At 53.3% G+C, this 69,254-nt stretch overlaps 4 protein-coding genes across 10 annotated transcripts; 1 reads left to right on the forward strand and 3 right to left on the reverse strand.

The window, feature by feature from the left end:
- Positions 1–4,183: 4,183 nt before the first annotated feature.
- On the forward strand, positions 4,184–25,136 carry PRODH (proline dehydrogenase 1). 2 transcript variants are annotated; one of them, XM_079762525.1, is made up of 14 exons: positions 4,184–4,688; positions 9,782–9,990; positions 13,719–13,753; positions 14,125–14,274; positions 15,348–15,412; positions 15,622–15,738; positions 16,153–16,232; positions 18,289–18,370; positions 19,960–20,052; positions 20,143–20,289; positions 21,084–21,259; positions 22,482–22,580; positions 24,243–24,331; positions 24,405–25,120. In XM_079762525.1, exons 1-14 carry the CDS (start codon positions 4,413–4,415, stop codon positions 24,590–24,592), a joined length of 1,806 nt encoding a protein of 601 aa, XP_079618651.1. In that variant the 5' UTR covers positions 4,184–4,412; the 3' UTR covers positions 24,593–25,120. The 2 variants fall into 2 exon arrangements, with proteins under 2 accessions (XP_079618651.1, XP_079618652.1); XM_079762526.1 differs by having other exon boundaries at positions 4,561–4,688; positions 9,799–9,990; positions 24,405–25,136.
- Positions 25,137–25,302: 166 nt separating this feature from the next.
- On the reverse strand, positions 25,303–32,858 carry LOC307094051 (protein DGCR6). 2 transcript variants are annotated; one of them, XM_079762528.1, is made up of 5 exons: positions 32,698–32,858; positions 32,459–32,624; positions 27,290–27,390; positions 26,332–26,472; positions 25,303–25,948 (listed from the first exon to the last, which is right to left on the reverse strand). In XM_079762528.1, exons 1-4 carry the CDS (start codon positions 32,805–32,807, stop codon positions 26,346–26,348), a joined length of 504 nt encoding a protein of 167 aa, XP_079618654.1. In that variant the 5' UTR covers positions 32,808–32,858; the 3' UTR covers positions 25,303–25,948; positions 26,332–26,345. The 2 variants fall into 2 exon arrangements, with proteins under 2 accessions (XP_079618654.1, XP_079618653.1); XM_079762527.1 differs by having other exon boundaries at positions 25,669–25,948; positions 32,464–32,624.
- A 9,128-nt stretch (positions 32,859–41,986) lies between these two features.
- Positions 41,987–42,919, reverse strand: LOC307094120 (olfactory receptor 8B4-like; the record flags this gene model as incomplete). The annotated part of the gene is made up of 1 exon (XM_079762678.1): positions 41,987–42,919. Exon 1 carries the CDS (start codon positions 42,914–42,916, stop codon positions 41,987–41,989), a length of 930 nt encoding a protein of 309 aa, XP_079618804.1. The 5' UTR covers positions 42,917–42,919.
- Positions 42,920–52,912: 9,993 nt separating this feature from the next.
- On the reverse strand, positions 52,913–64,862 carry LOC307094119 (olfactory receptor 8B8-like; the record flags this gene model as incomplete). 5 transcript variants are annotated; one of them, XM_079762673.1, is made up of 2 exons in its annotated part: positions 52,913–53,687; positions 64,687–64,862. In XM_079762673.1, 2 exons carry the CDS (start codon positions 64,860–64,862, stop codon positions 52,913–52,915), a joined length of 951 nt encoding a protein of 316 aa, XP_079618799.1. The 5 variants fall into 5 exon arrangements, with proteins under 5 accessions (XP_079618799.1, XP_079618800.1, XP_079618801.1 ...); XM_079762674.1 differs by having other exon boundaries at positions 52,913–53,542; positions 64,563–64,862; XM_079762675.1 differs by having other exon boundaries at positions 52,913–53,521; positions 64,542–64,862.
- Positions 64,863–69,254: the final 4,392 nt, after the last annotated feature.

Here is a 69,254-nt window from a genome sequence, read left to right on the forward strand (position 1 = left end):
AGGGTCCCAGGTTCGATTCCGGTCAAGGGCATGTACCTTGGTTGCGGGCACATCCCCAGTTAGGGGGTGTGCAGGAGGCAGCTGATCGATGTTTCTAACTCTCTATCCCTCCCCCGTCCTCTCTGTAAAAAAATCAATAAAATATATATTTTTAAAAAAAGATGCCGAAACAGGTTTGGCTCAGTGGATAGAGCGTCAGCCTGCGGACTGAAAGGTCCCAGGTTCGATTCCGGTCAAGGGCATGTACCTTGGTTGTGGGCACATCCCCAGTGGGGGGCGTGCAGGAGGCAGCTGATCGATGTTTCTCTCTCATCGATGTTTCTAACTCTCTGTCCCTCTCCCTTCCTCTCTAAAAAATCAATAAAATATGTTAAAAAAATAAAATCCATCAATACATTAAAAAAGAAAGAAAGAAAGACAGAAAAGGCAACAGGAGAGCCGAGGCTGGGCTGCCCTAGCTCGCTGGGAAGTCAGGGGTTAGCCTGGGAGGAGCTGCCGCTGCCCATTGCTCCCCTGGTTGCACGCCTTCTGGGGTCCTTTAGGGTTTAGGAGACGCATGCGTGTGGGGGAAGGAGAGGGGAAGGGGGAGGTGGGGCTGCTCCCCAGAGGAAGAGCAGGAGCTGGGCCCCTTGTCCTGTGGCTTGCTCTCCTCCTCCCAGGCAGGAATCTCAGGGGAGCTCTCAGGGGAGGGTTTCAGTAGAATAGTCACCAGTTCTCTAGCTGTGCTCCCCCAGGGCTGCGGTCTCCACGGACTGGTCGGGGTCAGGGCAGGGAATCATTAGTCGTTACAGCTGGTCTTGGTGTGGCCCACCTGGTTTTGCTGCTTTTCTGCGCCTGGAGCTGAAATACACCTGAGGCCCAGATGTCATTTCTAGGGCGGTGACCTTCTGCACCTGCTGTACATTGCCCTGCAGTTTGTTCAGCTGTCTCAGCCCCCCTATTTCACTTGCCCTGACTTCCTGGCCCCTCTCCACAGGAGCTGGGGTCGACGCTGCTGTTGTCATGCTATTCTGGTCGTCATGCAGCACGTGCCTGCTCGGTCCTGCTGGAGGCTCTGGAGCCCTGAGCCAGCCGCCTGCGTCCCAAGAAGTTGCCAGTACATTGGCCACAAAGATGCACGTTTATCCCGCCTCAACCTCATCATCGTTCCTTCTCTTCTGTCGCCGGGGGCCTCAGATGTCGGCTTGGCTCCCTTTTAAGGCCTGTGCCCTTGTTGGGCTCCCTGGTCTGTGGGCTCCCAAGATTCCTCCTGCCAGGGCTCACCTGGTGCCGGCACTGACCTAACCATTGGAAAAGGTGGGAGAAGCAACCTGGGTGGGGACAGCAACTCTGCTCCAGACCCTGCTGTGGGCCCCCGGGCCTGGTGCTCCTCCTCTCTGGGCCTCAGTTCACTGCCTAAAAGGGGGCAGTAATCATAGCTCCTAGCTGGGGGAGATGGTGATTGCCACACTCCTCAGCGTTTAGGGTGCACCCGATTTTACAGGGAAAGAATGGGGGGGATCTAAATGCCTTCCTTCACACGTGCGTTGTAAGTGACCATCCCAAGTGGCCGGCGTGGCGAAGCGTGACCGCGTTCACGTAAGCATAACAGTGTGTTCTGGGATCTAGCAGACAATCCCGGCGTCAGGAAACGCAATCGTATTTCACCGGCTCTGAGGAAAATGAACACAATTCCACGGCTAAAGAGAGCTCGAGCAGAACCTGTGAACATGGCGTGGATCAGGGATAACGTGCCGACGGGGGAGTTTACGCGCCAGGAGAGCAAACACCAGCCCGTGTTTGGTGCAGCCCGATAACAGGAAGACAAACCCCAAATTAAACAAATATGAATGCGTTTCTCTGCGCGTCGTCGGAGCAAATATATCAGTGAAAAATGGGTAGAGCAAGCGGCAAGTTGCAATAAATCCAAATGAACTCTGATGCCGAAGTAAAAACAAATATTTCACTGAGTACCAGTACAAGATGGGACACGGGAGGAATACAGAGAGAGCACTGTCTGGAAGAAGCACACACGACGTAGTCACATGACTGTTGGCAGAAAGGGGTCGGTAAGTGTCCTGAGGTGCCCAGGCTGGCCTCCCATTAAGGTCTGTGTCTTGCATGCTTCCTCTCAGGAGCTCCTGCCCCTGCTGACTGGTCCAACATCGGGGCGTGGGGGGGGGGGTGGGCAGGGGATGACAGCCACATGACCAAGTCCTTTGAGGCCCTCTCAGATCAGCCTGTCTCCTGAGCTGGAGGACTGGACCCAGCTCTTTACCCTATGCCCCCAACTTACCCCCACTTGGCTGACCTCCTGGAGAACCCCCACACAATCTCCCACTAGGACCTCTGGCCCTGGGGACTGTCCCTCCTTCAAAATGTGCCAGGAGCTATTCGCAGCCGAACTGGCTTCTTGATGTTTACGGAGCATCTGTGCAACTTAGTTGTTTTTTTTTTCTCATATTTGTTGTCATCTTTCAGGCCAGCCTTATCTCCACGGGCACATTGACAGGTAGGTCACCCTCCCAAGGGACCTTGGGCACCCAGACACTCATAACCCCTCTGGCCTCAACCTGGAGGTGAGTGGATGGGCTCAAGGAAAACCGTGAGCCCTGCTCCTGTGTCCTCTCTCTGCAGCCCCAAACCATTCCGCTCGCCATCGCCTCCATGTCCAGGCCACAGGCTTCCTTGAGGCAAATGCTGTAACTGTGATCCTTGGCTTTTTTTTTTTTTTAATCACAACAGCTTTATTGAGAGAGAATTCACGTACCACACAACTCACCCATTTCATGGGTATAACCGTATGTTTTTTTAAAATAGTCACAAAGTTAAGCAAACATCACCACTATCCAGTTCCAAAACATTTTCATACCCAAACTCCACACGCATTAGCAGTCACTCCCATTCCTCCAAGAAACCACTAATCTACTTTCTGTTTCTATTCTGGACACTTCCCAGAAATAATATCCTGTAACATGTGGTCTTTTGTGTCTGGCTTCTTTCACTTAGCATAATGTTTTCTAGGTTCGTCTGTGTGATAGCTTGATGAATCAGTATTCTAGTCCTTTTTATTGAAGAATAATATTCCACTGTGAGTGTACTAGACAGTTTGTTTCTCCATCCATCCATCCATTGGTGGGCGCTTTGGGCTATTGTGAATAGAGCTGCCATGAGAAAGGATCACTTGCCACTATCCTCATAGTTGCTTGCCCCTGGGTTGAGGAATGGGGGATGGCAGCTGATCTGTTAAAGGTGGATATTGACTGAAATGAACTCAGATTTATCAGCCTCTTCATCAAGCTGTTGCCTGGAGGCTGCAAGCGGTCAACAGGGCTGAACAGATCAGGGTGTCCAATTCACTAATATGCACGGAGCACCTGGTGAACCAGGTGGGCAAGGCGGGTGAGGTGGGGAGTGAGGCTGCCACGCACAGTCAGACCCAGCTGTGGGGTACAAACATGTCTTCAGGAGCTACAGGAGGGGCCCAGGAGCGAGTGATGGGGAGGGGGTGCTATAGTGGGCAGTCAGGCAGGGCCCTCCCAGAAGGTGTTATCTCCCGCGGCAGGCTCTGAATGTGATGTTGGAAGGAAGGGCATCCTAGGCCCAGAGTGGGAAATCCGTAGGAGTGAAGGGAGGCCTGAGGGAGGTGGCAAAGCAGGTGGCTTTGCTGCCAGCTCCAAGGGTGGCACTGAGGGCCTGCAGAGGAGGTTGGGGAGGGGACTGAAACCAGGGGGACCACATGGGTTCCGGGCCGCCCAGTGGGACTGGGAAGACAGGAGGGAAGCGGAGTTGGGCAAGTTCCTAAGGGGCTCTGGGAAGAGAACCGATGGCTCCCCAAAAGCCCCTTTACAGCGCAGGAGAAGTGGACCGCCTTCTCCCTGCAGGCCCGGCCTCAGCTGTGAGTCCATGCGGCTCAGCGATCAGGGAGGAGCCCAGGTGCGCTGGTGAGCCACGGCGCTGACTGGCGGCTCAGGCTCCGCCTGACCCTGGGCGGCTTGGGAAACCCTATAAGAATTCGCACACCTGGTAGCGGGCCAGAGGCACGGAGTCTACAGCGGGGAAGGCGGAGTTGGGGGTGGGTGGCCTGGGAGACAGGCTCCCGTTTGGGGGTGTGGCCACGGACTGAAAAGACGGGTTTCAGGCGTAAGTGGGGCCGCCCCGTGCGCAGGACCTTCCACGGGACCCACACCGTCCCGGAACGCTCGTGGGGCTGGGCGTTCCCAAGAGCCGGCGCGCCCGCTGGGCGGGGCGGGGCGGGGCTTCCGGAGGGAGCGCGCGACCGAGCGCAGGGCGGGGCTTCCCTGGAGGGGGCGCGGGTCCTGGGGCCCCGCGGGGCCTCGGGATAAGCGGGCGCGGCTGGGCGCGGGGCGGGGCCTGCGGGGCGGCGCGGCGGCGGGTACTTAAGCAACTCCCGCGCACGCCGGGGCCTGGCCATGGCTCTGGGGCGCATCCTCGCCGCGGTGTGCTCCCGCGCTCTCCGCCTCGCCCCGCTGTCCACGGCGGCGCCGAAGACCCGCGAGCAGCCCGCCGCAGGCCGGGGGGCCGTGCGCGGACGCGGGGCGGCCGAGGCCGGGCGGCCGCCGGTGCCCACCGTGGACTTCGACAACGCGCAGGAGGCGTACCGCAGCCGGCGCAGCTGGGAGCTGGCGCGCAGCCTGCTGGTGCTGCGCCTGTGCGCCTCGCCCGCGCTGCTGGCGCACCACGAGCAGGTGCGAGCGGGCCGGTGGGCGGGCGGTTACGCAGGACCCCGGGTTCCTCTGCTCGTCCCGGGATTCGTTATGACGTTTCAGCGTGTAAAGAAGGGGCTCATTGGGCATCACCTGTAGCCGAGGGAAGTCGGGGAGGGAGGTGTTTCCTGCATTCCTTTGGTCCCGGAATTTTGCTACATCCGAGTCCTACCAACTAAAAACAAAGAACAGTTAAATGTTGAGCTCAACACCGCTTGCAGTCATACAAAGTTGTGATCTGAAATTTAAAACGGAGTGTCCTCCGTGCTGCCCAAAGCGAAGCCTGGTGGAAGTGAAGGGTTCCTAGTCTGGGTCCCCAGAGTTCTCCGGGATCCAGGGACTTCCCAGACACAGCCGCTGGGAACAGGTGGTGTTGGGAGAGGACATGGGAAGCCGCTCAAACACCAAACTTTTAAACTTTGCACATGGCAACTTGGAAAAGTGTGAGGGCTTTGGGCAGGGGAGAAGCGGGACACGGCCTTAGCCACTGGCGCTCTGGGCAGAGATGCAGTTTTTTTCAAAGGGATCCTGGGAACAGTGTGCAAGGCTCCAGTCGGTACCGAGGGTCTGGAAGGTTCTTCTTGCGGTTGGCCGTGGTTTCTCAGGTGAAACTGCCGAAAGCATTGTGCTGCCTCCCTCCGCCGCTGGGGGAGGCTGGACCAAGGAGCATTGAGCCACATCTCAGGCTTAGGTGAAGGCCGGGCCACAACAGCAGGTGGGAGGTGAGGGCTCAGGTCCAGCAAGTCAGAGTCCGGTGGCTCTGAAGGGACTGTGAGGCCACTGGAGGTGTTGGCCTGGATCCTTCCAGAAGCTGCACGGTCAGATGTGGAGTCTAGGACTGATGGGAGGAGGGAGGCAGCGGGGAAGTCCTGAGGTTAAAGCGGTGGCCCTGGCCAACTGAGGGAGGAGGGCGAGAAGGGGCTGAGGGAAGGGATGACGCGTTGGGGAGCACCCACATCTGAGGGGAAGCCAGAAAGGAGCAGCGAGCACTGGGGGTGCAGCATTCAGGAGGGAGGAGGCAGCTGGGGGCGGGAGGACTTAGGGAGGCATGGAGTGGTTGTCTGTGGGGTCCCTGCGGAGGGCAGATACGGAACCGGCTCCCACAGTCTGGGCACCGCGGGGCCTGCCAGGCGGAACTGGGATGAGCGGTGCAGAAGCTGTGCCCCTGGTGTGGGTGGAAGGGAGGGCTTGGAACCAGCGAGGCCAGATTTTGTCTGGGCACAGCACTGGGTTTTCTCCCCCGGGTTCAAAACCAGCAGTGAGGCCCGCGTAGCTGGAAGCCCTCAGTTACCTGGGGGGGAGGGGGGCGCTCTCTGTGATGCCCGCGAGGGGCAAGTGCTGGGATGCAGGGACTGAGCTGTGGGTGCCTGGAAGAGGCTGGAGGCCCCTCCTAGGCTCCCTCAAGTCCAGCCTGTGCCCTGGGGATGCCCTCAAGGAGCCCACTGTCGGTGGGAGGTGCTCTGCGTGCCCCCCCCACCCCAATGGGGCCTGTTCTACCGTTGTCATTGCTGGTGGTCCCATTAGTGATGGTGGTCTCTGTGCCTGGGACTGGAGGAAGTGAGGCCGAGGCCAGACAGAGTTGTGGCCCTTCCCTGTCCTCTGCCCTGCGGTAAAAATTCTTCCTGCTGAGAATTACTCCTGCTCAGTGGTGCTGGTCTCTGCAATGCCTGCTGGGGCGCTGGGGGTCATTAAATCTGCTCACAGGGAGAGGGGCAGCCTGCGGGGCCCGGTTTGAGCTGTTGCATTGGCTCCGGACTCAGTGGGAGCCACACCGAGATGGTTTAGGAAATCCAGCTCTTCCGTGGCAGAGGCTTCCGTGCTTGGGTGTGAGCCAGTGCAGAAGCTGGTGGAAGGGGACACTGCGGGTTATGACAGCGGCCCTGCCAGAGGCAGGGAGAGAGGGCCCACCAAAGCCGTGCGCTGCACGCATCCATGTTTTTACATGAGAACCGGAGTGTGTGTGACGGGTGCGAGAGTCTAAATCCACGAAGGACGCCCCCTCCTGGAGAGAAGGTGGGGCTGCCCTCCTGTCAGGCCGTGCTGCCCAGAGGGTTGCAAAGCGGCCACTCGTTCTGGAGTTGGATTTGAAACCGTCAGCCCTGCCCTGTGCGCCTCCACAGCCCCGGGACAGGTCGGCCTCCCCTTTGCCAGGGTGAGAGGGTGAGGGACAGGCCCCGTGACCTGGGTGGGTGGCCGTGCCCTCCGAGCCCCGCCTGCCCTTGGAGCAGAGAAGGTCAGCGCAGAGCTCAGTGCAGGGTGTGTGGGAGGGCACCAGCGCAGAGTCCCCCGTCCCAGCCTTCCTGTCTTTGTCACTAACGCGTCAGCTCTGCTCTGGCTCCTTCCGTTAGTGGTGGCGGTGGCTGTTTTTGGACTGTGCTGGCCGAGTTCAATAGTGATGACAGAGGCAGTTTGGCCCGCAAAGCCTCAATAAATTATTTACCATGTGGCCCTGGATGGGGACGTTCGCAGGCCTGGGAGGAGACAGCCCCACACGTGGTGCCGGAGCTGGTGCGCGCCCTGTCACGGGTTCCTTCCAGAGCCGGGGGACGGTCATTCCGCCCTGCCTGCCGCTGGGATGGTCTTTGATATGTTTACGACAGGTTTTTGCCTGGCCTGTGTGGCTCCGTGGTTGAGCATCCACCCCATGAACCAAGAGGTCACTGGTTTGATTGCCGGTCAGGGCCCATGCCCGGGTTGCAGGCTTGATCCCTAGCAGGGGGGTGTGCAGGGGGGTGTGCAGCCGATCCATGATGTTTCTCTCTCATCGATGTTTCTATCTATCCTTCTCTCTTCCTGTCTCTTTAAACATCAATAATAATGATGGCAACGATAATAATAACAAAAGACCTGCTTTTCCTCCTGTGAGGCTGCTTTGGCCTTGGCTCAGAGTTAGTCTCGGGGGAGAGAGGGAGGCCTGCCCTGTCCTCCCTGCTGGCACTTGCCTTTTCCATTTCTAGTCCTCTTTATAAAAACGAGATGCAATAGAATCGGACACAGGCCGCAGCGAGACAGAGGTGATGGCTGGAGAACCTCGTCCTTGGGATGCCCTGCGCTGCTCCCAGGTGGCCTTGAGGCATCTCCGGAGCGCCATCCCACACTCCGGGCCTGTCCGCCTGTGGGCCCGTGTGGGCTGCTTGAGACTGGTTCCGGATGAAGTTGTTTGACTTGCTCATGCTTTTGCTTAGAGTAGAGGTTGTTCCTTGAAACCCTGATCCCAACAGATCTTCCCCACCATAAAGGGGGTTCTGTTATTTGAGAACCCCCAGGCTTTTCCTGTCTGTAGCTGGGATAGGGGCAGAAGACCCAGGCATTCCCAGCAGCCATCCCCCGGAGGTCCCTCCCACGCTGGCTGTCCCCATTGCAGCAGCTGTGTCACCCCCTCACCTTGGCCAGCCCCCCTCTCTGCATGTACGTTAGCAAACACTTCCCTCCCTGTTCGAAGTCATCCCCTGGAGCGACCTTGCTCCTGCCTTCTTCGGAGTCTCTCCCCAGTGGCATATGAGTTTCCCTGTTCTGTGCAGCCCAGAATTGTACTGGCAGGAAGCAGCTGCTCAGGACATTTGAGTGAATGATGGCAGAGATTTGGGATGTGATTGGAGGAGAAAGCTGGGTAGCTTTGGGGCAGCCGCCTTCCTCAGGGGGCACATCAGTCTGAGCTGCCGTGGCCCCGTTGGTCCCAGGGTGGGCTCTCGTCTCACAGAACTCTGCAGATGGTCACCTGGCTTATTGCCACCTGCCCCCCACCCCAGATTCATTCTGCACATGTTGGTTTGTTCTGCAATTATTGAAGACCTGGCCCCTTGCCAGGCACTGTATTAGGAACTTGGACTAAGCTGTGAACAAACCATTGAAAAATCTAGGCACTCGCCTCCTAGAAAGCTGTACCCAATCCCCCTCTTCCCCAGCGTAGCCTCGGAGGTGTGGCTATAGGGAATGTTGTGAACATGCCCATTGCTCCTCCCAGAGACCTGCCATTGACTTCTTTATCCACCCAGCTGTGGTCAGGCACCTGCTGAGTGCCGCTTGGATCATCTGTGAGCATGCAAGGCAAGGAGGAGTGGCCACAGGGGTGGCTCTCGGGACCCACCCTGCAGGAGGAATGGTGATGGAGAGTTGCTGCAGGCACACTAACCAGCTGCTTTGGGTGGTCTCCACTCTAAAATTGAGGCCCTGGGGCCCTAGCCAGTTTTGTTCAGTGGTTAGAGCATTGGCCTGTGGAATGAAGGGTCATGGGTTCAAATCTGGTCAAGGGCACATACTTTGGTTGCAGGCTGGATCCCCGGCCTTGGTCAGGGTGTGTGTGGGATGCAATTTTGATGTGTCTCTCTCACATCGATGCCTCTCTCTCTGTCTTCCCCCTCCCTTCCACTCTCTCTAAAAATCAATGGAAAGAAATATCCTTGAGTGAAGATTAACAAAAATCCTATATAATAAAAGCCTAATATGCTAAGTGCCTGGTCAACCAGTCGGCTGTTCAACCAATCAAAGCCTAATATGCTAATGATATACTAAGGCAGCTCAACAGCTTGCTATGACGTGCACTGACCACCAGGAGACAGACTCTCTGACCAGTAGGTTAGCTTGCTGCTGGGGGCTGGACACGCCCTGGAGCCCTCCCGCTGTCCCTCCTCGGCTGGCCAACCTCCGGCATCTCTCCCCGGCCCTGATCGCCCACCGGTGGGGTCCCTTGGCCTGGCCTGCACCCTCTCGCAATCCAGGACCCCTCGGGGGATGTTGGAGAGCTGGTTTCGACCAGATACCACAGGGGGGGGCGCTGCTCAGCCAGAAGCTGGGCTCACGGCTGGTGAGCACAGCTGCAGTGGCGGGAGCCTCTCCCGCCTCCGTGGCAGTCAGACATCCCCTGAGGGCTCCCGGACTGAGAGAGGGCGCAGGCCGGGCTGAGGGACTCCCTGAGTGCACTGGGCCTCTAGTAAATAAATAAAATAAAATAAAATGGAGGTCCTAGGAGAGTGTCTGGCCTTGTGGTTGGAGTGAAGGGGTCAGGGAAGCAGGGTGTCCTGCTGGCGACAGGGGAGGCTGCTGGCCCGAGACCGCTTCTTCCCTTTGCCTTTCAGCTGCTCCATTTCACCAGGAGGCTCCTAGGACAACGGCTGTTCGACAGGCTGATGAAGATGACGTTTTACGGGCAGTTTGTGGCCGGCGAGGACCAGGAGTCCATCCAGCCCCTCATCCGGCATAACAGGGCCTTTGGTGTGGGCTCCATCCTGGACTACGGAGTGGAGGAGGACCTGAGCCAAGAGGAGGCGGAGCGCCAGGAGATGGAGTAAGGCCTGCCAGGCATCTGGTGGGAACCCCAAAGCGCCCCAGGGCAGCCGGGGGGCTGGGCCGAGGTCCAGGCTGGGCGGAGGCCGGGGCTAGGAGGGCTTGGTCAGCCCGATTCCCGGAAGCCCTCCTGCTTCCCGGGACCTCCGTCTGGGGTTCTTGCATTTTTGCCTCGTGAGGATCACAGCCCTGGGCTGTCGTGGGAGGCTGTGTGTGCACGAGGCCGGGGGAACATCGAGAATAGGGGTCAGCACACTACACTGTGACCACAGCCGATCCCACCCACCGCCCGGCTTTGTACCGTCTGCAAGCTGAGGATGGCTTTTGCACTTTTAAACGGTCGAAACAAATCAAAGCAAGAATAGTATTTTGTGACGTGTGAAAATTGCACGAAATTCACATCGCTGTCGTCCTCCGAGGGCAGAGCTGAGCAGCCGTGGCACACACGCTGAGCGGCTCTCCAGGCGGAGAACAGGGCTGCCCCGTGGGTTACACACGGTGTGCCTGCCCCGGTGTGGAGCCTTCCTGCTCTGCCCAGGCCTCTCCTCTGGGAGGACCCCACCCTTGCCTGGCCCCGAGGGGGTTTTCCGATAGGCAGGTGGGCTCTGCCTGGTGGGTTCGCAGCCTGCCCGGGCTTCAGTGGGGAAGGGATTGTGCCGCCGGGAAGGGTGGACCAGCTGCCCGGGTTCCTCCTGAGGCCACCAACTTGCTGCAGGGTTTGTTCCCTGGGCAGTGAGTGTGGAAACATGGGCACGTCCCTGAGCCACCCTGCTGAGTCAGAATTAGGTCACCCTCGGCTTCCTGGAGTGGTGTCCTTAGGGGAAGTACAGGCAAGACCTGCCCTTCCTTTGCAAAACGCCCGGGGTCCCTGCTGATGCCTGCACCCGTCCGGGCCGGGCCCTCCTGTGCATCTGGAGTCCCAAGTGCTGCCAGCAGTTGTGCCCGACTGACCCGAGGCTTGGGCCGGGCCTGCTGAATAACCGGCCCGTGTCAGGCTGTGGTGTTTGCCCTGGCGGGCGGTGCCGGGGGGAGGGGTGGGCAGGGGAGAGGAGGGAAAGGAGTCACATGAGGCTCCTGCCCTGGGAACAGAATGTCCAAGCCTCACAGCCAATTGGCCCGGGGAGCCCAGCCCCTGCCCAGTGATTCGCTGTCTTGAAGGCGGGGTTCTCCCGCTGAGCACCCCCTCTGTTTCCAGTGGGGGCTGGGGCTGCCTGTTGACTAACGAATGGGCTCTGTGTCCCGCTGGGTCAGGGTGAGGGCTGGATGGTTTCACCGTGGGATTTTCTCTCTGGTATGAAAAGACTCCTTTCCCCGGTGGCCTGCCGGGCTTCCTCCCGGCCCTGCCATTGGCTGAGGGGCTGTGCCCTTGGACTGCCCCGCTGTGAGCCGCCTTGTCCTGCAGAGCACCGCTTGGTGGGCTCTGGGACGTGAGGGGTGGTCCCTCCCTATCCTGACAGGGTGACTGCCAGCCACGCCAGTGGCATGTGCCAAGGACTTGTGCCCAGCCCTGCTGCCAGAGGCCCCGTGCCCGCGGAGGGGCCTGGGCTGAGGGGTGCACCGTCCAGGTGCCTGCCTGGCTGATGGGATGGTCCCAGCTAGGAGGGGCTCTGAACGTGCCCGTGGACCGTGGCGTGAGGCGGAGGCCACTGCCCCAAAGGAAGGCTGCAGGCGGGGATTGCCGGGCCTGCCTTGGGCATAACTGTTCAAGGCACAGGAAGTGCGGAGGCATCTGCAGGGCAGGAAGCAGGAGGTGGGAGACAGTAGCCATCTGGGGAGGGTGTGGGGTGGTGTTCGCCAGAGCACTTGTTGGAAGGCAGAGGCCAGGGCCCCGACTCTAGGAGAGGACCCCAGAGGGTCTCCCCAGCAGGCAGAAGCCATGGAGAAGGGGAAAGGGGCCAGGGTGTCTGTCTCCCTGGCGGTCGGCTGTGATAAGGACACCCGGGGACGGTGTGACTGCAGGCGTGTCTGCCCTGTTTGTGCACACCCAGGGCTGGCTGGAGGCTTTGGTCCCCAGAGTGGTGGCAGCTCCCGGGATAAGTGTGCACAGCATGTCTGGGGTGGAAATAACCATGACCTCTGAGGCTTTCCTGCCGCTGAGCATGCTGGGAGTGAGAAAGGGGGAGTCCTCCGAGGTAACGGTTCCCATCGATGGAAGGCTGTCCGCCTAGTAGACAGGTTACCGTGGTTAGCGCTCACCTTCTCTGAGCTGTGGACTGTGGTCACGGAGCAGGCCCGCGCTCCCGCCAGCTGCTGCCCTCGCTGACCAGGCCCCTGCCTCGGGGCACACCGTGGGCTCCCATGTCGTACCTCCCTTGAATGGACGGCTTTTGCCTGGTTGTACCTGGGCCACGCCTGGGAGGGCCTGGGGCTGGTCCTGGCGGTGCCCTTGCCCAGGGGCCTCAGGTTGGGGGTCGGGGTGGGAGCTCCTTGTTCCCGCAGGGATGTCGTATGTGGGGGGCGGCATGGTCACATAGCTCCCCCTCTTCCTTCTGTTACAGGAAGCACTTGCTTCCGGTGGGCATGGGGTGGCCGGAGCAGTGGCTGCAGGCGTAGCTCCCATTCTTGTCCCCAGGCTGTGGCCTCGTGGGTCCCAGATTCGGGCCCTGGGGACTGGCTCGGGGGCAGTGAGGTAAAGGTGCCACAGCCTCTTAGCACATGTGAGGCCACCACCGCAGGTGCAGGCCCCTGTCCGCAGCTTCCCCGGGTTTTCCGTGGCCCAGAGTGCCCCCGGGGGAGTCCCTGCCCCTTCCCTGTGGGTGTGAGCAGAGCTGCGGGTCTGAGGACGCGGGAGGTCATGGAGGACTGCGGGGCTGCGGCTGAGCCGTCTCTGTGGTAACTGACGTAGAGGCTTTAGATACAAATCGGGTGATGAAGCTGCGGGCGTGCCAGCCCCAGGCCCTTCATCTGAAGACTTAGCCTCCTGCTGACGACCCCACGCCACTGTGAGGAGGAGGATGGTGGTTGCTGTGATGCTGGTGGGGGGTGGGGGTGGCCAGGGCTGAGGGCTGGCCTCACTGTCCTGCCCTCCCGAGGGCGGGGGGGGGTGCTCTTCAGGTATGATGGAAGGGTTTTCATTTTCAAAGAAACATTTTGGTTGCTGCTTGGAAAATAAGTCTAAGAGGCAAGAGTGAAGCGGGGTGCTGGGGTGGATGAAGATGGGGCCGGCTGTGTGTGGGAGCAGGAGGCCAGTCTTGGGCCCCAGGGGTTGGAGGTGCCTGGAGGAGGAGGGGTGGGGCGTAAAGCCAGGCCCTCACTCGTCGGTTTGGGGAATTTTGCACGCTGGTGGCTGCCCGTCTCCGTTTCTCATCAGCCCTGGCTGGCCCTACAGGTCTGTCTTTTCCTCGGAAGGAATGGCTGCAGAGCGAGGCCTCCTTCAAGGACTCACTCCGTGCTCTGGGCTGTCCCGAGAGCTCCCACCTGTCGGGGGCTTTTACTTCGCGTCCAGGCTTGGGGGGGCTCCGCCCCTGGGGAGCCTCGGCTTCTCCAGGTGCAGGCCTTGTGGGCCAGGTTGGTGCCAGGCTGCTCCCCTCCCAGCTCAGAGCGGTAACTGGAGGCCTGGGTGGGTGGGGCGGCTGAGTCACTCTTGCCTGCCCTGGCTCACCCGCCCTCACCCAGCTTTCAGGTCAGGTTCAGGGCTCAGCCTCGTTTTCGCTCACTCTGAGGGGTTCGTCCTTCTCAGTTGTGCCTGGGGTGGCATGACCTTGACCCTTGCCCTCTTCCTTCTCTAAGGTCCTGCACTTCAGCGGCGGAGAGGAAGGATGGAGGTAAGAGGGGTTGCTCACCAACAAATGCTCTCTCCGCCACCCCCCACGCTGGCACCCGGACTGGGGGCATAGCCAGCCCAGGGGGCAAAGGGCGGTGCTGAGTTCTGACCCACGTCCATGGGCGCCCAGGCCATGGCTCTGAGTATGCTGACGCATCCTCCGGCCCTCCGTTGGTCTGGGTTCTGCCTCCCCAGCCAGGCCTGCCATGTGACTAGGGCTCTTCCAGGGAGGAGCAGTGGGTACAGGGTCAGGTGACTTTGGAACTGGCAAACAGCCCCGAGCACCGTGCAGGGAGGGGGTCAGGGCACCTTGTGCACCGGGAGCGAGGGTGGGGCGGGTGCAGGGCCGGTGAGTGCTCAGGCCGTTTGCAGGCACCAGTAAGAGGGAGAAGCAGTACCAGGTCCACCAGGCCTTCGGAGACCGCAGGGACGGCGTCGTCAGCGCCCGCACCTACTTCTACGCCAACGAAGCCAAGTGTGACGGCCACATGGAGACGTTCCTGCGCTGCATTGAGGCTTCAGGTGGGGCCGCGCTCTTGGCCGGCTGTCCCCGTGCCAGGCCCAGCCCAGCCCAGCCCGGCAGCCTGTGGCACGTGGAAATGTGCGGGCGTGGGAGGCCGGACTGGAGAGCGCTCGGTGCTTCCTCTCTGTCTGGGCAGCCCTGTCGGTGGTGAGGATAACCTGGGGTGACAATGGGGAGCCACAGGCCAGGCTTAAGTCACGCTGGGGTCATGCCTACATCCAGCAGCTCCAGGAAGAACCCATTTACCCCCAGGAAGATGCCTCCCTCCCCTTTCCTGGGCACCAGGTGCCCGCGTGGACCTCTGGGAAGGCTCTCGGTGGCCAGCGGCCCCCAGGGGTGGCCGGGGCAAGACGCTGGGCACACACGGCGCTTGGGTTTGCGAGGGCCGCACTGTTCAGGGCGTGCGTGCCCATCTCCTCCGTGGAGAACTCCTCCTCCTGCCGAGGGGGGCACTGGGGCCTCCGGGTCCTGTAGTTGTTAGACACGCGCCAGGTCACAGCGCCACCCCCTGTGCACCCTCAGCAGCCTCCTGGGACGGGATGGTGGGCCCCGCACCTTCCGACAGGCGAGGATCAGAACAGTCTTCTAAGAGTGGTGCTGGGGACACCCTGGCCAGTCAGGCAGACACTTGGCTGTCCAGTGCCCAGGGCCAGGGGCACCTGTTTGCCTCCCTGCCCCCTCTGTCTGGGAGCAGATAGACAGGAGGCTCCCACGGAAGCAAAGACGCTCTCTGGGAGCCATAAGCCAGATACAGATGTAGTGATTGAGCCCCTTCCACGCTCCAGCCTGCTTTCTGCTCCACGTTTGTGTTAGGGAGCCCCCGTGGGCAGCCTGGGTGCTGATGGCAGGGGAGAGGAAGGAAGCAGGGAGCGGGGTGACCATCAGGACGATGTAGGAATGGGCAGGCCTCCCCACCGCCTTCCTGACCCACATGGCAAACGCAAATGAGTCGCTGTCCCCACGGGGCGGGGCGCTGGAGGAGCTGTGTGCCCTCTGCCTCTGGGTGAGCACAGCTCCCGGTCCCCTCCCTCCCCTCTCCGGAGCCTGAGGGCTCTCCCTGCGGCTTCCCCAGGTGGAGCCAGCGAGGACGGCTTCTCGGCCATCAAGCTCACTGCGCTGGGGAGACCCCAGTTTCTGGTAAGTGCTGGGACCTTCCACGTGCAGAGAGAGTTCGCAGGAACTGCGGGCTCCCATGAGCACTCAGTGGAAAGCTCATGCACCAGTACCTTGGGGCTGGGAGCCAAGGACGCAGGTGGGATGGGAGGGGGCCCTGGGGCTGGGTGGGGGTCCTGGGGGCCGGGAGCTGGGCATGCACCCGCGGCGGCAGCTCAGGCCTGTGTTTGCAGCTGCAGTTCTCAGATGTGCTGACCAAGTGGAGACGGTTCTTTCACCAAATGGCTGCGGAGCAAGGGAAGGCCGGGCTGGATGCCATGGACACCAAGCTGGAGGTGGCGGCACTGCAGGTGGGCAGCCCCTCCCTGGTGGTGTGAGTAGATGGATGGACACGGTGGGGCTGGGGAGGTGCCCTGGCCAGGCGGTGTCTAAGGGGGGTTCCCAGAGCTGCTCCAGGGCCCGCAGCCCACCCTGAAGCTGCGAGGGTTTGGCGGGGAAGGAATCTGACAGAGGCTGGGGTCACACCGGACAGGAGGGGGGGAGGGCTGGCCCTGCAGGTAGCGGAGCTCTGTGGAGCTGCAGGGACCAGAAAGGGGCATCCGGAACCTGCGGGGATGGGCCCACCTATGGAGCAGAAACACAGCCGGAGGGAACAGTGTAACCAAGTCAGAATAGATCACAAAGCAACAGGCGGGAGACACTGAATGATGGTGAGCGGGGCCGGGGGGGCGGGCCGGGGACGGACACCTTCTCACTTCTTCCAGGAAAGCGTGGCGAAGATGGGCATCGCGTCCCGGAAGGAGATCGAGGACTGGTTCAGAGCAGAGACCCTGGGCGTGTCCGGGTAAGAGCAGCGCCTGCCTGAGGTGGCGGCATCTACCCGGTCAGGCGTGGTTCCAGCTGAGTCCCAGCAGCCTCTCCCAGTCCTGGTCAACCCCCTCAAGTCTGTGGGCCTTTGGGGTGATGGCGCCAAAGAAACTGCTGCCCTGAGGTGCACAGGATGGGAGTTGACAGGCACCTGGGACCCATGGGGGAGGGCCGGCAGCTCGGGCACAGGCTCGGTGACTGCAGCCGGTCAGGAGTATAGCCCTCCCCGGGCCCGCCCACCTGACAGGTGAAGGGCCAGGGCAGCTGAGCCCCTCGGGGCCCCGGGCTTCATCCTTAGGGGCTGGGGGCTGGGACTGAGGTCACGGTGGGGTCTTGGTGCAAGCCCCGAGTTTTCAGAGCTGCCGCTGCCCCGATGCAGGACAGGTTCATGTTTTGTTTTAATCCTCATCTGAGGATATTTTTTCACTAGAAGCCCGGTGCACGAAATTCGTGCACGGCGGGGGGTTGTCCCTCAGCCCAGCCTGTACCCTCTCCAATCTGGAACTCCTGGAGGGATGTCCGACTGCCCGTTTAGGCCCGATCCTGGTGGGATCGGGCCTAAACGGGCAGTCGGACATCCCTCTCACAATCCAGGACTGCTGGCTCCCAACTGCTTGCCTACCTGCCTTCCTGATTGCCCCTAACCGCTTCTGCCTGCCAGCCTGATCACCCCCTAACCACTCCGCTGCCAGCCTGGTTGATGCTTAACTGCTCCCCTGCCAGCCTGTTTGCCCCCAACTTCCCTCCTCTGCCAGCCTGGTCACCCCTAACTGCCCTCTCCTGCAGGGTTGATCACCTCCAACTGCCCTCCCTTGCAAGCCTGGTCCCTCTCAACTGCCCTCCCTTGCAGGTCGGGTGCCTCCCAACTGCCCTCTCCTGCTGGCCATATTGTAGTGGCCATCTTGTGTCCACATGGGGGCAGGATCTTTGACCACATGGGGACAGCTATATTGTGTGTTGCAGTGATGATCAATCTGTATATTACTCTTTTATTAGATAGGATAGAGGCCTGGTGCACGGGTGGGGGCCAGCTGGTTTGCCCTGAAGGGTGTCCTGGATCAGGGTGGGGTTCCCTTGGGGCGTGGGGCGGCCTGAGCGAGGGGCCTGTGGTGGTTTGCAGGCTTGCCACGCCCCCTGGCGACCCAAGCCGAGGCCCTGGTATCTGGAATTTATTTTCCTTCTACAATTGAAACTTTGTAGCCTGGAGCGGAGCCAAGCCTGATGCTCCCTCCGGGGCGGCAGCCATCTCTGTGGCAGTTAATTCACCTTCTACAATTGAAACTTTGTAGCCTTAAGCGGGTGAGCCTGGCCAGGGTGTGCGGAAAGCTTTGCTTCCCCTGTTGCTGGCGGCAACCCTGGCCTGCTCTCTCAAGCTCCATTCTGCCGCCATTTGTTTGAATTTGTTTACCTTTTATAATTGAAACTTTGTAGCTTGAGTGGAGGCTTAGGCTTGCAACGGCTATGGAAAGCTTGGCTTGCTCTGTTACCTGGGAAACCTTGTTCTCTGTGGCTGTGGCCATCTTGGATGGGGTTAATTTGCATACTCGCCCTGATTGGCTGGTGGGCGTGGCTTATGTAGCAGAGTGATGGTTAATTTGCATATTACCATTTTATTAGAGAGGATTGTTTTTAGAGAGAGAGGAAGAGAGAGAGAGAGAGAGAGAGGAAGGGAAAGAGAGAGAGAGAAACATCAATATGAGAGAGAAACAGCGAGCAGTTGCCTCCTGTACGCACCCTGACCGGAGATCAAACCCGCACCCTGGCTGTGTGCCCTGGCCAGGAATCGGGACCTGCGACTCTTCGGTGCACAGAACGACACTCCAATCACGCCACGCCGGCCAGGGTTGGTTTTCATTTTTGAAACAGAGAAGGACATTTATATTTTATCTGACTTTTGAAACTGAACACTGAGGCGGGTTCTGCAGGGACTGGGTTTGGGAGTGCTCTTTTAGGGAAGGGGCTGGTTTGGCATCTAGGCCCCCAAACAGATCCTAGCTGCCGCCATTACTCTGCTGACCGCCCTTCTCCCGCAGCACCCTGGACCTGCTGGACTGGAACAGCCTCATCGACAGCAGGACCAAGCTCTCCAAGCACCTGGTGGTCCCTAACATGCAGGTGACGCCACCCCGCTCCCCAGCGGGCCCTGTCCCAGAGGATGCTGGGCTGGGAAGGGTCATGTTTCTGTCGCCTATCCTGGGCCAAGACTACTGTCCTCCCTGGCCCCATAGGACCCCACGGTCTGGGGCAAGCATGTCAAACTCACGGCCGGCGGGCCGCATGCCTCGTTTATTTGGCCCGTGTTAGCCTTTGAGTTTGACATGCTTGGTCTAGGGTAGTGGTCGGCAAACTCATTAGTCAACAGAGCCAAATACCAATAGTACAACGACTGAAATTTCTTTCAAGAGCCAAGTTTTTAAAACTTCTTCTAATGCCACTTCTTCAAAATAGACTCGCCCAGGCCGTGGTATTTTGTGGAAGAGCCACATTCAAGGGGCCAAAGAGCCGCATGTGGCTCGCGAGCCGCCGTTTGCCGACCACGGGTCTAGGGGGAAGACGACCCACTAGTGCCCCACAGAGTGGGACAGAGACCCACGAGGAGAGGGGCATCTGGGGAGCCTTCCCCATGTCACTTGTCCTTGCATGTTGGGTCACCCCGAACCTCACGGGCCTGAAAGGACCACGCTCCTGCGATCGCCCTTCCAGGCCCTGGGTGGTTCTCTCCCAGGGTTTCCCTTGCGGTTGCACTTGGAGTGGCAGAGGCTGGGGTCAGTGTGAAGGGCCTCCACTTGCAGGGCCAGCGGCCGGCCAGGGCTTCCTCACTGGGTGGCCGCTGGTTCCCAGTGCACGTGTCCCCGGGGCCAGGCGGAAGCCGACACCTTTTCTAGCCCGGCCTCCGAATCCCGCATCTCACCGCCTGGTTCTGATGATTAACCGTCAGTCACTAGGCGGCCCATGTTCAGGGGAAGGAATGAGGCTCCACTTGCCCCCGGGAGGGTGTCAGGCAGGCGGAGGCCATGTTTGAAATCGCCTCTCAAGCTGGGACAGTGAAGAAACAGCAGAGGCAAACACTGCCTTCCACACCCCTCCAGCCTCAGCCCTGAGGGCCCAGCCTCCAGCTGAGACACCGCGGACCCCCACTCCTCCTCAGAGCGCCCTGGCCAGGGTTAGCGGGCAAGTGGGGAGAGCAGAGGGCCCCAGTGCCACGCAGGCCTGCAGAGTGTGCGCCCACTGCCTCCAAGCGCCTGCCCACTGCCAACCTGCCCAGGCTCCCTGAAGGCCCCCATCTGGGCATGGTGCCTCTGTCCCATCTGTCTGTGCTGCACGGCTGTTATTTCTCTGAGCCTGAGCCTTTCCTGGTGATTGGATAGGTCAAGGGTAGCCTCCTTAGCGCTGTGTGGGAACAGAAGGGGGACTTCTGAGGGTCCTGGGGAGGTTGTGGGAGCAGATTTGGTGCAGGCCTGAGCTGTGGCAGCTGGCTCTGCGAGGAGGAGCTGGCTGGCTGTGAGGTTACACCTCCAAGTGGCCTTGTCCCCGGTCCCGTCACCAGCCGGCCTCAGGGCAGGGCGCTAATCTTCATGCGCAAACAGGGTGGAGGAGGGGCCTGGGTGAGGGGGTCTCGCTGGTTCTGGGGACCAGGCAACAGGTATTGGTGGACTCTGGGGGTGGTCCAGCGCCTGCTGACACCTGCCTGCGTGCGCCCTCAGACAGGACAGCTGGAGCCTCTGCTGTCGGGGTTCACCGAGGAGGAGGAGCAGCAGATGAGGAGGATGCTGCAGAGGATGGATGTCCTGGCCAAGGTCGAGGGCCTGGGATGTGCCCGGGGGCTGGGGGGCGCCTGTCTCACCTGAGCCCCAGACAAACCTTCTCTCCCACCCCTGACCTCTAAGAAAGCCACCGAGGTGGGGGTGCGGCTGATGGTGGACGCTGAGCAGACCTACTTCCAGCCGGCCATCAGCCGCCTGACGCTGGAAATGCAGCGCAAGTTCAACGTGGAGAAGCCGCTCATCCTCAACACGTACCAGTGCTACCTCAGGGTACGTCCCCCCGGAGCCTCCCACCCTTCGGGGATGGCACGCCCCCACCTGAGCCCCCAGGTCGAGGAGGGAGGTTGGTCGATCCAGATCCCAGACAGGGGTGTTGGAGGGGTGGGAGGAAGATGAAGGAGCTTGTTCAGGGTCCACTTAATGTCTTTAAGTCCCAGATGTCAGAGCCTTCATGAACGACGTTTTCTGTAAGAATTAGATGAACGCTCTGGGCCTCTGCCCAGAAAAGCCTTGACTAGAATTTTGCTTGTCCCTCGGTGATGCTTTAGGGTGGGATCCCTGAGCACTAACCTGGAATGGGCTGCCTGGGGACCAGGGAGGTGTTTAGAGGCCGCGGGTGGGGCTGAGGGGTTATGTAGGCAGGGGCCCACCCCAAGTCAGCCTGAGGACACTGGCGTAGACAGCGGCTGCTGGCACCTGGTCTGTCCCCTCAAAGGACTGCCCCAGACCAAACAGAAGAGGCTGCAGGTGCCCCCCCCCCCCCCCGTCATCATTCTTTGTGGACAGAGGTCAAAGGGCCTCTCTCACCCACACCTGTCTTCCAGATCCCCTGGGCGCCCACAGGGCACCTCCCTCAGCCACCTGCTGCTGCCCTGGTGCCCCTTGCTGACTGTACCCTGGATGCTCCTAGGCTCAGAGAGGCCCTAGGACAAGCATGTCACACTCAAAGGCTAACACAGGCCAAATAAAAGTGGCATGAGGCCCTCGAGTTCGACATGCCTGCCCCGGGAAGTGCTGGCTGGCGGGGCTGACCTAGTTACTGGCTCTTGGCCCTGACCCTGCAGGACGCCTACGACAACGTCACCCTGGACGTGGAGCTGGCTCGCCGCGAGGGCTGGTGTTTCGGAGCCAAGCTGGTGCGGGGTGCGTACATGGCTCAGGAACGGGCCCGCGCTGCCGAGATCGGCTACGAGGACCCCATCAACCCCACGTACGAGGCCACCAACGCCATGTACCACAGGTGCGCCCATCCTTCCTGGGTCCCGAGCCTCAGGGCCTCCTGAGGAGGGGAGGGAGAAAAGGGCGAGGGAAACACACCTCCTTGGTGCTGGAGCTGACACATGGGCCCCATCTGAAGGGGGAGCAGCGCTGGAGACAGCAGCTTCTGTAAGAGCGAGACTTTGCCCTGAGGCCAGAACCGATTGTCTTCTGCTTTTGATTGACTTTTTCAAAAACATTAAGGTCGTTTTAAAAATGTCTTTATTGATTTTTTTTAGAGAGAGAGAGAGGAAGGGCGAGGGATAGAGAGCACATCCCCCTTTGGGGACTGAGCCTGTAACCCGGGCATGTGCCCTGACCAGGAATTGAACTGGTGACCTCTTGGTTCATGGGTCGACGCTCAACCACTGAGCCACACTGGCCAGGCGGCTTTTTTAATATAGAAAAGTCGACTAACAAAACTAAACTGGCCTGGATCCCCGGCAGCTCCTGTTGGTTGCCCAGGTAGCCCTCCCCGCCCTGCACTCACCTTGTTGCAGGGACCATCCTGGTCTCTCATGCTGCGTAAGATAAACAGGTGAGAGTTGATGCAGGACAGACAGGCTGGCTGCGTGCCGTTTCTCTACGAGGTGGTGCGGATGTGTTGCAAATTCAAAGAGACCCCCGAGCGTCTCCCTCACTGACCTGCCTTTTGGCCCCGGCAGCGCCCGGCGTCCTCCCAGGAGCTGCCCGCCCCTCTCGCGGTCAGACCTCATGGTCGGCACGTGCGCTGTCTTCTGCCCTCGCTTTTCTGGTAAAGCTGTAGCTGGATCCCCCCAGGTCGGCGTGCAGACCATTAACGGCCAACGCAGGGTGCCTGTGCTCATGTGTGTCCCTGCGAGCTTTAGGGTGCCCCAAGGCACAGCCTGTCCTGGGGGTAAGGACAAGCTGTGGCTGGAAGTGGAGTTGCTGGGTCAGAGGTCACGCACCCTGCCCCGTTGTTTTCACTGCCAGAGGGGGCAGCAGTCAGGCGCCCCCAGAACAGGGCACTGCCTCAGCTAGTTCCCTCCGATGCCCAACCCCCGTGCTGCTTGCTTTTTCTCTCTCCCTCACAGGTGCCGAGAAGGCCGAGTGCTCCTGGTCTTGTCCTGGCACCATGGGCACCTCGAGGAGGGGCGGGCTCCCTGAGCGGCCCTAGGCCCCCCTGTGGCCTTTGCCCCGTGGGGAGCTCTCCAGGCCCAGGGCTCACGTGCCTCTCCCCCCAGGTGCCTCGATTATGTCCTGGAGGAGCTGAAGAACAACGCCAAGGCGGAGGTGATGGTGGCCTCCCACAATGAGGACACGGTGCGCTTCACGCTGCGCAGGTGAGGAGCGCCCGCCCGCCGCTGTCCGAGGGCTCCCGGGTCAGGGGAGAGCTTGGCGAGACCCCGGAAGCATGTACAGCAAGCATGTCACACTCAAAGGCTAACATGGGCCAAGTAGATGAGACACGCGGCCCGTAGGCCGTGAGTTTGACATGCTCGATGGGCAGAGTGCCCTGCCAGGCACGGTGGGTGTTTCGGGGGAACATCTGTGGGCGGCTTTAGTGCTTCCCAGACCCTGCCCACCAGGTCTTGCTAGGCATCGGCACTGCTGTGGCAAAAGGCTATTTGCAGTTATTTGGTTTTTAAAATTAGTATCTGGCATACTCAAGTTTAAATGCACAAATACAGGGTGGAATGCTGAAACCCCTCAGGAAGCCTCTGATGCCTGGCCTCTTTAGAGACAATTACGTTAACATTTTAAGCCGCATTTGGAATGTAAACGCCTGCCCTATGGAGCAAAACTGGTGGGATCCTTACAAGTCAGACATAGGAAGCAGGTGAAGCAAACTCTTAAATATCCCAGTATTGCTGCCATGCTCTTTCATCCTGTGTCTTAGCCCGAGCAGTGCCACGCCAGGGCCCAGGGGTCCAAATGCCCGCCTCTCCCCAGTCACTGCCTCCTGGGGCTTAGGCCCTGCACTGAGTCTTGCCGGTCCTCAAGCTTCCCAGGAGTAAAGCAGGGCCCCCGTCCCACAGCAGGGGCACCCCAAGCCCAAGGCTTCTGCCGAGTGGGGCTTCCTCAGGGGCAGTGAAGGCACGGCGGGGGGGGGGGGGGGGGTGAGGGTGCTGCCTGGTAGGGCTCTGCCTGGAGAGCTGACTCTAAACCCGTTCAGTCACATCACCACTCCTCCTCTGTTAGGATGGTGCTGCCTTTTCCGTCGGAAAAGGCAATGAAAACCGCCATTTCTAACGCACAGCGGTGGCGGCCACCTCCTGCTCTGGGGGCCAGGGAGCCTCAAGCCGCTCGGGCTCACCTTCCCTGGGAAGCGGTGCGGTGTCTGATCAGACCCCAGGGACCTCACATAGCCTGTCAGCTTTGACCAAGTAACAACCCAACACAAAACTCAGTGGCCGAACAACAGTGTGTTCTGTGGGCCTGCAGTGTGGACTGGGCTCAGCTGGGGCCTCCTTGGCCCTAAATGGCCTCATCTGTGGCTGGGACAGCAAAGGGGACTGCATCTCCTGGCCGGTGTCCATCGGCCCCCTTCCAGAGACACGGTGGCCACTGGGGGCTGGTGCCTGCTGCATGGGACAGAGCAGCCAGTGAGGGGAGGGCAAGCGGCCTGGTTGGGTGTGAGGGCTGGGGAAAGCTGGGGAAAGGGGCAGTGGGAGGGCCGGAAGCTTCCCCGAGCCTCACCATGGGGCGGGCTGCTGGGCAGGCCTGCCTCGCTGGGTCCGAGTACCACTAGGGGAGGTAGGGACAGGCAGGAGGGAAGGGGCCATTGGGCGTGAGCACAGCAGGAGGGAGGCTGGCTTGGGAAGGAGGGAACTTGGTAGCCACGGGCTGAGGAGGGAGCTGCAGAGCAGAGGCCTAGTCTGGGCAGGACAGAGCTTACAGCCCTGCAAAGAATGGAGGTTTAGAGCATGAGGATGGGGACCTGGGGATGGCAGGGGGGCTCAGAGCTGGCCCAGGGGCTCACCGGCTGCCTTGCCTGGTCACAGGATGGAGGAGTTGGGCCTGCACCCCACCGACCGCCAGGTGTACTTTGGACAGCTGCTGGGCATGTGCGACCAGATCAGCTTCCCGCTGGGTGAGCTGGGCCTCCCTGGGGGTGGGGTGGGGGCGTCGGGGCCGGGACTCACCGCCTCTGCCTGTGCGTGCAGGCCAGGCGGGCTTCGCTGTGTACAAGTACGTGCCCTACGGTCCTGTGATGGAGGTGCTGCCCTACCTGTCCCGCCGCGCCCTGGAGAACAACAGTGTCATGAAGGGCGCCCGACGGGAGCGGCAGCTGCTATGGCAAGAGCTCAAGCGGAGGCTCTGCACAGGCAACCTCTTCTACCGCCCAGCCTAGCGCCCGGGGCCACCTGCTGCTACGTGGTTTCCCAGGGCCTCAGGCTGGGGTCTGGCTGGCCCCTAGGCCACTGCTGCTACAGCCCAGCGCACACGGACTCACCTCTCCACACCCAAGACTGTAAGAGCTGCTTCCCACCCAGGATGTGGGCACCCAGGTACAGGCTGTCTGATACCTGCCAGAGCCACTGAGGTCAGGAACTGCCCTTTGAGTGGGGCCCGCCCCATCTCTGCCCACCCCCCCCCCCCCTGACCTTAGACCCGAAGGCCCACTTCCCACCAGGGTCTCTCCCACACACCTTGAGCCCCACAGGTGGGCCAGCCAGGCTGAGGAAGGTGGGCTGGTCAATAAACCACTACTTCTGCCGCCAGGAGCCCTCCACGCCCCTTCCTGTGGGGCCCTCAGGGGGGGTCAGCAGAGGGGGCGTAGCCCTAAGGCGTGGGAAATCTCACCTCAGTCTCTGCCTCTCCCATCATGTGTCCCGGGGGGCCAGGCCCACACTTCCATTCAGGGTGCTGGACCCCCAACTCCACCACCCAAGACAACAGCAGGGCTGCCAGCTCAGACCCACGCAGACAGGAGGCCCCAGGGGTTGTGCGTGGCGCTTCCCCACCCTAGTCCCTTCCTGCTCCCCGTGCCCATGGCTGCCAGCCCCATGGGGCAGACTGGCTGCGCCCTAGTGCCTCAGGGGAAAGGTGGTGGGCCTCTGTGACACAGGGTGGGGGCACCCCCGGAGGTTTCTCTGTAGGCCGTGGAGCTGCCAGGTGAGGGCCCAGCTGGGCCCTGGTCATGACAGACACCACAGAGCTGTCACACAAGCCACTGGCAGGCCACACTGAGGCACCTTTATTTCTCCGGCTCACACAAGCTTTGGGCCACGGAGCCTCTCCTACTTGGGGGCTGTACCTACCAAGAAAGGGGCCGAGACCAGAAAGAAGCACAAAGCCTGGGGCTTGGCAGAGGTCGAGATGTGCTTGGTGCCAGGTCCTCTAGCCCTGCCCAGCTCTGGTGCAGCCAGCCAGTAGGCTGGCCTGCTCCCCTTTACCACACCGCTCTAGCTTTAGACGTAACCCCCCCCCCCCCCCCCGGACAAAGGTGGGTGGCAGACACAGCCAGGGTCCACCCTGCCTCTCCTCAGAGGTGACCCTTCCTGCAGGCGCCTCGGCAGGTGGTGGCCAGACGCCAGGAAGACCAGTACTCGTGGCGGCAGTGGGACAGGACTGTCCTCCCAGCCAGGATGGGCCGTGGGTAACTGGCAGGGACCCCACCTGCTCACAGGGCTGCCTTCCCCGTCGGGCAGCCCCTCTGCTGCAGCTTCCGGATGAGCTCCAGCAGGTTCATCTGTAGTGTCAGCTCCTGGGGTACAGAGGGGCCACTGTGAGGCCAGAAGGACACCGCGGCCCCTTTGCCCCAGGAAAGGCCCAGGCAGAAGCCCCGTCCCCAAGGGCCCAGGAGCAGACCTCAGGGCCACAGCTGCCAGAGGCTTGGTGCGCACAGATGGATGCAGAGGAGGGGCGCAGGGGAGCTGGGGACGGTGAGCAGAAGCGGTGGGACCAGCATAGAAACCCTTCCTGGAGCCGAACTCCTCCCATTTCCCCTTCCTGCACACACCCCAGGCCTCCCCACCCCCATTTGTGCCCTGCCACTGCCTGGGCAACCAGCCCTAAAACCCCAGATGGAACCTGGCCTCTGGGGATTAGCGTCCCTGGGCTGTGCCAGGGCAGGCCCGGGACACTGACCTGCGGGTTGGTGGTCACATAGAAGCCAGCGACCCCCGCCTTCTCCAGCGTGCTCTGCTGGTCCGCCACCTTCCGGTCCAGCTCCAGGATGATCTTCTGGTCCATGGCCCGCTGCTCCTCACGGATCCGGTGCTCCATCGCCTGCCACCGTGAGGGCAGCTCAGGGATCCAGCCTCCACCCACCAATACCTCGCACACCGGGTCCTGGCCGGCCACTGCCACCCTTCTGGAAGCTCGGGCTCCGGGACCACTGCTGGCACCCTCACTGCGCCCAGATCACTCCCTTCCTGGCCACACCAGACCCTCCAGAGAGCTCGGCTGCCCTCCCGTCAGGTGTCCTCCCGCTGCTGTGCCAGGCCTCACCCAGTGCTGACTGCTCAGGGCCACCGTGAACGGGCAGACGCCGTTCCACCTCCGCTTCTGTCCAGTCGGCCACTGTCTCTGGGCCCCTGTGTACATTACTTCCCCACGGGGCTGCCCGAGACTCCAGCTCGGCGCCTCCTCCCTGCACCCCCGGCCTTGAGACTGCCTGGGAACCCCACACCTGTCTTGGCGTGCACCCCATCATCCATGGCTGCTTGGCCACATGCAGGTTTTCTGGGTGTCCCTGAGTAACCAGGGAGCAGGATGGGCCCCTGCTGACTCCCCGTCACCCCACCATTGCCCTTGCACCTCCAAGGCCATGAGCACAACGGCCCCTACTCAGCTCCTGCCCTGCACCGGCCCAGCCCAGCAGGAGCTGCAGTCTTGGGGAGCAGGTGAAGGGGACCGCACACTCTACCTGGTCCTGGCACTCCAACACCCCATGGTGAAAAGCCACATGTGAGAACTCCACGCCTTCAGCAGCCCACCCCAGGCCGGGGCCCGGGACAGCCAGCAGCTCCCGAGTCCCCCTGAGCCTCCCCACCACGCCCTGTCAGCACAGCCCAGGCGGCGCCCACCCTGCCTGCACCCGTACCTCCTGCTCACGCTGCTGAGCTGCCTGGAGCACGGGCAAGTTGTGGGGCCGGCAGGCCTGCTGGGCTTCCTGGTGCTTCTGCCGCAGTGTCTGCCTGAGCACTGGGAGGGGACGAGGCCAGAGAGTCCATCAGGAGGCGGCAGGGGCGAGATGGAGGGGCCGGGGAACACCTCCCACCTCAGGGCCTGCCCCACCGCAGCACCAAGCCGAGGCCCAGGGCAGCCAGGCCAAAGGCGTAGACGTGAGGCCCCAGCTGATCGCTCGTCCCGCCCGAAGCCCTGTACAAGAAGCTGGGGGGGGGGGGGAGGTCCGGGGGACGCCGAGCAGCCCAGCCCACTCAGTCCTACCCTCCCCCAGGGCAGGGCCTTGCTCCAGCAGGGAGGCTCCAGGGGACTCGGGAAGGTGTCGTGCACTAGAGGGTGAGGCAGGGCAGGCTGGCGTGGGGTGGGTTCGGGGCGGGAGCCTGGACTCAAGACCATGTGGGTGGGAGACTTTGGTCTGGAGGCTTCTGGGCTCAGATGGCCACGGGCCAGCAGTCCTGGGTGTGACACTGAGATGTCCAGGAGACCACCCAGGCCGAGGCCTGGAGAAGGAGGATGAGGAGAGGGGTCCCTGTGCCCGAGCAAGGTGTGGCCTCTGCCCAAATGTTCCGAAGGACACATACATAGCAAAGCTTCTAGAGAGTATCAAAAACTCCTCACTAAAAGGAACCACGCCTTGAGCTCGTTTCAGCAGCACAAATACTAAAATTGGAACGATAACAGAGAAGATCAGCATGGAGTCGAACAGGACTGGACAGAGGAGAAAGGTATCATGGGATGCAAAGAAACCAATCACAAAACAGAATATAGGACACCACACAACCCACATCTTAGACCAGCAGGTGTCAAGTGGCTGTCGCTTCCCATGAAGGGGAAGCTGGGGGCGGGGGGGGGGGGGGGGGGCGGTCATCCCTGGTCATAAGGAAGCACAAGCCCAACCCGGTCCCAGGCAGAAAGCTCACATTACAGCTCTTTCAGGAGAGCCCCCGAGGTTCTCCTGCCAGCAGTTTGGTACCTGCTGTGCCCACAGCCTTCTGTTTCTTGGCATCAGGTACACACCTCGACTCTGGCATCTCTCACATTAAAGGAGTCTGAAACCAAGAGCCACCCTCAAGGCAGAGGCTCAAGAAAAAACGATCCCTAGTTGATGTGTACGCCACATGGAGGCAGGGGGTGAGGAAATACATACATACGGGGAAATGTCTCCTTCATGCTGTTTATTAAACGTTGCTGCCAATCCCAGGTCAACTTCCAGATTCCACTGGTCAGCAAACTCATTAGTCAACAGAGCCAAATATCAACAGTACAACGACTGAAATTTCTTTGGAGAGCCAAACTTTTTAAACTTAAACTTCTAACGCCACTTCTTCAAAATAGACTCGCCCAGGCCGTGGTATTTTGTGGAAGAGCCACACTCAAGGGGCCAAAGAGCCGCAGTTTGCTGACCAAGGCACTGGGTGAGCAGCCAGAGATCAGAGGAGAGCGGTGCCTGCTACAGGGGAGCAGGGGCAGGGCCTCAGTAATGACCAAGCAAAGCGACCACAGCCAGTCACCACCTGCTCAGAGGAAGGGAGAAGCAGAAAGTCACAGGGCGCTGACCCACTGCCAGCAGCACCAGAACCTGCCCGTAAGTTCTGAAGGACAAGCAGCAAAGGGTCTAGAGCAGGGGTCCTCAAACTTTTTAAACAGGGGGCCAGTTCACTGTCCCTCAGACCATTGGAGGGCCGGACTATAGTTAAAAAAAAACCTATGAATAAATTCCTATGCACACTGCACGTATCTTATCTTGAAGTAAAAAAACAAAACGGCAAAAACTCCCGCACGTGGCCCGTGGGCCATAGTTTGAGGACACCTGGTCTAGAGGGTAGCAAACACTTCCCACCAGGTAGAACCAAGCCGCGGGCTCACTCCCGCAGCACAGACTGAACTGGAACGACACAGAGAAGATGAGCACGGCCCTTGCTCAAGGATGACATGCAAATTCATGAAACAGTCTATGCTTTTAGTAAATGAGTAAATAGGATGAAGTACAATTTATTAACAAAACAAAACAACCTGCGGGGAGGGGGGTGGCGGGCTGGAAGAGGCTAATGGGGGAAAAGGAGGACAGATGTAATACTTTCAACAACAAAGATCAAAAGAAAACAAACAAAACCATTCCATGGAGAAATGGCAGGTTCCTTTAAAAAAAAATTATTATTCTGAGTGCTTTATCTGCTCCCCAAATTACTAGCCTCTGTGGAGATAAAGATTACCAAAACAAGAGCACGTGCTACTTATTGACAGCAAGCGTGAGCCACCACTGCTGATGCACCTGGCAGAGACTCAATCGAAGGCAGGAGTGAAAGCTTTACATGGCCAAAGGCAGTGGTCGGCAAACTCATTAGTCAACAGAGCCAAATATCAACAGTACAATGATTGAAATTTCTTCTGAGAGTCAAATTTTTTAAACTTAAACTTCTTCTAACGCCACTTCTTCAAAATAGACTCGCCCAGGCCGTGGTATTTTGTGGAAGAGATGCATGTGGCTTGAGAGCCGCAGTTTGCCGACCACGGGCCAAAGGTGTCTGTCCTAATGGGAGGTTGGTTACAAAGGTGTCTGTCCTAATGGGAGGTTGGTTACAAAGGTGTCCGTCCTCCTGGGAGGTTGGTTACAAAGGTGTCTGTCCTAATGGGAGGTTGGTTACAAAGGTGTCCATCCAAATGGGAGGTTGGTTACAAAGGTGTCTGTCCTAATGGGAGGTGGTTACAAAGGTGTCTGTCCTAATGGGAGGTTGGTTACAAAGGTGTCTGTCCTCATGGGAGGTTGGTTACAAAGGTGTCTGTCCTCATGGGAGGTTGGTTACAAAGGTGTCCATCCTCATGGGAGGTTGGTTACAAAGGTGTCCGTCCTAATGGGAGGTGGTTACAAAGGTGTCCGTCCTCATGGGAGGTTGGTTAGTGTGGGGAAGCTGCAGGTGGTCTGACTAGAAGAGGGGCTGAGGCAGGGGAAGATGAGCCTGAACACCTGCCTCTACCAGAAAGCAAGGAAGTGCTCAAAGAATGATGGGACTTGTCAAAAAGACTCAGGAGCCAGGCTGACGTTCTCCCACTGGCCAAATGTGGCATGATTCAAGCATTAAAAAGAATGATAAGCTATGTATTTTGGGTTTGTGAGCATATGCATCTTATACTTCAACTAGTGGCCCGGTGCATGGATTCATGCACATTAAAATTAATTAGAAGAAATATTTTAATATCGCTATTCACCCTTTCTCTATAATAGAAGTGTCAACCAAATTCACGATCCACAAGGACAGATGGAAACACACACATGCGACTGGCGAGAGTCAACTTAGCCTTTTATAGAACAAACTTGCTTAGTTAGACCTGCTTTCTAATTTAGCTAAACTTCTTCCAGCCCAGTGAAGCACCCCAACTTCTCTTTCAGGTAATTGTCAGCAACACAGCAGTAAATATCAACACAAAGTATATTATTATTATTATAGATCACACAGGGAGAACAAAGGGTAAAATATTTAACTGCAGCAGTGTTTGACTATATTCTGTGCAGTGAGAAAACCTGAAGTCATTTTCAAGGTCCACCATTGCTTCTTTTCAGCCGGGTCAAGTTTCTAAACCTCTGTTTAATGGCTAATGAAAAGAAAATAGGATTCCACCGAGTCTCCTATCTACCTACTCCAGGACTTCTGTGAGGATCAAATGAGATGAGGCACGGGAAATGCTTCACAGACAGTTGGTTACAGTGTGAAGTGTTTGCACCTGGCTCTAAAGCAAGTCGAGTTCCTGGGCTGAAGAAACGGCAAGGAGGCTGGTGGCTAGGGAGAGGAAGTCAGGTGTTGCTACTTGATGTCATTACCCGGATGGAGGGAAGGACCCTTAGCATATTAGCCTTCTATATAGATTATATAGGTAGATTAAAAATGTTTACAAAGATAACCACCCCAACAGGGACGAAGTAATACTGATCCTACTCAAACTCTTCTGGAAAACTGAAGAGAACACTTCCCAACTCACCCTATGAAGCCAGTATCACCCTGACACCCAAACCAGACATCACAAGGAAACTACAGAGTGATGTCCATCGTGAACACAAAGACAAAAATCTTTGAGATTTTAGCACATCCAATCCAACGTAGACCAAAAGGACAATACAACATGATCAAGTAGGATCTACTCCAGGAATACAGTTTATCCCAGGAATTGAAAAAACAACAACAATGTAATTCACCATAGTAACCAAAAAGCTATTGATCATCTCAACAGATGCATAGAAAGGATTTGACAAAACCATCACAGAAACACACGAATTCTGGGGCAGACGTATGTCGCCTGTCTCCACAGGGAAGGGACCTGTGTGACTAGAGGAATTTCTGCCACATGTAACCTGCATACCATCAGGCTCTACCTGCCGCCCATGTTACAGGAAACACGGAGGGGGGAGAAATGGGTTAAGTGACAGCCGGAAGAAGCCATCTGACAGGCCCAGAGTGGGGGGCATTCTGCAGGTAGGATGCCTTGGGGTTCTCAAAAGGTCAATGCCACAATAAATGCCGAGGACTTCCAGAAGCCGTGACCAAAGAAACCAATTGCAATGCATGAACGGACGCCGAATCCTTATAAAGCGCCAATTTGAGACAAGCTAGGTAATGTGACCCTGGACTGAAGGTCTGAAGGCACCCTGAGGGATTAATTTCTCAGGAGGCTAGCCTCTATGGCTACACAGGAGAGTCACTGTTCTAGAGCACGGGTTCTCAATCCTGGGCTCAAGCTGACCCGCAAGAATGTCTGAGACATTTTGGGTTGTCATGACGGGGGGAGGGAGCCCCTGCCATCCGGTGGAGAGCAGCCAACATTCTGCTATGCACAGGACAAGGTCTCACCGTTAATACTTGTCCAGCCACAAACCTGGATTGACCCATTTGCCACCAAAACAAAAACAAAACAAAAATTAACCCAAAACCAAAAAAACGCTAGCAAAGACTCCGCCCTTGATCTGCTCAATATTAGGAACTTCTACCGAGCAACCCCCAGGGAAGGGCTCGGCCCGCAGAGACCCGGAGCTCCCCGGGCAGGCTAACCTCCCGCCCGGAGGAGGAGCGCGCCTCGGCCCGCCGCCCCCACGCACCTCACCTCGGTGCTCGTTCTGCAGCCGCAGGCGTTGGTTGTAGAGGCTCTTCTCGGTGAGGTGCTGGATCTCCAGCAGCCCCTGCACGATCTCGAACACAGTGCCGTCGAGGAGCGCCAGGGCCAGGTCGCTGAGCGTGGTGTAGGACAGGCGCTGCTGGAAAGAGCTGCGGGCAGAGGGGCGTGGTGAGCGCGGCCAGGACCGGGGCCCGCCGCGGCCGCCCGCCCCGCGGCCCGCACCTGGGCAGCTCCTTGACCAGGCTCTGCAGCGCCGACAGCAGCTGGTAGTGCCGCTCCTGCTGCCGAGCACCGTCCGCCGCCTCCTCCAAGGCGCCCGCATAGCGCTCCATGGCCCCCGCACCGCGCCAGCCGCGGACCGGAGGGACGCTCCCCGCCGTAAGCCAGTCCCGAGCCCGCTGCGCCCCGCCCCCTTTTACGACAGTTTAGGGCACCGCGCGGCCAGCTTTGCGCGTCAGCCGGAACGAGGTTCGCCCCGCCCCTCCGCGTCAGCTCCTGGGCGGGTCTCGCGTCGTCCCGGCCCCTTTCCCTGCCGCCCCGCCCACGCAACCTGGGGGGCTCAACTCCGCAGCATTGAAATCCCGGGTTTCGAAGATGCCCGCCCAGCCCGCAGGGGGTCGGCACTGACCCAAGCTCCGCCCCCAGCCTCTCCCTCTGGCTGCCTCTCGACGCTCACCGCCTAATGGGGCTGCGCGGTGCAAGGGCTTGTCCTGCGCATGCGTCTGCTGGGGCGGCCGAGGGGGGTGTGTGTGTGGGGGGGGGGGGGGGGCGGGTCCTGCTGCCTCAATCTGGCGGCCTGGCATCAGGCTGGCATCCCCGCCCCTTGTCCGCCTCCACCCACAGGGTCAGCATGGAGAAGAAGCCCTAGTTCAATGCCTCGTTCCAACCTTGAACATAAATTATTAGAAATCTCCAATTACACTTTTTATAAACTATAAAAATCTACCCCCAAAAAATTCAGACTGCTGAATATTCTGCTGTGCTCTCGCGGGCAGGAGGCGGGAGATTCCTGTCTTGGAGAACTAGCATTGTCATGGGAAAGGGAGTGGGCTGAGATGGGTCTGCCCGGTCTGGAATGGGTGGGTTCTTTTAAATATATATATATATTTTATTTATTTCAGAGAGTAAGGGAGAGGGATAGAAACATCAGTGATGAGAGAGAATTGATGGCCTGCCTCCTGCACGCCCCCTACTGGGGATTGAGCCAGAAACCTGGGCACGTGCCCTGACAGGTAATCCAACAGTGACCCCCTCAACCACTGAACCACTCCCGCAGGGCAGGAATGTGTGGGTTCTTGACTTCAGGCAGGAAAGAGTTCAATATACAGCAAGCCCAGGTGATTTTGAGAGTGTGTCCCAAAGTTTGGGACAGTGACACAAAAGAAGGGCTTAAGATAGAAGCAGCAAGATCACTGACAGCAGGGAGCCTAGGCTGGGCTGCTTTGAGCTCACTAAAAAGTTAGGCAAGAGGAGGGCCCTCCGAGCTTAGGAGAAAGAACGTAAAAGTACAGAATCCTGAGGAAAGGGGGGCTTGGCTGGGGGGGGGGGACAGTGCAGGCACCCTTGGTCCTGAGCTTCTTACCTGCTTTCTGCGGGCGGGAATTTTAGGGGAGGGCTCACTTAATATGCATCAGCTGTCCAGGTGTTTCCTTTAAAATTCTGACACATCAACACGAGCCTATGAAGGGGTTTGAGGTCTTTCTCTGATCAGTTCACCTCTGTCATGGATTTGTCTGGCTCTAACTTGTTGTTGTTGTTACTTATTACCCCAACTTCGTTTTGGGGTTCGGCTGGCACTAATGGCACTAACCGGGTCTCTGTTATCTATCTCCCTATCTAAGGTAACTTAAGCTCCCCGCTCTCTGGTTGGGCGGGGGAGGAGAAATGAGCATCACCTGCTCTTCAGTGTCTTTGGCTAGGGAGGACCGGGTCTTGTTAGCTCTGTTAATTGCTTGGTGGCTCGTTTATTGTGTCTCTGTTTTCCTCATTCCACTTGTCGGGGAGTTTCCTAGCTTTTTGCTAACCTGCCTCAGCATCAGGCCTTCATCTCAGTGTGGGGGGGGGGGGGGGGGGGGGGAGGGGGGGAGTCCGGCAACTGCCAACATTGGGAAGGGACTGCTGTGCAGAAGAATGCCGGAAAGAGGGGGAACATGGGGTGGGGGTGAGACCAGAAAGAAGGCTCGTGTGCCCAACTCGAGAGGATGAAATGGATGACATGTCCAGACACCTGGGGGCAGACAGGTGCCCTACAACCCGCGGGAATGCCATCGGGAAGGAGGGGAACCCGGGCCTGGCTCGGGGGGCTCCTCCTCAGTACTCCCAGGACGGCCTGTGCCAATCCCTGGCTGTGAGTGGGGACTTGGAAAAATCTCCTAGAGGTGCCTCCGACCAATAGACCCCTGAAGGGGCCTTCGTATGGTCCACCCTCTCCCGGGCTCTGCCGCGGGCCCTGGGCGGGTCGGATCCCGCTCCCACTGCGAGCCGAGCCAGCGGAGGCCGCTACACAAAGTGGCCGCCAGGTGGCGCGCGGCACCGCGGCGCGGACGGCACCCGGGCGTGTGCGGGTCCCGGGCCGGCGGGGGCGCCCCGCCGAGCCCCGCAGGAGTGTCCTCGTCGCGGTTCAGCCTCAGAACGAGAGGTGGGAAGGAAGAGGAGGCCGGGCCACAGCTCCGGGGAAGGGACTTGGAAATATTTGGGGAAGTTCCGACCACCAGGTACCCGCACTCCGTAGGGGCGCCCTGCACGGATTTACCCGTCCGGCCGGAGCTGGTCCCCTCCGGAGCGGGGCTCGGAAAGATTGGGGGGGTCCAGTCCTCCGGAGACGCCCTCCCGGACCATCCCGTGGGCAGAGCGGCTCTTTGTCTCTGGAGTGGTAACTGGAAAAACTCGGAGGCGCCGCCGACAAACCGGGCCGCGTCCGGGACCGCGTCCGGGCGCGGGAATCCTCTCCCGTTACCCCGTGGCGGCCCCGGTCGGTTCCGCGGGGCGGGGACAGGCACCGGCGGGTGCTGGTCCACCCTCCCCAGCAGCCTACAACCTAGTCCGGGAGAGCGGCAATGGAAACCCCTTCACGTCCCTGCACGTTTAATCTCGGCGAATAGATGACGCGCCGTCGCCCCGGCACCGTGGGACGATCCCGTTAGGGCCGTCGGCCTCCCGGATGTCCACGTTGGGCACCGAGGCCACGTCCCATCCACTGCAGACTTCGCTGGAGCGCCCGAGGAAAGACACTACATAAAAGAGGCCGCCAGGTGGCGCCCGAGAACCAGCACGAAAGGATGGACCTGATCGGGGGCCGGCGAGGTGCGCACGGAGGCCGCCCAGACACCGGACTGAGGCCGCCCACCTCGATCGCGTCTCCTGTCCCCGGGCAGGGGGCAGGGGGCGTTCGCCCCGAAGCTCCCGGGCGGCAGGACACGACCCCGGCAGCAGGAGGGAAACTTGAAAATGTTTCTAAGCTGCTGCGGGGAAGGGGACAGACTCCCCCCCACGCAACTCCCAGGCTAGCGCGGACCTTTTCTGGACTCGGGAGACGCGGGCAGACCAGGAGCCGGTGCCGGCTTCCCAGAGCTGTTCCCTGCTCCAGGGTGGATTTCGTCAATTTTTCCGGCACTCGGCTGTAAAACTGAAATCTTGAAAGGACTCGTAGAAACATGGATGAATCGTTTTTATTTATCATTTCAGGAGAAGGTCTTTCTAAAGCATAAGACAAAGCCCAAGCCATAACGGAAATGACTGATAAACGTGACCAAATTGTAAACAAAATCGGCCTGTGCGTATACCCAAGGCAAAGTCAAATGGCAAAGTCAAATGTCAATGAGGAACATTTATGCCAATGCACGTGTCATATGATTATCAATTTCAGCATTACTTGGTATAATACTAGAAAACGGGAAAAATGATAGTCATGAAGAGGCACCGGTTTAAATAAATTCCAGTACATCAATACAATGCAACACCATGAATTGGTTCATAGGTAAGGCCAGGCCAATACAAGAATGGAGACACCCAAGAGAAACTTCAAATACTGAATCAAGCAGTTCACTTAAGTGGCCACCAGGTGGTGCTGGTGACTCAGCAACATTGTTTAGCCCCCAACCCCCAGCAAAGTGAATTTTGCTTAAGATTATTACATTTTGCAACTTTCTTAGGCCCTTAGCCATGGATTTTATATAGCTCCTTGTATAAATTTTCAACTCATTTTTAAAGCATAAACTTTTTATAAAGGTGTTCTTTACAGCAAAATTGGAATAAAACAGTTTGAATATATTCAATTTGTAAAATTTATTGGAAAAAAGCACTTAGTGGGTACTTATCATGTTGTGTCAGGAAGAAAGCATGGATAAGACATGGCAATCACAATATAAATGATTTACATAAACAAGTGATTTCAATATAAAAAATCACTAGAATGTTAGCACAAGTATTTTTTTTTTGTTTTGTTTATAACACCTGGAATATAGTAGGAGTACAATAAATGTAGTTATTGAGTAAATGAAAGATTTGATGAATTCATGATTAAACATGCTTATAGAAAATGTTATGAACATAGCTTTTTTATGTTCTCTAGTTTTATTTATTTATTTTTAAAATAAGTTTTTCTTTTTCTTTTTTAAATGTTTTTATTGTGTGTGTTTTTTTAAGGGAGAAGGAGTGAAACATCGGTCCATTGGCATGTGCCCTGACCGGGAATCGAAACGTGACCTCCTGGTTCATAGGTTGATGCTCAACCACTGAGCCACGCCGGGCGGGCAGTTTTTATTTTTCTACAGTTGATATACAACATTATATTTGTTTGGGGTATACAACAGAGTAATTAGACATTGGTATATCTTACGAAGTGATCGCCCAGATAAATCTAGTACCCATCTGGACACCATACATAGTTTTTGCAACATTATTGACAGTAGTCCCTATGGTGTACTTTACATCCCCCTGTTATGACCATTTTGTAGTTACCAATTTGCACTTCCTAATTTCTTTCCCCTTTTCACCCATTCCCCCAATCTCCTCCCATCTAGCAACCATCAAAATGTTCTCTGTATCTTTGAGTTTGTTTCTGTTTTGTTCATTTGTTTCTTTTGTTTGTTAGATTATACATATAAGTAAAAGCATATGGTACTTGTCTTTCTCTGATTTCACTGAGCACAATACCTCCTAGGCCCATCCACGTAGATGCAAGATCCCATTATTTTTTATGGCTGAACCATACTCCATTGTATATATGCATCACTTCTTTATCTAATCGTGGACACTTAGGTTGCTTCCATATATTGGGTATCCTACATAATAAAAACGTAGTATGCAAATTGTCCCCTCAACTGGGAGTTGTCTGGGAGTTCGAGCAGGGGGTGAGGTTGGCTCGGGGGAAGAGAGGGAGTACCCGGCTGGCAGCTGGTAGCTGCTAGGGACCCTACCAGTGTACAAATTTCATGCACTGGGCCTCTAGTTATAAATAATGCTGCAATAAACATATGCACATGTCTTTTCGAATTAGTGTTTTGGGTTTCTTCTGTTAAGTACCCAGAAGTGAAAATGCTGGGTCCTTCTTCATTTCCTCATTATAGCCTTTGTTTTAAAGTCTATTTTGTCTGATATAAGTATTGCTACCCCATCTTTTTTTCCTGTTTGCATTTTGAAGAGATACCTTTTTCCATCCCTTTACTTTCAGTCTGTGTGTCTTTTGATCTGAAGCGAGTCTCTTGTAGGCACCATATGTAAGGGTCTTGTTTTCTTGTCCTTTAGCCACCCTATGCCTTTTTTAGGGGTACATGGCTTATTGCTTACACTGCAGATCCAAATTAATACAAAAACAGTTCCCACTTTTTAAAGTGAGGCACACGAAAAGCCTCCTGAGTTGTATCATTTTAGACCTTTGGTGACAAAGGGGGTGCTTTCCAATAGATCTAACCCAGTGTTCCATTCAGTTGGATTTATGCTCCACCTCTACTCACCCCACTGCCAATATGGGACGAACATAAGGAAAGTTATTCTTGGGCTTTACTGCATTTATTTAATGATTGTTCCTTTCTACTCATACACTTATTGTTCTGATTTATTTCTTGTCCATACTCATTTGTACCAATAGCAATTCTTTTTCATTTTCTTTTATTTTTAACTAGAGGCTTGGTACACAAAATCTGTGCACGGGGTGGGGGTGGGGGGTGTCCCCTTAGCCCAGGCTGCACTCTCTCCAATCCAGGACCCCTCAGGGGATGTCTGACTACCATTTTGGCCTGATCCTGGGGACATCCCTCTCACAATCCTGGACCATTGGCTCCTAAATTGCTCACCTGCCTGCCTGCCTGGTCGCCCCTCACTGCCTCTGCGTGGCAACCTGATCGCCCCTAACTGCCCCCCCTCTGCCGGCCTGGTCGCCTCTCACAGGCCCCCACTAGCCTGGTCACCCCACACAGCCTGCTGTTCAGTCGTTTGGTCGTCCCTCACTACCCCCCTGATGGCCTGGTTATAGGCAGCCATCTTGTGAGGGCACGACAGTCAATTTGCATATTACCTCTTTATTATATAGGATATATTTTTATTTATTTCAGAGAGGAAGGAAGAGGGAGAGAGATAGAAACATCAATGATGAGAAAGAATCATTGATTGGCTGCCTCCTGTATGTCCCCCACTAGGGATCAAGCCCAACAACCCGGGCATGTGCCATGACTGGGAATTGATGCTCAACCACTGGGTCATGCCCGGCTAAGTGGTAGTTGTTTTGTGTGTGTTTTTTTAAATATCTGTACCAAACTATATTTGCTCATATCCTTCCTCATTCTTGACTTACTCCTCATCTCCCAGATCCCCACATGCCTAGACACAGACGGACCTCTGGAGGGTAGAGTCCAGCTGACTGAAACGAGAGAGGGCTGGCTCGCAGTGGTTCAGTGTGGCATTAGCACAATTCCAATGCGTTAATACATGCAAGGTGCTGCAAACAGTGCCCGAGGGTATAACATATGCTCGGTAAATGTTAAGCCTCATTATCATAGTCCAGGCATAATCCACCTCCACACGTCTCCTTCCTTTAGCATATTTGGGGGGGAAATTAAGGTTTGTCTCCTGTCTCCTCCTTGGTCACTTCCATGCTGCAGGTGCTCCAGGCTGCTCTCAGCTCTCCCTCCCAGCACGTCTTGCTTCTGACCGAGACTTGGAACACGCAAACTACCTTTCTTCTCAGTGCGATGTCACTGCTCCCTCAGGAATGTCAGCTGAGCAGCGAATGTGAGGAAACCCTTACCTCTCTTTGCTGCCTGGTTTCTCAAACCAAGACACGCTTTGAAACTAGGCTACGTTGTGGAAGAGTTGGAGAAAGAGAAGCAAAGCAAAGCATGTGGACACGGCACTTCATATGACTCTCCCCACGGCCAAGAGAAGAGTGCGGAATACGTCTGACAGAGCGTCTCCTCAAGGACACCCCACGTTCTAGCCTCTGCTCAGAGTGCCCCATGCTTCTGGCTTCCTCATGAGTCTTCGCTCCCACCTCTCCACATGGGTTGGTCTGGCCCAGGGTTCACCTTCCTGCCTATTGCTCAGGGCAGTTTATGGGGATGTGTTCCTCAAAACCCAAGCTATTCAATCAACAGCAGCACCTTCAACCCAGTAGTTCAGAGTGGTTTTTAGCACTCGAATTCTGGACCCTTCCAAGTCTTCCCGCAAGTCAAGAGTGTAATATGACTTTTCTTTCTTCCTGATTCATTAATAGTTAACTTTAACACACACACACACACACACACACACACACACACACACTCTCTCTCTCTCTCTCTCTCTCTCTCTCTCTCTCTGTCTCTGTCTCTCTCTCTCTTTAGATAAAGTCTAAAGTTACTGTAAAGGATAGAAGAATTTTCCCAACCCCCCTCCCTAATGCACACATATCTCCAGGGCAGAATAGAGGCAGCAGTTAACATAACCATGTACACTGGAGCGCCTCCTTTGTTCTTCTTTTGCTTTCAGCCTTAGCATCCAGAGCCCAAGGAACTGACCCAGTTACAAGACCGCCTACCCCTTTCTATTCCAAGGCCTAAGAGTTCTGAAACTTGGAAATGAGATATTTTAGTTTTGATTTATCTTTACATTTCAGACTATGTGCAGAACTCTTGGGTGAAGCCTGCTCTTGCATGTACATTTATGTATATGAAAGAGACAATTTATGATCTTCCTAGCCAAGCAATCTTTCTGGGGACTGGAAGACTATCTTACCTCTAGCCCAAGGTATCTACATTTGGTCTTTGCTAAGGCTGCTCCTATGGATAAAAACAAATTCACTCTCTTGGACCCTCATACCACCATTTGCTCCATCTCCCAGCCAGACATGTCACTTGCAAGAACCCATTTAGCCTACCAAGAAAAGGATGGAGCCCTAACCGGTTTGGCTCAGTGGATAGAGCGTCGGCCTGCGGACTCAAGGGTCCCAGGTTCGATTCCTGTCAAGGGCATGTACCTTGGTTGCGGGCACATACCCAGTAAGGAGTGTGCAGGAGGCAGCTGATCGATGTTTCTAACTCTCTATCCCTCTCCCTTCCTCTCTGTAAAAAATCAATAAAATATATTTTTTTAAAAGAAAAGGATGGAATGTGTGGGGGCCTCATCTTATTAGTCTCTTGGGCCTACTATAGAGCCAAGTAAATTATAACCACTTAATCAATGCTAAATTTCATACAATGGACCTGTTTAAGTAGTACAAAATAGTATAATCCCCAAGAAGAGTATAAGCAAGACGCTCTCAATTTTTAACGTGGGGAGAAGACCCTACTAGAAAAACAAGATGAAAATCTCCCCACGCCCTAACCGATTTGGCTCAGTGGATAGAGCGTTGGCCTGTGGACTGAAAGGTCCCAGGTTCAATTCCGGGCAAGGGCACGTACCTTGGTTGACGGCACATCCCCAGTAGGAGGTGTGCAGGAGGCAGCTGATCAATGTTTCTAACTCTCTACCCCTCTCCCTTCCTCTCTGTAAAAAATCAATAAAATATATTTTTTTAAAAGAAAAGGATGGAATGTGTGGGGGCCTCATCTTATTAGTCTCTTGGGCCTACTATAGAGCCAAGTAAATTATAACCACTTAATCAATGCTAAATTTCATACAATGGACCTGTTTAAGTAGTACAAAATAGTATAATCCCCAAGAAGAGTATAAGCAAGACGCTCTCAATTTTTAACGTGGGGAGAAGACCCTACTAGAAAAACAAGATGAAAATCTCCCCACGCCCTAACCGATTTGGCTCAGTGGATAGAGCGTTGGCCTGTGGACTGAAAGGTCCCAGGTTCAATTCCGGGCAAGGGCACGTACCTTGGTTGACGGCACATCCCCAGTAGGAGGTGTGCAGGAGGCAGCTGATCAATGTTTCTAACTCTCTACCCCTCTCCCTTCCTCTCTGTAAAAAAAAAAATCAATGAAATATATATTAAAAAAAGAAAGAAAGAAAAAAGAAAAAGAAAATCTCCCCACTTGTAGATAAAAAGATACTATGATGCTCCTCAGTAATTAATGGGTACAAACAGAACCATCAGAAAAGCACTCTTTTCAGGGTTTTGCCCAGGGCAAGTTTAACATCCTTATTCCTCAAACTGTAGATCAAAGGGTTAAGCATGGGAACCACGTTGGTGTAGAAGACGGAAGCGTATTTGCTCTGGCCCACAGATCCCGGAAAAGAGGTTGTTAAGTAGGTGAACGCCCCTGACCCAAAAAACAGAGCCACGGCGGTGAGGTGGGAGCCACATGTGCTGAAGGCTTTGGACCTCCCCTCAGCAGAAGGAATGCGGAGGATATTGGAGAGAATCAAAGCGTAAGAGATGACGATGCTGACACTGGAGGTTGCAATGACCATTCCGACAACAACAAAAAACACCAGCTCGTTGACACGGGTGCTGGTGCAGGAGAGCTGCAGGAGGGGGAGAACCTCACACAGATAGTGGTCGATGATGTTGGAATCACAGAAGGTCAGTCTCAGCATGTTTCCAGTGTGGGCCACGGCCCCAGCAAACCCGACCACATATGAACCAACCATCAGCCCAGCACAGACCTGGGGGGACATGGTGACCGTGTACAGCAGAGGATTGCAGATAGCCGCATAGCGATCATAGGCCATGGATACCAGCACATAGCACTCAGAATTGACCAGGAAACAGAAGAAAAACAGTTGAGCCATGCATCCCGCGTAAGAGATGATGTTTTCTGACACAAAATCGTGCAGCATTTTGGGAGTAAAGACACAGGAATAACAGAGATCTATCCAAGACAAGTGGAAGAGGAAAAAGTACATCGGAGTGTGAAGGCTAGAATGCAGACCAATTAAGGTGACCAAGCCCAAGTTGCCCACCACAGTGAACACATAGAGCCCCAAGAACAGGAAGAAGAGGGGGAAATGGACCTCTGATTGCTCTGAGAATGCCCCAAAGATAAACGCAGTCACCGAGGAGCTGTTTCTCAGAATCATTCTCTTCTGGGGAGCTGTCTGTGGAAACAAGGGGTAAAATACAATAGATTGATGAGAGGCACAAGCATGGGTGACGGAAGAGATGAGACCGTGTGTGGGCGCCCTCCCTTTTGCCTTTCTTCTTGTGACTGTGGAACCAGCTCAGAATGGTTCTGTTCTGTGTGATGAGGTGCTCGGTTGCTTTTTAGAGACAACAGACCAAAACCACGAGTCCTGCAGGTGAAGCATGCACAGATGAGAGAACTTTGGCCCCAGCTGCACCTGGAACCAAAATCTTGCACGTCCCCCTCCCCGGCCCCACCCCAAAGGGCCACAACCAAAGGACCAGGACACAACCGGAACTTGAACACCGGAACCCTTTCAGAAGCCAAGGGTCTGTTGACCAGGAAGATCTGGTGTTGACATCCCTTTACCAAAAATGGCCAAGTTCCAAGGTCCCACTTGTCCCACCAGCACTTCCGCACACCTGTTCCCCTTAGCCCTTTAAAAACCCTTAACCTAGTGCAGCAATTAAGATGGATTTGAGGCACCCTTAGGTCCCCCATCTTCTTGGTTGGCACCTTTTCGATCAATAAACCTTTACTTACTTCAAACCCTGATGTTTTGAGTTTTGGCCTTTTGAAGCATCGGGCCCTTGGACTTTGGTTTGGTCACGCTCTCTTACTTACGCCCCCAACTTGGCTATTCACAGCGTGCCTGTGACTATATCTCAGCTCCCCTGGGCTGATCATGAATCTAGGCTAGAGTTTCTTAGCATGGGAAGCAAGAATTCTGTTCCCACCCTAGCTGGTTTGGCTCAGTGGATCAGCTTGTAGGCTGAAGGGTCCCTGGGTTCAATTCCAGTTAAAGGACACATGCCTGGATTGTGGGTTTGATCCCCAGTAGGGGATGTGCAGTAGGCAGCTGATCAATGATGCTCTCTAATCATTGATGTTTCCATCTCTCTCTCCCTCTCCCTTCCCTTCTAAAATCAATAAAAAAATATTTTTTAAAAAAAGAATTCTGTTCCCTCTTGAAAGATGAGGAGATTGAATACCTGACTTGGTTGCCCAAGGATCCTCAGAAAGACACCCCAAGAGCCAGGGGTACAACCCAAAGCCCTCTGATTAGGATGTACTGAGAGCTCTTATGTCTCCCCCTCTCTGCCCCCCTCTCCCAGCCAGACATGGGGTCCTCTGTCCCCAGCTCACCTTCCTCCCAGAAGCCCCTTCACTCCATCCAAGTCCGTGTTGAGAGCAGGGGAAGGATCAGTACATCCTAGACCTGTTGGTTGTGGGTTTACAAGAAGCTCATCTGAGAAGATGGGATTCAGACATTCCCCTTCCTTCTTCCTGGCTCCCTCAGTGCTGGGCCCTGGGCGTCTCTTTCTCCGTGAGCCCGGAGGAGAAGGTGGTGTCCGTGCATAAAGCAGACAGCTCCAGGTATTGACTCTTCTGATGCCCCTGGTGCTGAGGATCAGAGCTTCTAGAGACCCCAGTCTCCAGGAGCTCTAGGAATAGACCACGTTGTCTGTGTGGATTTTCTCAGCTGGTCCACGTCTACTTCAGGAGAAAAAAAAAAAATAGAACCCTTTGTTTCACCAGAACCCCGGCTAGTATATTAGGAAGAGCTTTATGCTGCTGGTTGGCCTCGGGAACCTCATTAGGCACCATCTCCCCTGGGAATTTTCCAGATGGTCCCTGCAGGAAAGGAATGGCACTCTGTGTTTATGGCTGGGATTAGGATGCTTACACAGCATCTTGGGACTCCGGTGTTGCGTTCACACTTCCCTTTTACTTCAGGGACTTCCTGTGGAAGGTTGGGGGGCCTCACTTTTCCTCTCCTTCATTCCCAAGTTTTTGAAGGGAGTTTTGAGGATAATAACAAAACTAAAAAAAAGTTAGATCGGAGTTGCAGGTGCTCCAGAGAGAGCACCTCAGACGACGTGTTCCTAGCACCGTGAGCTGCTCAGAACAGGGGAGACCCCACCACCACAAAGACCACCCGCTCTTAGCTCTCCGGAGGGCCGCCCAGGCCTTTGCTCTAGAGGAGAAGATCAAAATGTTCCATGAATACGTAAGAGAGCACACACACTCACCTGCATGAATTCACTTTATAAACAGTGAATAAGCAGGCTCACGGTGTGACAGGAGTTGTACCTCAAGTTTTCAATCCTGGCATTCTCCAGGGACAAAGCTGCTCTCCCTACGATCCGCTACGTGACTATTCTAAGAAACGTTCAAAGACGTGAGCAACTGCACTTACAAGTTTCCACGGAGGCTACCTAAAGTAACCCCAGTTTGCCTGGAAAAGTGCGGATTTCCACCCATTCTCACTCTAATTATTAGTACACGCCCTATCACTCTCGGGTGTCTGCATTTGGATAACAAATGATATAGTCACTTTACTGAAATAAGCATTAAGTAGCTATTCAGATCCTCTGGCCTCTGCTGTCTCCTCGACCCACGGGCCCCCATCCTAGTTCTGACCAAGGGAATGTCTCTCAGTCTTTTGCCCTCCTTGCCCTCTTAGTTCTCATTAAAAGAACCTACTCTTCCTGGACAATCAATACTATCTCTCCAGTCAACTTAGGCTTAAAAAATGCGAAGGGCATTAACTGCAACCTGTTTCTGGTTTATACTTAGCCCCAAACCCTAAAGCAAAGAATTACGAACACTAGATGCCTGCCTAAAATACGTGGAAGACGAATAAAGGAAGAGCAATTACATCGGTACAAGGAATAAATATTGGTACAATTTTACATTGTAACCATGGGTACGTTGTTGAATATCATTGTACACAGCACAATAAATTGATTATTAGTAGTAGTACTTAACAAACCTGGGCATATGTATATATTTTGACTTGCAATTTTACTTTGCAGTATGTACCCAATAAAAATAAGTACACGCGTTTACCTAAAGACATGCCAAGAAAGTTCATAGCACCATCTATACTAATAATAGCCTAGGTAGTCGTCACGCCCTCATGCATCATGCCCTAACATCGTCACAAGATGGCCATCAAAAGATGGCTGTTACAAGATGGCCACACGCTCAGTGGAGGCGGGGCCTGGCGGAGGAGGCGGGTTGAGGCAGGGGAGGGCAGTTGGGGGCAATCAGGCTGGCAGGGGAGGGCAGTTGGGGGCAATGAGGATGGCAGGCAAAGCGGTTAGGGGCAATCAGGCAGGCAGGCAGGTAGGCAAGCAGTTAGGAGCCAGCAGTCCCAGATTGTGAGAGGGATGTACCAGATTGGAGAGGGTGCAGGCCAGGCTGAGGGACAGCCCCCCCACACACACACCTGTGCATGAATTTCGTGCACTGGGCCTCTAGTTATATATAATTGCTCCCATGTGAAAATAGCCCATATATCAATTGACTATAGACTGGGTAATAAATTGTAGGATATTCATAAAGTAGCATTCCATATAGCTATGAAAGTTAATAACATACACAAATGTCACAAACCTAGTATGGAGCAAAAGAAGCCAAACACAAACACCATACTTAACGATTTCATTTACATGAAGTTCAAAAGCAAGGACACTAATCTTTGGTGTCAGAAGTCAGATAGCAGTTATTTGTGGCTGGGAAGTCATGGGCTGGGAAGTCATGGGCTGGTGGCTGCAAAGGAAAGGGAAGGGTGGGTGCTTCAGGGTGCTGACAATGTCCTGCTTCTGAGAGGGGCTGGTTCCATGGATGTGTTCAGTTTGTAAAAATTCATCAAGCTAATATGCTTGTGTTACAATTAAATGAAAAGTTTACTTAAAACATAAATGAAGAACAAACAAAAACAAATATTTTAATAAATCATCCTACCAAACTTTTTAACACTAAAATGATTAAATGTCTTTGATTGTTTAGTAACCTCCAGTAGGGGGCGTGCAAGAGGCAGCGATCAATGATTCTTTCTCATCATTGATGTTTCTATCCCTCTCTCCCCCTCCCTTTCTCTCTGAAATCAATAAAAATATTAAAAATACATAAATTAGAGGAAGAAAAAGCAAGAAGGAGAAGAAGAAGAAGAAGAAGAAGAAGAAGAAGAAGAAGAAGAAGAAGAAGAAGAAGAAGAAAAAGAAGAAGAAGAAGAAGAAGGAGGAGGAGGAGGAGGAGGAGGAGGAGAAGAAGGCGGCAAAGATATGTGTCTGACTTGGTCTTAGCTGTAGAAGAGCGGAAAGAAGAAAAAAAAATCCCCTATGAATTTCTAACCAACTCTGTGTTTCAGGTAATAAAACACATTATACATGTAATAAAAAAATTCCTCTATAAAGAATACAATTTAAATCCAGATATCAAAGAATGTTTTCCAGGTAAGTATTCAAAGATCATAAGCCCTTAATGGAAATCACTTAACAAACACAAATTGGGCCACTAGGAATGAGAATTACCATGAAAGATGAACCACAAGCTACAGAAACAGATCTGCAAATTGGCTAGGCTTATCAGGGACAGAATACAAAATAAATGCACTTAATCTGTTCAAAGAAAAAAAAGGCAGACCTTAAAAAAATCAAATATAACTTTTAGAATTGAAAACATGATAGGTTAAAACTCTGTGAATGTGTTAAACAGCCTATTAGACACGGGTGAAGAGAAAATAAGTAAACTGGAGGGTAGATCTAAGGAAATTACCCAGAAGTCGGCATCAGCTGAAGGGGTGTGGGGAGGAAAGAGTGTGTAACTTAGAAATATAATTTAAGAAATATAGAAATGGAGAAGGTCCAACAGATATAAAGAGAGCATTTACTACATTCTGGGCCCTGTGCTTTAAGAATAAAGCAATAATCAAAACCATTATAGCTCTTGCCCTTTCAAATATATAATCCAGATGGAGAAACCTAGAATAAACAGATACTTACACATAACTCATTAGACATACAATATGCTAGCAAGAAGTTCTGGGGGGCCTTGAAACCACTTAACAGGGGTGTCCTACTGAGTCAGGAAACTCAGGGAAAGCCTCCCTGAGGAAGTGAAATTCAGGTTTAAAACTAAAATGTAAGAAGGGGTAAAAAGAGTTGCTTGTCCATGACTGTCCAACACTGAACCTCCTTCGGTGTTTGGGAAGGAATACACATCCCCAGGAACGTACTCTTTTTTTTTTTATTTTTTTTTTCTTTATTGATTAAGGTGTCACATATTTGTCCTCATCCCCCCATTCCCTTCCCCCACCCCACCCCCCTGTTGTCCTTAACCATTGGTTAGGCTTGTATGCATGCACACAAGTCCTTTGGTTGATCTCTCCCCCCTACCCCCACCTCCCCTACCCTCCCTCTGAGGCCCGACAGTCCGATCAATGCCTCCTTGTTTCTGGGTCTGTTCTTGTTCATCAGTCTATGTTGTTCATCATTTCCTCTAGATGAGTGAGATCCTTTGTTACTAGAAATATACTTATAAGAACCAAATGTGAGACGAGCAATAATAGTTATGCTGACAGGCAAATGAATCAGTCTGTAGTAAGTTTCTTTCTGGACCAACAGTTCTTTTGGGACCCAATTTCAATGTCCACCAGTTCCTTATGTGTACATGTTGGCACTGACTTTTCAGCTCTGGGTGGTGGACAAATGGTGATAATGCAGGTCCGATTACCTCTGGTTTGGTCTCGCCCGGACCCAGAGGCGCGGCTTCACCCGGACTGAGGGGCGTGCAGCCTCACCCGGACCTGAGACCCAGCATCACCCGGACCCAGGTGCGCGCGGCCTCACCCGGTCCCGGGATCCAGCCTCACCCGGACCCAGGGGCACGTGGCCTCACCCGGACCCAGGGGCGCACGGCCTCACCCGGACCCAGGATCCAGCTTCACCCGGACCCAGGGCCACGCGGCCTCGCCCGGACCCGGGGGCGCGCGGCCCCCGGGAACGTACTCTTGTGTGAGCCTTGGTTGGAGCCAGGACCAGGCTCCCTTCTGTGGAATATCTCCAGAGAACATAAGACCTGAACTCAGCCAGTCATGTTCCCAGGCAGGACCAACGTGTGGGGCACGAGACACAAAGAGACAGAAACATCTCATGTTGGCAAAGACAAAGACAAAGAACCTACCAACTGATGACACATGTTGGTACTGGTGGTGCCAGCAGGAGTGGGCAGCACGGACTGACCAGATGGCTGTGTGGTATGACTTGGCTGCAGTTCCACCCCCTGGCCTCCTCTCAATCTTCCTGGCTCTAAGAGCTGGTTCCTCAGCTTGTTCTAAGAGTCTACAAACTGAGAGTCCCATTTCTTGCCAATTCACACCCTTTTTTTGGGTCCCAAGTTAACCAGGATCTACTCCTGCTGTTTGCAGTGAGCAACCTTGGATGGTATGATGGGCCTGGAGATTAAGGAGGCTGTGGGCAGGGACTGGAGACGGGCAACTTTCTCATATCCCTGAGATAAAGGCAGACACATCTGTCAAAATTACCTTCTGAAAGGGGTGTAACAAACTCTCCCTCAAGCCCTAACCGGTTTGGCTCAGTGGATAGAGCGTCGGCCTGCGGACTGAAAGGCCCCAGGTTTGATTCCGGTCAAGGGCATGTACCTTGGTTGTGGGCACATCCCCAGTAGGGGTTGTGTAAGAGGCAGCTGATCGATGTTTCTCTCTCATCAATGTTTCTAACTCTCTATCCCTCTCCCTTCCTCTCTGTAAAAAATCAATAAAAAATATATTAAAAAAATAAAACAAAAACAAAACTCTCCCTCAAAGTTTTGCTTTATTTTAAACGATCTTTCCCCTTCCAAGAAAATGTTGTTCCGATGGAGTTTGGAGGATAAAATAAACGCAGATGTTAAATTTCAGAGGCAATTTTTCATACTCCTGCACAACTGTTTTTAAAACATTCAATTCTTTGATGACTCCTCTTTGCTTTAATAAGCTAAATTACCCTGGTTAGCAGAACGAATAATCAGTTTCTATGCTGGGTAATCAGAAATGCATTTAATGAATCATCTGGCTAGCTTTTTAAATGCAACGTAGGCTATACCAATAATAATAATTATGTTGAACATCTAAGGAACTAATGGCACAATAATTTTTAAAAAGGTTTTTAATTTATTTTTAGAGAGAGAGGAAGGGAGAGGGGGAGAGAAACATTGATGTGAGATCAGAACATCAATTGGCTGCCTCCTACATGCCCCCAACCATCTAAAAATATACAACTAACAAGCAATTGGGCTGGGCCCCGGGGAAGAGACAGGTGGACCAGAAAAGTGGAGTAAAAAGAGATTTTTCTCTCTTTGGAAATAATTGTAAATGAACATGTACTACTCAGTCAATATATATATGGGATGGAATGTAGAAATAATCTGATGGACCATAATCATTTTCATAGAATCGGGCATGAGCGCAGAAAGAGAAAATAATTGTCTCAAGTTCAAACAATAAATTTGTGGAAATGTTGGTAGCAGGAAGCAGAGTACCTAGCAGGGATGGGAAGAAAATTAACTGAGCACTTACCTGCATTCAGCGCTGCCCACCGATTCTGTGCCGCTAAAGCCCCATTCTCTCACTTCATTCTCATTCTTTTTTTTTTTTTAATATATCCCTATTGATTTCAGAGAGAAAGGGAGAGGGAGAGAGAGACAGAACATCACTGTTGAGAGAGAATCATTGATTGGCTGCCTTCTGCACGCCCCACACTGGGGATTGAGTCCGCAACCCAGGCATGTGCCCTTGACCAGAATCGAACCTGGGACCTTTCAGTCCGCAGGCCAACGCTCTATCCACCGAGCCAAACCAGCTAGGGCTATTCTCATTCTTTTGAATTCATGTTTGCTAGGACTGACCTGTGCCATCCCAAAGGCAAAACTCTATCCATCCAGACTTCATTTTTCCAGACACAAGAGCATCTTCCCAACAAGAGCCTGGTAAGTCAAAAGTATGTTCACAGCATCTCACGGTATCGCTGCTTCACAAACATATTCACTTACATTTTTCTTTTAAACCAAGAGGCAGCGCTGCCTGCCTTACAGCGCCACCGGGCTGTGGATTTCCACACCTGAGCTGTGCAACTCTTCCATCCGCTCCTGGAGAACGGACCAGTCAGGCCCCAGCAGGCAACAGGTGACTCCCCGAGGCAGAGTAATTGAGAAATATAACGAAGGAACTGTGAGCGTGGGGGTGGGCCCCAGGTTGGTTGAGAGAAAAGACATGGGGCTCCTGAGGCTCCCGAGGCAGAGACACGCCCCCACCCCCACCCTTTGGCATGAAGACACAGGAGGGAGCAGGCGCTGTGACCAGGAAGGACATGGGTGCTGGGTTACTGGCAGGGTAGCCCCGTTGGAAGGAAGTCAGGGAAGTGAACTCACAGCAGCATGCTCCTACCCGCCGATTTCCTCTGCCGATGCTGGATGCTGCCGTTGGCCTATCCCAGTGGTCGGCAAACTCATTAGTCAACAGAGCCAAATATCAACAGTACAACGATTGAAATTTCTTTTGAGAGCCAAATTTTTTAAACTTAAACTTCTTCTAACGCCACTTCTTCAAAATAGACTCGTCCAGACCATGGTATTTTGTGGAAGAGCCACACTCAAGGGGCCAAAGAGCTGCATGTGGCTCGTGAGCCGCAGTTTGCCGACCACTGGCCTATCCCAACCAGAAACCAGAGGGCAAGAGAGCCTATGGGCAAGATCCATTAGGGAATGGCTGCCAGGACTTGGATAAGGTCCTGGAAAGTAGACCTGGTGAAGTACACAGAGAATTACCACCGCCCGCCCTCCCCCCCCCCCCCCCCCCCCCCCGTCTTACCACTCACCTCACACAGTACGGTAACAGTCCGTGGTCATTTCTACTGCTGACCGCCTGCTGGGTGGTGCTAATCTGATTACTGGCTGGTAATACAAGGCTCTCTGTGCTTCTGAAATTGTCTCCAGATCCTTAGCTGAGCTGGGAGCTGCAGACTTCATCCCCCTGCCCCCCCCCCCCCCCCGACTTGACAAGCACAGTTTGAAATGGAGCAAAGAAGTGATTGTGTGGAAGTCATTCCCACATCCTGTCCTTCATAACCTTGGCATGTATTATGCTAAGTGAAATAAGCCAGTCAGAGAAAGATAAAGATCACATGATCTCACTCATTTATGGAATATAATGAACAACATAAACTGATGAACAAAAATAGATCCAGAGACATAACCTTGGCATGTAGAAGGCCTTCCTCCCAGCACTGCCAAAGCCCTTCAGGTCCAAGTGCCCGAAGCCGCGCACAAACAGTCTCAGGCGGTGCCATGCTTGACACTTGGTGAGTCCTAGCACGCCTCCCCCGCACACTCTGCAGAATCCTTCCAGAATTCGTCTGGTCATTTAGCCAAGACCATCTCCACCAAATCCTAAACCTCCTACTTCCTTGCAAAAATGTGATATTTAAAATTAGCCCTTGACTAATTTCTGAAGACAGGACTAGATTTCAGCGTCGCTCACATTTGAAATGAAATCGCCCAGGCCTGAGGGAGACAGAAAGGGAGCCATAGCCCGTGATGTGAGAAATCAAGAGCCTGGGTTCCAGGCCCAGTTCTGCTGGTGAGGAACGGAGTGACCTTAGGGAAGGTGCCCAGGCCTGTATCTCTTCTCAGAAACGTGAGAGAACTGAATGAAAAGATTCTTCAGGCCTGCGAAATGTACCCTATAGTCTTCAGAATATTTAAGAATTAAAGGACGTTTAAAATGGGAAGGATAGCCCGGCTGGTGTGGATTAGTGGTTGACTATTAACCTATGAACCAGGAGGTCACGGTTTGATTCCGGGTCAAGGGCACAGGCCCGGGTTGTGGGCTCGATCCCCAGTGTGGGGCGTGCAGGAGGCAGCTGGTCAATGATTCTTTCTCATCACTGATGTTTCTATCTCTCCCTCTCCCTTCCTCTCTGAAATCAATAAAAAATATATATATATTTTTTAAAAAACAAACAAAAACAAAATGGGGAGGCTAAACTTGTTTGAGAAAGAGTTGAAACGTCTTCCATGTAACGAATGAAACCTGAATCACCTATGGAAGGAACACAGTCCCTTTCCTTCAGTCCCTATTGCCCCCTTTCTCAGGAGAAAGGATTACTTATGTTTTTTTGCTCAAGGTTTTTTTCAGAGCAACTTTGACATCCTTATTCCTCAGGCTGTATATTAAGGGATTGAGCATCGGCACCACAATGGTGTAGAACAAGGAAGACACCTTCCCCTGGCTCAGAGGTAAGAGGGACGATGGCTTGAGGTACATGAAGGCCCCTGACCCAAAGAAAAGAGAAACGGCCATGATGTGGGAGCTGCAGGTGCTGAAGGCTTTGGACCTGCCCTGGGTGGAACGGATATGGAGAATGCTGGAGAGGATGAGGGCGTAAGAAATGAAGATGGTAAGGGTGGGCACCCCAATGTCGATGCCCACCACCACGTAAACTACCAGCACATTCACGTGGGTGCTGGTGCAAGAGAGCTCAAGAAGGGGGAGGATGTCACACATGTAGTGATCAACCAGATTGTTGGCGCAGAAGGTCAGTCTGGCCATGCACGCGGTGTGGGCCATGGCCCCGGCAAACCCCATCACGTAGACACCCGACGCCAGAAGCAGGCAGACCCGGGGAGACACGGTGGCTGCGTACGCCAGTGGGTTACAGATGGCGACATAGCGGTCATACGCCATCGCTGACAGGATGAAAGACTCCGAGACGACAAAGAAAAGGAAGAAGAAGAGCTGAGCCATGCACCCTGCGTAGGAGATGGCGTTCTTCTCCGAGACAAAGCTCATCAGCATTTTGGGGGTGATGGTTGTGGAATAGCAGAAATCGATGAAGGACAGGTTAGAGAGGAAGAAGTACATGGGGGTGTGCAGGTGAGCGCTCAGCCCGATCAGTGTGAGCAAGCCCAGGTTCCCCACCGCGGTGACCGTGTAGGAACCCAGGAACAGGAAGAAGAGGGGCGCCTGGAGTCCCGGTTGGTGGGTTAGGCCTGCGAGGATAAACTCCGTCACCGAGGAGTTCTCAGCCACCATCCTCCTTCAGGGCATTCTGTGGAACAAAGGGAGAGTCGCAGAGCAGGAGAGAGAGAGACACGCTGCTGCCCTCCCAGTCACCTCCCCGTTCCTGAGCGTTAGACCCGCTCAGGCAGACCCTGAACCTCAATCAACACAAAGGCTTTCTGGGTGCCTGGGGTCTGTTCTCCCAACATCCTGGACTCTGCCTCTGGAGGGGGACCTGCCTTCGCAGTGAGGGTCCCCAGGATGCACGAGGGGAGCCCCCAGATCTTTCCTTGGGTCCATTTATATTGTGTCCCTCCAACTCTGGTTTCTGCCAGAGTGGATCAAAACTGTGCTCCATCTCGGGGGCAAGTCCTCTCGGAGGTTAGAGCCAGTCCCGCTGGCTGGAGCGTGCACCTCATGGTCAAGTCAGACAGTGAAAAGGCGAGGCGATCTTTCTCCAGGCTGCGACCACCTTGAGGGGGGCGACTGAGGAAAAGTTCATCCCAGATTCAGTCACTCACCCGCCTTCGGCCTGAAGTTCAGCGGCGCACCTTCTCCCTCAGCTGTTCAGACAGATAACTAACTGGTCACAGTGCTCACCCGGATGAAGGTACTAACAGCACCCCTTTCGCTTCTGTCCTGCTTGGACTGACTTAGAATTCCTTCCGAGCTGAAGGAGCTAAAGAACGTGGTAGCTGTTTGAGGCTTTGCCCTGAGGCTTTTTTCCAGCTTGGGGGTGGGGGTGGAGGGAGAGGGAGGGAGCCAGCATTCCCGCCTGTGATCAGTGCCAGCTGGTGACGGGAGACGGAGCAGTTTTCTTCTGGGTTTAGAGATCTGGGGACCTGATTAGAAGTCGGGAGCCAGAGGTTCCCCTGGGATCACAGCCCCTAGAAACTAACTTTAAAAAGGAGGACTTTTTGCTTAGCCCCTTGATAATATCTGAGTGGGGTTCTAAAAACATTATTTGTTCAATGAACATCTGCTCAGTGAAATGCAAAACGCTGTGCAAGAATAGCCAGCTCTCCCTTGTTGCACACTTCTTATGTGTTCCCAACACGCCTCCTGTCCTCACACTTAGATGCTGACCTCAGCGTGCCGGGGTCAATACCATTTTAATGTAATACTTCATTTTAATCCCCTCCCCCAGTCCTGCTTACCTGGGTTTTATCACTCCCATCTTAGAGGTGTAATTTAACAGATGTGAAGCTAACTCCAAATCAGGCATTCTTAACTACGGCATTTAATGTCTCCTTGTGAGAAATAATAGAATAGAACGTTGCCTTCAAGGCTCTGACATTCTCTTGGGAAAGATGAGAGAACACATGTAACTAAATATGCCAAAAAAAAAAAAAGTGTAAGATCTAGAAAGGGTAAAAATGAAATGCTATGTAAGTTCAAGGAGTGCACCGTACACACCACTTACATTTCAGTGTGTCCCAGGCCTTGCCCAATACCAGTCCAGGAAGAAGCAAGTCTTCTCTCTCATCTCTTGGAATTTGACTTGACCGTGAAGAACAATCCCCATTAGTTAAGAACAGTTTTCCCCCCAAACTGATAAATTGTTGGAATTCTCCTCGATGGGCCCCGCCCTCTAACCTCCCAGCTCTCTTTGGGGCTCCAGGACTCTCAGAGTGACCCTCAGGGTGATGGCCTTGTAGCTTGATGTCCTTCATCCCTCTGGACCCAGCAACCTTTGTTTCCCTGTCTTGCTTGCGTTGATCTTTTTCTAACTCCCCCTCTCTCATGGCAAACTTACCCCTCTGTATCCCAGTCTTCCGGTCTTGCTTGAGCTCAGTACAGCTACATCGCATTTTAGGGGCTTAGAGAAAAGGATTGCTAAGAGCTAGATCATGCTGAGCAGGGCAAGAGGGACGCTACTGTAAGGTGGGAGAGGAGCGCTGATTGAAGTTAGAGTTGCTCTGAAGTCATATCTTTTCTTCAAAACTGTATCTAAGGCCCATCTCGCCAACATGCTTAATCCACAGACAGGTTCAAGGCCCTCGACTATTTACCTTGTCCCTACTTCCCGTCCCACCACCGATGCCCTATTTTTCAAATAGCCACACTCTTCCATACCACAAAGGCCAAATTACAAAGTCAGGAGAGGTTTCCTTGACCGTCTCCAGGCTCCTCTTTCTGTGCCCATTTCTAATCTCAGTCAACATTCCTCCTCCCAAAATACTCAGAGTCCTAATCCCCGCTCTGCCTTTGATTCTGCATTAAAACCCGCTCTCAGGAAAGATCTCACAAATTCATCAGCACAGCCTCATAAACACTTGCCGAGGAGCGTCCACATTCCAGACCCTCTTCCATTCATTAAAAAAGTAATAATGAAGACAACATCTCTAACCCACAAATAGATCTCTCCTGATGGAATTTCACACAGCACCCAATTGATGAGAGGTATATTTTGGTCAGGATGGGAGAGCTGAGTCATCATGAACGGGGTTTATAATCGGATCCATGTTGGCAGCTGCCTGTACTATAACGTGGCAAGATAATGACAACCCCTGTATCTGTCCTGTGTACGTGCTGTATGTGTACGTGTTGGGTGACATTTGCATGAACCCAGTGCTTGCCAGTCCTCCACACGGGGATCTAGCTTGGTCACTGCTCAACAGCAACAGGCCCAAAGCAGAAACCTTACACTGAGAAGTCTGCCACGGCCATGGGTGATAACAATTCACCCCAAGCCCTGTCATCCAATCACAATGAAAGAAATCATTATGACAAACCTGCAGTAAGCCCCATAGGAAAAGGGCTCCCTGAGGCGCAGAAAGCAAAGAAGGCTCAAGCTTCATTACAAGTTGACTTTTCTCTCTGAAGCTTTGGAGGGTCCTTGTTTGGATGACAGAACAACCGAGCAAAGTTCCTCGGGATGTATGTCACTTCAGAGCCCGTTGCCATGGGAACTGCATCTCAAAACCTTCTCAACTGGGGTTTTTCACTAAAGTCATGTTCCCTAAAGAGCAGCTGAAGCCCAAGCAGGAAGCAGTGTGGGAAGCACTATTCTTAACTGCACTCCTTTCGTTACAGAACTGCCCTCTTTCGGAAACTTGGATCTCAATATAGTGCTTCTTTATTACTTATTTCCATTTTTTCCATCTTCTTGAAAATGATGGTTTATTTATGTCATTGCACGTGCAATGCATGTAAATGCAACGCAATGTCTCCCCCGCACAAGCGTTAACCCGCAGACTTCGGGTGGCCCAAGGTTGGCCTCAAGGGCATTGACCAGCACTCACACCAGTTGGCCAAACACAAGTTACAGCTTCGTGAGAAGAGGCACAGACGTCGCCAAGGAGAAAAGATGGCAGCTGGGATGTCTTCATTTGCAGTGGCCTCACGGAGCTCCGGAGAAGGCATGCATTAGGAGTTACGTGGTTCTGCATTATATTTAATCTCAATTTACTTTCATTAAACATTTTCAATTCCCTACCATACAAATCTATACATAAATGATAGATGTATTTAACATAGAATCCTAGAATTAGAAGGAATTTTGGAGGTCTATATTGGGGGGGGTAATTAACATGTAGTGAAACCTATGTACCAAGCACTTTGCTGGTAGGTTTATGTAAATTACATGTGTTATGTGTGTGTCTTTTCCCAAAAATATTTGTATTGATTTCAGAGAGAGATAGAAATATCAATGATGAGAGAAAAATCATTGTTCAGCTGCCTCCTGTACACCCCCTACTGGGGATGGGGCCCACAACCCGGGCATGTGCCCTAACTGGGATTGAACCGTGACTTCCTGGTTCATAGGTCGACGCTCAACCACTGAGCCACACCGGTTGGGCTTCCATGTCTCTTTTTATCCACTTGGTCAAATTCTGCCTTTTGCTTTTCATCTATTGTTTTGGGATTTGAAGTTCTCCAGCCCCAACTATATTAAAAGTGAGTATGAGGCAAGATCATAAGTTGAAATACTGTTTAACTTACACGCCTAATATGACACACCTAATATTGAACACAATGACCAATGTGCATACTGTGTATAATACTTACTAAGCTCAATAGAAAGAAATACAAATACGGTTCAATAAAAGCCCACATTTGAAACGAGATAAATTCAGGGACACATTTGCTTTTTTCCAATACTAAGGACTTCTGCCGAGGCCAGTTTGGCTCAGTGGATAGAGCGTCGGCCTGAGGACTGAGGGGTCCCAGGTTCGATTCCGGTCAAGGGCATGTACCTTGGTTGCGGGCACATCCCCAGTGGGGGGTGTGCAGGAGGCAGCTGGTCGATGTTTCTCTCTCATCGATGTTTCTGACTCTCTATCTCTCTCCCTTCCTCTCTGTAAAAAACCAATACTAAGGACTTCATCAGAGGTTTCCGATAAATAGCTACGTGGCAAACCCATTTCCAAGAGGAAAACAAATAATGTAGGGTTACCCATACATGGTTTTACTGCAAAGATTTTGGACGCCTGCAACATGCTAATGTTGACAGAAAACCGACAATCCTGCTAGATGACGTGCCTTTTGGCTGTGACCTGCAGGGTGAAGAGATCTGGAGGCCTGGCCAAGGACAGTCACTCAGTGCCAGACACCTTCCCACGTCAGGAGCTGCCCAGAGCTCAGCTTCATCACAGCCCACAGTTTGGGGCTTTGAAAACAGGAATCCATTTCTAAGTGACATTTATCTGAGGAATGTACAGGCTATAAAAAGCACATTGCATTAACACTAGCAATACAAAATACGTGATTTCAAGGCGTGTTAAGGGCATACCATGTTCCAAGATTGTGCTGGAGGGAGAAAATGCCAGGAGGTGGACTTATTTGAAGGCAATTTGATGGAGGGCAGGTTATCCTAGGCCAGTGGTCGGCAAACTGCGGCTCGCGAGCCACATGCGGCTCTTTGGCCCCTTGAGTGTGGCTCTTCCACAAAATACCACGGCCTGGGCGGGTCTGTTTTGAAGAAGTGGCGTTAGAAGAAGTTTACATTTTAAAAATTTGGCTCTCAAAAGAAATTTCAATCGTTGTACTGTTGATATTTGGCTCTGTTGACTAATGAGTTTGCCGACCACTGTCCTAGGCAAAAGTGGGGATGTCTTCATTGACTTAAAAAAATTAATCCTAAAACTGCAGATTCACTAACCTTATATAAAAAAAAAAAAGCAAAGACTTTCCTTGTTGGACAAAGATGTCTCAGAAATCCTAATTGCAGGACGGTGAAGGCTCTGCTATTCTCTCACATCTCTGCTGGTCAGGAAAGCCACAGACCCTCTGGTACGTGTTCTTATTTGGCACTTTTCAAAGCTTTCTCTAGGGAGCTTTGCTAAAGACTAGTTTTCATCCGAAGTCATGCTGCTGTTGAAGTAACCAGGTTTAGGCGTCTAAACATCTGGCTGTGTGGGCTTGGGAAAGTAAAAATGTTTTCAGCCTGGGGTTTCCTCCCTGCAAACAGGAATACCCAACCCCGCCTCCTCTGCCTCTGGATGTAGAGCATAACAACCATCTGCTGCCTCCCGCACGCCCCCTACTGGGGATCCCATTTCAAGTGCTCAATGCCATCATGGCCGTGACTACCGTAGTACCCAGTTCACCTGCCACCCTCTTCCTTGCCCATCCTTAAAGTGCCTCACATTTCCAACCTCACCTTTCTCATCCCCTCATCCCGTGTAAATTCCCAGAGTAATTCCAGTCCTTCCTATGGTTTATCTGTCGCCTATTGATGTGTTAATTGTGCAGTAATTGCCTTCAGTGTTCCATTGCTGAAAAGACTCACAGCTCAAACCTTTTATAGTCACAGGACAGGCTTGTCAGGGGTAAAGGCTAAAGCAACAGCTGGAGGGAGTGTGCAAAGGGAGGGGTCCGCTTCGGGCCCTGGCTTCCTGGTCCCCCCACCACTGGGTTGCAGCAGATGCACTTTGCCTCCAGGTCTGTTTCTTGGTGTGAAAAAATCCCGAAGTCTGCTCTGCTTCAGTGGGCTGGTATCACTGGCATCGTCCACCCATGTGACCAGCATGAACTGGTGAAACCCCCAGGCTCCACTGAAACCAGGTTCCATTATTATCAAATTATTATTATTTTAAAAATATATTTTATTGATTTTTACAGAGAGGAAGGGAGAGGGATAGAGAGTTAGAAACATCGATGAGAGGGAAACATGGATCAGCTGCCTCCTGCACACCCCCAACTGGGGATGTGCCCACAACCAAGGTACATGTCCTTGACTGGAATCGAACCTGGGACCCTTCAGTCTGCAGGCCAACGCTCTATCCACTGAGCCAAACCAGCCAGTGCTCAAATTATTCTTTTTTTATATTTTTTATTGATTTATTTACAGAGAGGAAGGGAGAGGGATAGAGAGTTAGAAACATTGATGAGAGAGAAACATCAATCAGCTGCCTCCCGAACATCCCCTACTGGGGATCCGCCCGCAACTAAGGTACATGCCCTTGACCGGAATCGAACCTGGGACCCTTGAGTCTGCAGGCCGATGTGCTATCCACTGAGCCAAACTAGTTAGGGCTATTATCCAACTATTATAATTCAATTGTTAAATAAGCATGTCAAACTCAAAGGCTAACACGGGCCAAATAAACAAGGTTTAAGTTTATGTGGGCCACACAAAAACAAAAGCTTCACTTTTCATAGAAACGTACGTTTATTTCGATAGAGATGCTGAATACAAAGGGCTGAAATAAATGAGTCACTGTTAACATAAAATAATAGAACATTTTAATAAAAATTAGTATTTTTTCTTGAATATTAACTTACCAGACACTGAATAACTGCACAAATTAATAAGCATACCACAAATGAACCTATTTTTCTTGTTCTCCGAAAGCAAAATATTTCCTGTTGTGCACACCAAACAAGTCAGTCCAAGACTAATGACGTGGCAGTCGGCTGCTAAAATATTCACTGCTAGTATCAGTAGGGAGAAATGGTGCGCCTGCGCGTAAGGCGCTTAAGGGGAATGAATGCAACACGATTATAGTAATCCGCCATTAGCGAAAGTTGTAGCTTGTTATTAATAACTAGAGGCCTGGTGCATGAAAATTCGTGCACTCAGGGTTGGGGGGTTCCCTCAGCCCGGCCTGCACCCTCTCACAATCCAGGACCCCTCAGGTAGGGTCCCTAGGCCTGGCCTGAGATCAGGGCCTATCAGGGTTTTCCTTCCCCAGACTGCAGGCAGCTGGCCTCCTCCCCGCCGTTGCCACTGCTTGCTATCTATGCAGTGCTGTCTCCTCTCCCCCCGCCCCGCCCTGCCCCACCACCGGTGGTCTCCCTCTGCAGGCAACAGGCATGGGGTGCAATGGCTTGGCTGGCCTGTCTCTGCTTAATTGGCTCAAGTAGTGACAGAAAGCACGGATACATTTATTGTCCAGTTACAAATGCTGAATTAATAATAGGCAAGAAATTGAAAGTATCTCACTTCATTAATAGGCTAAATAATTATATATTCACATAATGGAATACTACACAGCAATATAAAATAATAAATCTATTTATATATACTACAGTATAGACGAATAACACAGGCTTTACGTTTCCTAAATTCAGGGATCTATTCAATCTCATTTCAATTCTCCCTTTATATGCTTATTCTTTTCTGTTTGGCAACATTAAACAAAATCAAAGGGCAAAATTAAACAGTTAATCAAACTTCCTCTATTTCCCAACAGAAGTGAATATTCCTAAGGAAAAGTCCATCAATCAAAATATTTCCCAGCACTTCATTTGCCATTGCTTCTTAAAGAAACTGTTACCAATAATAGTTGGGTTTAGACAAAAACTATCTACACTAATAAAAGAGAAATATGCAAATTGCCATACCTCTGTGACACCCACAATCCAATCAGGAGTATGCAAATTAACCCAACAAAGATGTTGGGTTAATTTGCATACATAGGTGCAGAGCAGTCGGGATGCTTGCTACGAGGGGCGAGGGTGTGGGGGACAGAGGGAGCTACAGGAGCAGCACTCCAGCTGGAGTGGAGAAGACTGAAAGCTCCAGCTGGAGTAAACACTAAAGGCTCCAGCCAGAGCAGAGACGGAAGGCGGTGGACAGAGTGAAGGCCTGGGTCCCGGTGCTGGAGGAAAACCGGTGCCGGCAGCCAGGGGAAGGAAGGCCTATTGCACGAATCTTCGTGCAACGGGACTCTAGTCTATCATAATAAAAAGTACAATATGCTAATTAGACCAGACATCCTTCTGGATGACCTTCCGGATGAAGCGGGGGCTGTGAGGGAAGCCCAGGTCACAAGTGCCAGAGGGGAGCCAGTGCCGGCAGCCAGGGGAAGGAAGGCTTACTCTTGCACAAATTTCGTGCATCAGGCCTCTAGTTCTCTAAATAATTCTCTAAAAATAATGATTTTTAAAAAATATAAAGCTCCATTTTTTATTACTTCATATGACATATTGATGAACGTAACATGAGGTCACCATCTCTTACCCATATGCCTCATTATTACAATATCAAGGCTTCTGCAATCCCTGAAAATTCTATAGCAATTGCCTCTCCTAAGAAGCAACAGCTTGCTGCTGTCCTGATAACTAAATCTGTACCCACAGCCACCAAGGGCTCTGTGACATCCTCCAGACCAGTGATACCCAATGAAACAGAGTGTGAGCCAGATATACAATTCTGAACTCTCTACTAGATACCTTAAAAAAGAAACAGATAAATTCATTTTAATTATCTATTTTATTTAACATAATATATCCAAAATGTTATCATTTTTATCAAGTAAAAAAGTATCCATGAGATATTTTCTATTATTTTTCATATTCTTCCAAGATTCAGTGTGTATTTTACACCTACTTTATATCTCAATTTGGATGACCACATTTCTTTTTTTTCCCAATATATTTTATTGATTTTTTACAGAGAGGAAGGGAGATAGAGGGAAACATCGATGAGAGAGAAACATCAATCAGCTGCCTCCTGCACACCCCCCACCGGGGATGTGCCCGCAACCAATGTACGTGCCCCTGCCTGGAATCGAACCAGGGACCCTTCAGTCCACAGGCCGACGCTATATCCACTGAGCCAAACTGGTTTCGGCTGGATGACCACATTTCAATTGCTCAATACCATCATGACCCTGACTACCAGGTTAGGTATTGCAGTTTCCAATCATCTTGGACCACAACCAAGATAACCCTTGAAATGAGACTCTAAATTCTGTCTCAGCCTTGATATGACACCTCTACCAAGCATCTTTACACCCCATCAAACTCAATTTCTCTCCCCGGAAGCCCTAGCGCCTTCACCGATGTCCCACTACTCCACCCACCAATCCAGTGGTCGCCATTCCTGCCTGTGAAACCTAATGTACTTCCCACTTCCACACTACAAAATTCATCAGGCATCGATCTTGTCATCTTGCCAAGACGAACTCAGCAAAAGTGTTCACTTCCTACTCTCTTGCAAAATGTGCTGTATTGAAATTATTTTGTGAAAGTAGCATGAGATTACTGTTAATACATTTGCAATTTGGACGTGCTAGGTCAACTAACATGTGAAATGAAATCTTCCAAGAAAGAGATGGGGCAAGAAAACATGACATAAGGGAAAACCAATTGGATTGGGATTCAAGCTGGGATGTCAGTTCCAGCTCTGCCACCAGAAAGCTTTATATTCCCGGACAACCTACAAATACTCTGACTCTCCAAAGTGTGATGTAGTATATAAAATTCTAGACTAAATGATTCTGAAGCCCCATTCAATATTGGGTACTCTATAATTGCAGAAACTATTTTCATAAAATAAAGAAGGAAGATTTAGGGGATGAGAATGAGAGAGAATAAACCCACTTGGAACAGTTAAAATTTCCTTTATATACAGAAGAGAAAAACTTGAAGCTTGAATTCCTTATCAAAATAGAAATAGTAATACTAACACTCTAATTAAAAATTCCTCATCCGCCGAAACCAGATTGGCTCGGTGGATGGAGCGTCGGCCTGCGGACAGGAGGGTCCCAGGTTCGATTCTGGTCAAGGGCATGTACCTTGGTTGCGGGCACATCCCCAGTGGGGGGTGTGCAGGAGGCAGCTGATCGATGTTTCTAACTATCTCTCTCCCTTTCTCTCTGTAAAAAAATCAATAAAATATATTTTTAAAAATTCCTCATCTGTGTTCTCAATTCCTAGTTTTTCTTTTCCAAACGGAAGTTATTCTGTCCAAGGATTTCTTCAGGGCAAATTTGACATCCTTATTCCTCAGGCTGTAGATTAATGGGTTCAACATGGGCACCACGATGGTATAGAAGAGAGAAGACACTTTGCCCTGGTCAAGGGGTAAAACAGAAGGCGGTTTGAGGTACATGAACGCTCCTGACCCAAAGAAAAGAGAAACTGCCATGATGTGGGAGCTGCAGGTGCTGAAGGCTTTGGACCTGCCTTCAGTGGAGCTAATGTGGAAAATGCTGGAAAGAATGAAGCCGTAGGAGATAAAAATGGTAGCAATGGGCAGCCCAATGCCTATGGTCACAACAAAAAAGACCACCAGCAAATTCACATAAGAGCTGTTGCAGGCCAGCTCGAGGAAAGGAAGGATGTCACACATGTAATGATTGACAAGGTTGTCAGCACAAAAGGTCAGAGACATAATATTTCCTGTATGAGCGAAAGCCCCCCAAGTCCCCATCCCATAGACTCCCAGCAGAAGAGACAAACACACCTGCGGAGACATGGTGACCGTGTACAACAGTGGCTTGCAGATGGCAACATAGCGGTCATATGCCATGGCTGAGAGGACGAAGGATTCCGAAAACACAAAGAAACAGAAGAAAAAGAACTGAGTCATACACCCTGCATAGGAGATGGTGTTCTTCTTTGAGACAAAACTCATCAGCATTTTGGGGATGACGGTAGTGGAGAAACTCAAATCTATGAAGGACAAGTTGAAGAGGAAAAAATACATGGGAATATGAAGGTGAGAGTTCAGCCCAATCAATGTGATCATGCCCAGGTTCCCCACCACAGTGACCATGTAAAAACCCAGAAACAGAAAGAAGAGGGGGAGCTGGAGTCCTGGCCGGTCTGTCAAGCCCGAGAGGATAAACTCTGTCACCAAGGAGCTGTTACCTGCAGCCATTCTCCTCCGGGAGGGTCTGGGAGGGAAAAGGAAAGAATTGCTTAGAGAAAGAGAGGGAAAGAATCCCATTCTTGAGAAGAGTATTCAAACACAGGTTTTGAACTTGAAAGAAGATGGCATTTTCTTGTATCTGCATCTCTGTCTTTTCGATCCCAAAGTGCCTTGAACCTTGCTAGTAACTGTGGGTGAAATCTGCCTCCCAGGTAAGGGCCAATCCAACTGAGGAGAAAGCCCACCAAGCCCCACAGGGATGACCCTGCAGCCTGCCTCTTCCCTCCCTCTAAAGCCCTCGCTCAAGTTCTGTAAGACTTTCTCTCGGGAGCTGTTGAGAGGCTGAAGCCAGTGGGCCCTGCCCAGACCGTCCACTTTCGGTCTGTGCTCATCAGAACAGGAAGATGAGGTCGTGTTGCCTCGCCTTTAGCTGGAATGGCTGTGGAACATTGCGTGAAAATAATACTGGAGTAGTACGGTAAAGGGACTAATTAAACCCAAGAAACACTGACCCCAGCATAACTATGCTAGTGGCGCTGTTTTAATGCTCTGGGGCGCTCTGATCAAACCCCTTTAACAGATGAAGACACTGGGCTTACCAGTAAGCTCCTTGCACAAGTCCCAGTCCTTCTAAGTGGCTCCCGGGGGTGGAGGTTAACCTCTCTGCTCCAGGACCCACCTGGCCAGGCAGGCGCTCCCCTCCTTCTGCCTGGAGTCACAGCGCTGCGCTGCGCTGGCTCCCACCCATCTCTCTCCTGGAGACTCAGATGGCCCTGGTGAAAAGGAGGGGACAACTCAGAGCTCAGACCCTTCTGCTTCTGCTTCTCTCCTTTAAAAATCAAAACCTCCAGGTGGCTTTGGCTCTCCTGTGGAGCTGCAGAACACGATGCCGGCCTGGTTTTGTCCTGAGCCTCCTGTGCAGCTTCTAGGGATGAGGCAGCACCTTGGATAATGCCGATGGGTAACTGGGGACTGAGCGTTTAATTCTGGAGCAGAGCCCGCAGTGACCTAGTTACAGAGGCTCCCTCAGGATCACTGCTCCCTAAGGAAGAAGGAGAGTTTTTTAGAACCTTGATAATGCTTGGTGGGGCTTTTAATGGCCCAACCTGTCATTCAGGTTACATCTTTCCAAGTACAATTAAGAGCAGAGCTCTGTGGTCAAAATAATTCTTGTGCTTGTATTGAGCACTTACTGTATACTGTGCATCTGACCTGGCACCCTCCTCCAAAGGACCCAAAGCAACACACAGATAATTTGACCGTGTTTATTCCTCACAACAGCCATATGGGTTAGGGCCTATCAATCTCCACTTTAAAAGGGAGGGGCACACATAGTTTGTAGGTTCCAGAACCTTGAGTCAAATTCTGGTCTGTCCAACTCTAAACTTCACGGGGGCCAGGGTCCTTGCAGGGTTTCTTAAGCAAACACAGGCACTTGATGTATGTTACTGGCAGCACCCAATTTTGTCTCCAGACAACAGTTCTGGCTACTGTGACCCGCACACATTGTCAAATTGTCTAAGAGGGAATTTCACTTATATAGGGACTAACACAGTTTAGTGTGGCAACTTGCAGTCTACACTCCTCACCAGGGTTTTTTTTTTACATATTCAGGATGAAAGATTTTTAAAAATATATATTTATTGAACTTAGAGAGAGGAAGGGAGAGGGATAGAGAGTTAGAAACATCGATGAGAAAGAAACATTGATCAGCTGCATCCTGCACACTCCCCACCGGGGATGTGCCCCCAACCAAGGTACATGCCCTTGACCGGAATCGAACCTGGGACTCTTGAGTCCGCAGGCCAACGCTCCATCCACTGAGCCAAACTGGTTAGGGCTGGATGAAAGATTTTTTAAAAAATATATGTATTTATTGAACTTAGAGAGAGAGGAAGGGAGAGGGAGAGAGAGATAGAAACACTGATGAGAGAAACATCAACATCCATCAGCTACCTCCTGCACACCCTCTGCTGGGGATCCAGCCAGTAACGGGGAAAGTGCCCTGACCGGTGGGAATCAAATTTGTGACCTCTTGGTGCATGGCTCAATGCTCAACCATAGAGCCACCCTGGCCGGGCAAGGATGAAAGATTTTATAACCAGTGGATTATATAGGTTTCATCCTATGTTAATGGAAGAAGTCCTCTTGGTTAAAATAGCAAATCAAACCACAAAGGCAGAATCCATCTTCCTCCAGGCAAGTCCAACTAAAACCACTGCACACAGACCTGTGTGTGTTTCTGAGGGTGTGCAGGTGTAGCAGCGAGGACTTGCTCACCCCCAGATAAGACTCAGCAATGATGTTGCCTCATCTGTCTATTTACTCTGTTATCACGGAGAATTGTCCACTACCCAGAGTAACTCTCATGGACCCCAATCCCTGTTGCCAATCCCACTGAAAAAAAGAGAAAAATGATTCATTAAAATACAGACAGTCCTCAGGTTACCTCAGACTCGACGTATGTTGTTTCGTGGTTATGTCATCATCTCCTATCCTATTTAGTAAAAGAGTAATATGCAAATTGACCATAACTCCAACACACAAGATGGCCATCACAAGATGGCCTGCAGAGGAGGGCAGTTGAGGGTGACCAGGCTGGTCATGGAGGGCAGTTTGGGAGACCAGTCCTGCAAGGGAGGATGTTTGGGGGGGACCCAGGCCTGCAGGGGAAGGCAGTTAGGGGCAACCAGGCCTGCAGGGGAGGACAGTTGGGGGTGACCAGGCCTGCATGGGATGATATTTGGGGGTGACCAGGCTGGCAAGGGAGGGCAGTTAGGGGTTACCGGGTCAGCAGGGGAGGGCAGTTGGTGTGACCAGGCCTGCAGGGGAGGGCAGGTAGGAGCAACCAGGCTGGCAGGGGAGGGAAGTTAGGGGCAATCAGGTTGGCAGGCGAGCAGTTAGGCGTCAATCAGGCTGGCAGGGGAGTGGTTAGGGATTGATCAGGCTGGCAGGCAGGAGTGGTTAGGGGCAATCAGGTGGGCAGGCAGGCGAGTGGTTGGGAACCAGCAGTCCTGGATTGTGAGAGGGATGTCTGACTGCCTGTTTAGGCCTGATCCCATTGGGTTGAGGGACCCCCCCTGTGCATGAATTTCGTGCACCAGGCCTCTAGTTTATTTATAAAAAAAAGTTCTGCCATTTCGACATATGTACATATGTGCTTTATGTTTTTTTTTAAATTTCTTTATTGATTAAGGTGTCACATATTTGTCCTCATCTCCCCACTCCCATCCCACACCCCTCCCCATGGATGCCCCAACCCCCTGTTGAACTCAACCATTGGTTAGGCTCATATGCATGCACACGAGTCCTTTGGTTGATCTCTCCCCCCTCCCCCCACCCTCCCCTATCCTCCCTCTGAGGCCTGATAGTCCGATCAATGCCTCCTTGTTTCTGGTTCTGTTCTTGTTCATCAGTCTATGTTGTTCATCATTTCCCCTAGATGAGCAAGATCATGTGTCACTAGAGATATACTTATATGAACTGAATGTGAGATGAGCAATAATAGTTATGCTGACAGGCAAATGAATCAGTCTGTAGTGAGTTTCTTTCTGGACCAACAGTTCTTTTGAGACCCAATATCAATGTCCACCAGTTCCTTATGTGTACATGTCGGCACTGACCCCTCTGCTCTGGATGGTGGACAAATGGTGGTAATGCAGGTTCGATTCCCTCTGGTTGGGTCTCGGCCGGACCCAGGGGCACGGCTTCATCTGGACCCAGGGGCACGTGGCCTCACCCGGACCCAGGGGGTGCGTGGCCTCACCGGGACCCAGGTGCGCGCGGCTTCCCCCGGACCTGGGACCCAGCCTCACCCGGATCCAGGGGCACATGGCCTCACCTGGACCCGGGATCCAGCTTCACCCGGACCCAGGGGCGCATGGCCTCACCCGGACCCAGGGTCGCGTGGCCTCACCCGGACCCAGGGGCGCGTGGCCTCTCCCAGACCCAGGGGCGCGTGGCCTCACCCGGATCCAGGGTCACATGGCCTCACCCGGACCCGGGATCTAGCTTCACCCGGACCCAGGGGCGCGTGGCCTCTCCCAGACCCAGGGGCGCGTGGCCTCACCCGGACCTAGGTGTGTCCAGCCTCACCCAGACCCGGGACCCAGCCTCACCTGGATCCAGGGGCATATGGCCTCACCCGGACCCAGGATCCAACTTCACCCGGACCCAGGGGCGTGTGGCCTTACCCAAACCCAGGGGCACGTGGCCTCACCCGGGCCTGGGACCCAGCCTCACCCGGATCCAGGGGCACACGGCCTCACCCGGACCCGGGATCTAGATTCCCCCGGACCCAGGGGCGCGTGGCCTCACCCGGACCCAGGGTTGTGCTTTATGTTTTTTATTATTTACCACAAGGTCAGAAATTGTTATCTTCTTTAATTTTTTTTTTTTTTT

Source organism: Cnephaeus nilssonii, assembly GCF_951640355.1.
Source record: "Cnephaeus nilssonii genome assembly, chromosome: 22".
NCBI lineage: Eukaryota > Metazoa > Chordata > Mammalia > Chiroptera > Vespertilionidae > Cnephaeus > Cnephaeus nilssonii.

Excerpts from the sequence above, each read along its gene's own strand:
- PRODH (XM_079762525.1), top strand. The coding sequence starts at position 4,413 with ATGGCTCTGGGGCGCATCCTCGCCGCGGTGTGCTCCCGCGCTCTCCGC. Across the intron at positions 4,689-9,781 it reads TGCTGGCGCACCACGAGCAG|CTGCTCCATTTCACCAGGAG; the intron begins GTGCGAGCGGGC and ends TTTGCCTTTCAG. Across the intron at positions 21,260-22,481 it reads ACCAACGCCATGTACCACAG|GTGCCTCGATTATGTCCTGG; the intron begins GTGCGCCCATCC and ends CTCTCCCCCCAG.
- LOC307094051 (XM_079762527.1), bottom strand. The coding sequence starts at position 32,807 with ATGGAGCGCTATGCGGGCGCCTTGGAGGAGGCGGCGGACGGTGCTCGG. Across the intron at positions 32,625-32,697 it reads CTGGTCAAGGAGCTGCCCAG|CTCTTTCCAGCAGCGCCTGT; the intron begins GTGCGGGCCGCG and ends CTCTGCCCGCAG. Across the intron at positions 25,949-26,331 it reads ATGTGACCACCAACCCGCAG|GAGCTGACACTACAGATGAA; the intron begins GTCAGTGTCCCG and ends TCTGTACCCCAG.